At 43.4% G+C, this 58,641-nt stretch overlaps 1 protein-coding gene across 1 annotated transcript; it reads left to right on the plus strand.

Moving 5' to 3' along the window:
* Positions 1-22,106: 22,106 nt before the first annotated feature.
* On the plus strand, positions 22,107-29,748 carry LOC124672452 (AUGMIN subunit 3-like). The gene is made up of 18 exons (XM_047208675.1): positions 22,107-22,285; positions 22,743-22,779; positions 22,946-23,049; positions 23,631-23,826; positions 24,399-24,465; positions 24,787-24,890; positions 25,335-25,374; positions 26,169-26,223; positions 26,992-27,123; positions 27,488-27,557; positions 28,057-28,114; positions 28,203-28,258; positions 28,343-28,498; positions 28,588-28,699; positions 28,775-28,916; positions 29,150-29,225; positions 29,315-29,410; positions 29,525-29,748. The coding sequence occupies exons 1-18, from the start codon at positions 22,107-22,109 to the stop codon at positions 29,651-29,653; spliced, it is 1,809 nt and encodes a 602-aa protein (XP_047064631.1). The 3' UTR covers positions 29,654-29,748.
* Positions 29,749-58,641: the final 28,893 nt, after the last annotated feature.

The following is a 58,641-nucleotide window of genomic DNA, read 5'->3' on the forward strand; positions in this document are numbered from 1 at the left end:
GTGGCAACAATTAGTATTCTCATATGAGATTGAGGATATATGTCCAAAACTGAAACTTCCACCATGATTCATGGCTTTAGTTAGCGGCCCAATGTTCTTCTCTAACAATATGTATGCTCCAACCATTAAGGTGGTAGATCTCTCTTACTTCGGACAAGACGGACATGCATAGCAACTCACATGATATTCAACAAAGAATAGTTGATGGCGTCCCCGTAAACATGGTTATCGCACAACAAGCAACTTAATAAGAGATAAAGTGCATAAGTACATATTCAATACCACAATAGTTTTTAGGCTATTTTGTCCCATGAGCTATATATTGTAAAGGCGAATGATGGAAATTTTAAAGGTAGCACTCAAGCAATTTACTTTGGAATGGCGGAGAAATACCATGTAGTAGGTAGGTATGGTGGACACAAATGGCATAGTGGTTGGCTCAAGGATTTTGGATGCATGAGAAGTATTCCCTCTCGATACAAGGTTTAGGCTAGCAAGGTTTATTTGAAACAAACACAAGGATGAACAGTGCAGCAAAACTCACATAAAAGACATATTGTAAACATTATAAGACTCTACACCGTCTTCCTTGTTGTTCAAAACTCAATACTAGAAATTATCTAGACTTTAGAGAGACCAAATATGCAAACCAAATTTAGCAAACTCTATGTATTTATTCATTAATGGGTGCAAAGTATATGATGCAAGAGCTTAAACATGAGCACAACAATTGCCAAGTATCACATTATCCAAGACATTTTAGAATTACTACATGTAGCATTTCCCGATTCCAACCATATAACAATTTAACGAAGAAGATTCAACCTTCGCCATGAATACTATGAGTAAATCCTAAGGACATATTTGTCCATATGCAACAGCGGAGCGTGTCTCTATCCCACACAATGAATGCTAGGATCCATTTTATTCAAACAAAACAAAAAACAAAAACAAACCGACGCTCCAAGCAAAGTACATAAGATGTGACGGAATAAAAATATAGTTTCAGGGGAGGAACCTGATAATGTTGTCGATGAAGAAGGGGATGCCTTGGGCATCCCCAAGCTTAGACGCTTGAGTCTTATTAAAATATGCAGGGGTGAACCACCGGGGCATCCCCAAGCTTAGAGCTTTCACTCTCCTTGATCATATTGCATCATTCTCCTCTCTTGATCCTTGAAAACTTCCTCCACACCAAACTCGAAACAACTCATTAGAGGGTTAGTGCACAATAAAAATTAACATGTTCAGAGGTGACACAATCATTCTTAACACTTCTGGACATTGCATAAAGCTACTGGACATTAATGGATCAAAGAAATTCATCCAACATAGCAAAAGAGGCAATGCGAAATAAAAAGCAGAATCTATCAAAACAGAACAGTCCGTAAAGATGGATTTTATTGAGGCACCAGACTTGCTCAAATGAAAATGCCCAAATTGAATGAAAGTTGCGTACATATCTGAGGATCACGCACGTAAATTGGCTTAATTTTCTGAGCTACCTACAGGGAGGCAGGTCGGAATTCGTGACAGCAAAGAAATCTGTTACTGCGCAGCAATCCAAATCTAGTATTCACTTTACTATCAAAGACTTTACTTGGCACAACGAAACACAAAACTAAGATAAGGAGAGGTTGCTACAGTAGTAAACAACTTCCAAGACTCAAATATAAAACAAAAATACTGTAGTAAAAACATGGGTTGCCTCCCATAAGCGCTTTTCTTTAACGCCTTTCAGCCTAGGCGCAGAAAGTGTATATCAAGTAACATCAAGAGACGAAGCATCAACATCATAATTTGTTCTAATAATAGAATCAAAAGGTAACTTCATTCTTTTTCTAGGGAAGTGTTCCATACCTTTCTTGAGAGGAAATTGATATTTAATATTACCTTCCTTCATATCAATAGTAGCACCAACGGTTCGAAGAAAAGGTCTTCCCAATATAATGGGGCAAGATGCATTGCATTCAATATCCAAGACAACAAAATCAACGGGGACAAGGTTATTGTTAACCATAATATGAACATTATCAACTCTCCCCAAAGGTTTCTTTTTAGCATTATCAGCGAGATTAACATCCAAATAATAATTTTTCAATGGTGGCAAGTCAAGCATATTATAGATTTTCTTAGGCATAACAGAAATACTTGCACCAAGATCACATAAAGCATTACAATCAAAATCATTGACTCTCATTTTAATGATGGGCTCCCAACCATCTTCTAGCTTTCTAGGAATAGAAGTTTCAAGTTTTAGTTTCTCTTCTCTAGCTTTTATGAGAGCATTTGTAATATGTTTTGTGAAAGCCAAGTTTACAACGCTAGCATTGGGACTCTTAGCAAGATTTTGTAAGAACGTTATAACTTCAGAGATGTGGCAATCATCAAAATCTAAATCATTATGAGCTACAGCAATGGGATCATTGTCCCCAAGGTTGGAAAAAATTTCAGCAGTTTTATCACAGGCAGTTTCAGCAGTTTTAGCAGTTTCAGGTAATTTTGCGCGCTTTGCACTAGGAGTAGAAACATTGCCAACACCAATTATTTTACCATTGATAGTAGGAGGTGCAGCAACATGTGAGGAATCAACATTACTTGTGGTGGTAATAGTCCAAACTTTAGCTACATTATTCTCTTTAGCTAGTTTTTCATTTTCTTCTCTATCCCACCTAGCACGCAATTCAGCCATTGATCTTATATTCTCATTAATTCTAACTTGTATGGCATTTGCTGTAGTAACAATTTTATTTTCAATATCCCTATTAGGCATAACTTTCGATTTCAAAAGATCAACATCAGAGGCAAGACTATCAACCTTAGAAGCGAGAATATCAATTTTATTGAGCTTTTCCTCAACAGATTTGTTAAAGGAAGTTTGTGTACTAATAAATTCTTTAAGCATACCTTCAAGTCCAGGGGGTGTGTTCCTATTATTATTGTAAGAATTCCCATAAGAATTAGCATAACCGTTACCATTATTATAAGGATATGGCCTATAGTTATTACTAGAATTGTTCCGATAAGCATTGTTGTTGAAATTATTATTTTTAATGAAGTTTACATCAACATGTTCTTCTAGGGCAACCAATGAAGCTAACGGAACATTATTAGGATCAACATTAGTCCTATCATTCACAAGCATAGACATAATAGCATCAATCTTATCATTCAAGGAAGAGGATTCTTCAACAGAATTTACCTTCTTACCTTGTGGAGCTCTTTCCGTGTGCCATTCAGAGTAATTTATCATCATATCATCAAGAAGCTTTGTAGCAGCCCCCAAAGTGATGGACATAAAGGTACCTCCAGCAGCTGAATCCAATAGGTTCCGTGAAGAAAAATTCAATCCTGCATAAAAGGTTTGGATGATCATCCAAGTAGTCAGTCCATGGGTTGGGCAATTTTTAACCAAAGATTTCATTCTTTCCCAAGCTTGAGCAACATGTTCATTATCTAATTGTTTAAAATTCATTATGCTACTTCTCAAAGATATAATTTTAGCAGGGGGATAATATCTACCAATAAAAGCATCCTTGCATTTAGTCCAGGAATCAATACTATTCTTAGGCAGAGATAGCAACTAATCTTTAGCTCTTCCTCTTAATGAGAAAGGAAACAATTTTAATTTAATAATATCACCATCTACATCTTTATACTTTTGCATTTCACACAATTCAACAAAATTATTGAGATGGGCAGCGAGCATCATCGGAACTAACACCAGAAAATTGCTCTCGCATAACAAGATTCAAGTAGAGCAGGTTTAATTTCAAAGAGTTCTGCTGTAGTAGCGAGTGGAGCAATAGGTGTGCATAAGAAATCATTATTATTTGTGGTTGTGAAGTCACACAACTTAGTATTTTCAGGAGTGGCCATTTTAGCAGTAGTAAATAAAGCAAACTAGATAAAGTAAATGCAAGTAACTAATTTTTTTGTGTTTTCGATATAGAGTGCAAGACAGTAAATAAAGTAAAGCTAGCAACTAATTTTTTTGTATTTTGATATAATGAAGCAAACAAAGTAGTAAATAAAATAAAGCAAGACAAAAACAAAGTAAAGAGATTGGGAAGTGGAGACTCCCCTTGCAGCGTGTCTTGATCTCCCCGGCAACGGCGCCAGAAAACAGTCTTGATGCGTGCGGTTGACACACGTCCGTTGGGAACCCCAAGAGGAAGGTGTGATGCGAGACGGTAGCAAGTTTTCCCTCAGAAAGAAACCAAGGTTTATCGAACCAGGAGGAGCCAAGAAGCACGTTGAAGGTTGATGGTGGCGGAATGTAATGCGGCGCAACACCAGGGATTCCGGCGCCAACGGGAACCTGCACAACACAACCAAAGTACTTTGCCCCAACGAAACAGTGAGGTTGTCAATCTCACCGGCTTGCTGTAACAAAGGATTAACCGTATTGTGTGGAAGATGATTGTTTGCAGAAAACAGTAAAACAAGTATTGCAGTAGATTGTATGCGATGTAAAGAATAGGACCGGGGTCCACAGTTCACTAGAGGTGTCTCTCCCATAAGATAAAAGCATGTTGGATGAACAAATTACAGCCGGGCAATTGACAAATAGAGAGGGCATAACAATGCACATACATGACATGATAAATATAGTGAGATTTAATTGGGCATTACGACAAAGTACATAGACCGCTATCCAAGCATGCATCTATGCCTAAAAAGTCCACCTTCGAGGTTATCATCCGAACCCATTCCAGTATTAAGTTGCAAAACAACGGACAATTGCATTAAGTATGGTGCGTAATGTAATCAATAACTACATCCTTAGACATAGCATCAATGTTTTATCCCTAGTGGCAACGAGCACATCCACAACCTTAGAACTTTCCGTCATTGTCCCGCATTTAATGGAGGCATGAACCCACTATCGAGCATAAATACTCCCTCTTGGAGTTAAGAGCAAAAACTTGGCCAGAGCCTCTACTAATAACGGAGAGCATGCAAGATCATAAACAACACATAGGTAATAACTTGATAATTAACATAACATAGTATTCTCTATCCATCGGATCCCGACAAACACAACATATAGTATTACGGATAGATGATCTTGATCATGTTAGGCAGCTCACAAGATCCAACAATGAAGCACAATGAGGAGAAGACAACCATCTAGCTACTGCTATGGACCCATAGTCCAGGGGTGAACTACTCACTCATCACTCCGGAGGCGACCATGGCGGTGAAGAGTCCTCCGGGAGATGAATCCCCTCTCCGGCAGGGTGCCGGAGGTGATCTCCGGAATCCCCCGAGATGGGATTGGCGGCGGCGGCGTCTCGGTAAGGTTTTCCGTATCGTGGCTCTCGGCATCGGGGGTTTCGCGACGAAGGCTATTTGTAGGCGGAAGGGCAGGTAAAGAGGCGGCACGAGGGGCCCGGACGACAGGCCGGCGCGGCCGGGGCCCGGGCCGCGCCGCCCTGGTGTCCGGCCACCTCGTGGCCCCACTTCGACTCTCCTTCGGTCTTCCGGAAGCTTCGTGGCAAAATAGGACCCCGGGCGTTGATTTCGTCCAATTCCGAGAATATTTCTTTACTAGGATTTCTGAAACCAAAAACAGCAGAAAACAAGAACTGGCTCTTCGGCATCTTGTTAATAGGTTAGTGCCGGAAAATGCATAAATACGACATATAATGTGTATAAAACATGTAGATATCATCAATAATGTAGCATGGAACATAAGAAATTATCGATACGTCGGAGACGTATCAACAGGCGGCATAGAGGTACCCCTTTGTGACACTTGGTTAAAACATGTGTATTGCGATGACAATCCCGGTAATCCAAGCTAATTAGGACAAGGTGCGGGCACTATTAGTATACTATGCATGAGGCTTGCAACTTGTAAGATATAATTTACATAACACATATGCTTTATTACTACCGTTGACAAAATTGTTTCTTGTTTTCAAAACCAAAGCTCTAGCACAAATATAGCAATCAATGCTTCCCTCTGCGAAGGGCCTTTCTTTTACTTTTATGTTGAGTCAGTTCACCTATTTCTCTCCACCTCAAGAAGCAAACACTTGTGTGAACTGTGCATTGATTCCTACATACTTGCATATTGCACTTGTTATATTACTTTACATTGACAATATCCATGAGATATACATGTTATAAGTTGAAAGCAACCGCTGAAACTTCAAATCTTCCTTTGTGTTGCTTCAATACCTTTACTTTGATTTATTGCTTTATGAGTTAACTCTTATGCAAGACTTATTGATGCTTGTCTTGAAAGTACTATTCATGAAAAGTCTTTGCTTTATGATTCATTTGTTTACTCATGTCATTACCATTGTTTTGATCGCTGCATACATTACATATGCTTACAATAGTATGATCAAGGTTATGATGGCATGTCACTCCGTAAATTATCTTTGTTATCGTTTACCTGCTCGGGACGAGCGAAACTAAGCTTGGGGATGCTGATACGTCTCCGACGTATCGATAATTTCTTATGTTCCATGCCACATTATTGATGATATCTACATGTTTTATACATACTTTATGTCATATTTATGCGTTTTCCGGAACTAACCTATTGACGAGATGCCGAAGGGCTAGTTGCTGTTTTCTGCTGTTTTTGGTTTCAGAAATCCTAGTAAGGAAATATTCTCGGAATCGGACGAAATCAACGCCCAGCATCTTAGGATTGGACGAAGCTTCCAGAACACCCGAGAGTCGCCGGAGAGGGGCCACAGGGCCACCAGATGACACCCTGGCGCGGCCAAGGGGGGGCCGCGCCCCCCCTGTTGTGTCATCACCTCGTTGACCTTCCGACTCCGCCTCTTCGCCTATATAAAGGTCCCTGACCTAAAACCTCGATACGGAAAAGCCACGGTACGAGAAACCTTCCAGAGCCGCCGCCATCGCGAAGCCAAGATCTGGGGGACAGGAGTCTCCGTTCCGGCACGCCGCCGGGACGGGGAAGTGCCCCGGAAGGCTCCTCCATCGACACCACCGCCATCTCCATCAACGCTGCTGTCTCCCATGAGGAGGGAGTAGTTCTCCATCGAGGCTAAGGGCTGTACCGGTAGCTATGTGGTTCATCTCTCTCCTATGTACTTCAATACAATAATATCATGATCTACCTTACATGATTGAGATTCATATGATGATGCTTGTAATCTAGATGTCATTATGCTAGTCAAGTGGGTTTTACTTATGTGATCTCCGGAGACTCCTTGTCCCACGTGTGTAAAGGTGACAGTGTGTGCACCGTGTGGGTCTCTTAGGCTATATTTCACTGAATACTTATTCACTGTTATGAATGGCATAGTGAAGTGCTTATTTATATCCCTTTATGATTGCAATGTGTTTTGTATCACAATTTATCTGTGTGCTACTCTAGTGATGTTATTAAAGTAGTCTATTCCTCCTGCACGGTGTAATGGTGACAGTGTGTGCATCGTGTAGTACTTGGCGTAGGCTATGATTGCGATCTCTTGTAGAATATGAAGTTAACTATTGCTATGATAGTATTGATGTGATCTATTCCTCCTTTCGTAGTGTGAAGGTGACAGTGTGCATGCTATGTTAGTACTTGGTTTGGTTATGTTGATCTGTTATGCACTCTAAGGTTATTTAAATATGAACATTGAATATTGTGGAGCTTGTTAACTCCGGCATTGAGGGTTCGTGTAATCCTACACAATTAGTGGTGTTCATCATCCAACAAGAGGGTGTAGAGTCTAGCATCTATCTATTTATTCTGTTATGTGATCAATGTTGAGAGTGTCCACTAGTGAAAGTATGATCCCTAGGCCTTGTTCCTAAATATCGCTATCGCTGTTTGTTTACTCGTTTTACCGCATCTATACTTCCTGCAATATTACCACCATCAACCACACACCAGTCCCGGACAGCAAAGCACTTTTCCGGTGCCGTTGCTACTACTTACATTTATTCATACCACCTGTATTTCACTATCTCTTCGCCGAACTAGTGCACCTATTAGGTGTGTTGGGGACACAAGAGACTTCTTGCTTTGTGGTTGCGGTGGTTGCTTGAGAGGGATATCTTTGACCTCTTCCTCCCTGAGTTCGATAAACCTTGGGTGATCCACTTAAGGGAAACTTGCTGCTGTTCTACAAACCTCTGCTCTTGGAGGCCCAACACTGTCTATAAGAATAGAAGCACCCGTAGACATCAGCATGCAGTAAACAGAAACCCCCAGGGACCAAGGAGTGAGATTCACCTTCCACCTCCACCCGCAATCACGGACGAAAATTGGCACCAGTTGCAGTTAGCGGCAGCTCCACAACCAGGTCCTTATATCGACACCAGTGGTGCGGTCTCGATGATTCAGAAAGGCAGGCCATCCAACAGAGCTCAGAAAGTAATCTCGCGACAAGTTTTTATGGCAGAGAAGATGCCTCCACCAACAATCGAGTACCTGAACTGGTCAGGGCAAGACTGCTTTGATCTTACCAGCGGTGATCGCAGGATTCAACGTTTCACGAGTGTTCATTGATGGCGGGAGCAGCTTAAACCTCATGTACGCAGATACATTGAGAAATATGAACATATCCCTAGTAAACTTATTACCAACTGATACGCGTTTCCATGGTATCACACCGGAGAAGCCGAGCTACCCATTGGGAAAGATCAATCTCGACGTTCAGTTTGGAACCCAAGAAAATTACAGAAGAGAGAGGTTGGAGTTTGAAGTCGTGGATTTCCCGTCGCAGTATCATGCTTTGTTGGGACGACCCGCCTATGCTAGGTTTATGGCAGTACCACATTACACATACTTGTTGTGGAGACTCCCTGGAACCAAGGGCCCAATCACAGTAAAAGGCTAACAACTGATTTTCATCGACTGTCAGAAACTTTCGGTATGCAAGCAGAGTATATGGCGTCAAGGCTAACAACTGATTACGACGTGTTGCCAGACGTAGGGAGGCCGCTCAAGGAGCCCACCTTTGATTCTACTAAAGATTCCAAGGAAGTGCAAATTCACCTGACAGATCCCAAGAAAACGACATCTGTTGCAACAAACATGGACCTCGCATAGGAAAGCGCGCTCGTCGAGTTCCTTCGTGAGCGCTGGGAAATCTTTGCATGGTGTCCAGCTGACATGCCAGGAGTACCCAGGGAACTTGCCGAGCACCACCTCAACTTGGATCCAATGGCGAGGCCAATCAAACAACCTTTGCGGCGTTTTTCGGAACCAAACCGCAAAGCTATGCTGTCAGAAATCAATCGACTCAGAGAAGCTGGCTTTATCAAAGAGTTACATACAGAGGCCACGTGGGTAGCTAACCCAGTGTTGGCCCCGAAGAAAAACACAGAGGTCCTTCGTATGTGCGTCGACTTCACATGTCTCAATAAACATTGTCCAAAGGATCACTTTCCCCTCCCAAGGATCGATCAAATTATCGACTCCACGGCAGGTTGTGAACGTATTTCCTTCCTGGACGCATACTCTGGTTACAACCAGATCCGATTAAAAGAGGAACATGAGGTCAAAACAACTTTTATAACATCTTATGGCGTGTTCTGCTATAGAACAATGCCATTCGGGTTAAAAAACGCGGGAGCAACATATCATCGGATGATGCAGAAGTGTCTTGCCACACAGATTGGCAAGAACGTCCAAGTATATATCGACGATGTCGTCATAACAACAAGGAAGGAGTCAACCTTGATCGAGAATCTGAAGGAAACTTTCGACAACCTCGATAAGTTCTGCCTCAAGCTGAACCCGACGAAGTGCTCCTTTGGCGTTCCTGCAGGGGAACTTCTCGGCTTTCTTGTGTCAGCAAGAGGAATCGAGGCCAACCCGGAGAAAATTCAAGCCATCGTGACGATGTGGAATCCAACAAAGTTAAAGTACAACAGCTGACTGGGCGAGTCGCAGCTTTAAGCAGATTCGTCGCCAGGCTGGGAGAAAAGGCGTTGCCGTTCTACGCCTTGATCAAACAAGGAGAAAAGTTCGAGCTGAACGAAGAAGCAGACAGAGCTTTTGAGAACCTCAAGCGCACAATCTCGACACCACCAATCTTGGTGGCACCTAAGGAAAAGGAACCTCTCCTGTTATACATCGCAGCCACGCCTCAAGTGGTTAGCACACTACTTGTGGTCGAAAGAGAAGAAGAAGGAAAACTCCATGGAGTACAGCGGCCGGTATACTTCATCAGTGAAGTTTTATCGCCTTCAAAACAGCGGTACCCGCAGTACCAGAAGTTAGCATATGGAGTGTTCACAACCGCAAGAAAACTGCGACACTATTTTTCGGCGCATCCGATAATAGTGGTCAATGAGGCGCCTTTATCCAATATATTAAACAACCCAGAAGCTACGGGTCGTGTCTCCCTTTGGGGAATAGAGCTTTCCCCTCGGGACATCACATATGATAAAAGAAAAGCAATAAAGTCACAGATCTTACCAAACTTCGTCGCGGAGTGGATGGAGCTGCAAAATACAGGACCCCCCCCCCAGATTTGTCGAGAACCTGGACCATGAACTTCGACGGGTCCAAGAGGCTAGAAGGAGCTGGAGCAGGCGGGATACTAGTGTAGCGGAAATACGTGCTACGGATGACGTTTCCAAACGCATCTAATATTGAGGCGGAGTACGAAGCACTCATACATGGGATGAAGATGGCGAAAGCCTGCGGAGCAACCCGATTAAAAATCTTTGGTGATTCACAGTTGGTGGCTCAACAGGTGATGAATCAATGTGACATAGTCAATGACAGTATGATAGCATACAAGGAAGTATATAATTAACTCGAGAAGCTTTTCAACGGGTGCGAGGTAAATCATATCAGCAGGCTCAGCAATGATGAAGCCGATGTTCTGGCAAACATCGGGTCGCAATGTCTAGCAATACCACCCGGCGTATTCTGGCAAACATCGGGTCGCAATGTCTAGCAATACCACCCGGCGTATTCTGGAAAGATCAACCAAGGCGAAGAAACAGCAGAATAAGAAGGTTGAGAAAGCCTCGGGGGCTCCAGCAGCACCAGAGGCAAATACATCGGAAGACGAGGAGGAACCGCACGTGATAATGATGGTACAAATTCCTTGGATGCAGGTTTACGTAGCGTATATCCTAAGAAAAGAACTACCAGAAGACCCATTCGAAACAAGGCGAGTTATCAGACGAGACAAAGCCTTTACTGTGGTCAAAGGAGAGCTCTACAAGCGAAGTATTTCAGGAATACTACAGAAATGTGCCACACCTGAAGAAGGAAGGCTTATTCTGAAGGATGTACACGAGGGGGTGTGCGAACATCACGCAAGTAGTCGAGCTATAACAACCAAGGTTTTCAGAGCAGGATTTTACTGGTTGACAGCAGTAGAAGATGCAAAGGACGTAGTACGCACTTGCGATGCGTGTCAACGATTTGCGGCAAAACCTCATTCTCCGGCAGCAGAACTGATACCAATAAACTTGTCATGGCCTTTCGCTCAATGGGGCCTTCATATGGTGGGAAAACTACATAAAGCGTGGCCAGGAGGTTACGAGTATATGCTGGTGGCTGTCGACAAATTTACCAAGTGGATCGAGGCAAAACCAATAAATTCGCCAGACGCATCATCGGTGGTCAGTTTCGTCAAAGGTATTGTCTTTCGATTCGGTGTTCCCAATAGCATTGTCACGGACAACGGCAGCAATTTCACTTCCAAAGAGTTCAAAGCATACTGCGCAGAGGTAGGCATCAAACTACACTTTGCGTCGGTAGCGCATCCGCAAACAAATGGTCAAGTCGAGAAAGCAAACGGTATCATATGCAATGGTATCAAGAAACGATTGATAACACCTCTGGAGAAAGCTCGACACACCTGGCCAGAAGAGTTGCCAAGTTTCTTATGGAGCATACGAACAACACCCAATACAGCAACACAAGAAACCCCGTTTTTTCTGGTCCATGGAGCCGAGGCAGTGCTCCCGATAGAAATAGAACACAATTCCCCGAGAGTGGCGGAGTATGATGAAGAAACCTAGAGAAAGGCGCTAGAAGACGATGTCGATGCACTTGATGAAGCTAGAGACAAGGTGCTGTCGAGAGTCACCAAGTACCAGCAAGACTTGAAAAATTACCACAGTCGACGTTTGCGACCAAGGTCTTTTCAAGTGGGAGATTTAGTTCTTCGGCTTTCCCAGGACAGCCATGAAAAGTTTGAGTCGCCATGGGTCGGACCATACATCGTCACAGAAGTAATCGCGGGAGGAGCATACAGGATAAAGGACAAGAAGACAGGAGTCCCAGCGAAGAATCCATGGAACGTGGCGCAGCTTCAGCGTTTCTACGCATAGAAATCAACATAGAAACATACATGTAAACATACATTGTACTGAAAAGCCCGCGAGTTTTCAGACGCACTCTTTTCCTTTCAGGGCACCGAGTGGGGCTGGAAGGTTATTAATGAGGCGGGCTCGCGGTGTTACAATATAGTAAAGATATTGGTGATATACATCTTTTTCTTCGACAGGCTCGGGGGCTTGCAACCCGCAAAATCAATATATATACATAAATCTTCGCAATATACAGTCTACAAGATATTTGCCTTGGTTCAAAACACCTCGCAAACCAATAAAGATAAAAACACTGGCTACCGAAAAAGCTCGGGGGCTAGAGGAAAGAAAAAAACATATAAGTTGTTTTACAATATACATAGTGCTTACAATACACAGGTTTCCTTTGTCAAGAAAAATTTCGACACAACAAGCAGACTTTCAGTCACGTCCTATCGGGTCGTCTATGTTCACTTTTTCATCATCAACATTGGCACCCATGTGCTCAGCATAATTACCCTTCACGAAGAATTCAGCATAGAGTCGAAGTAAATCATCCATCATTTCCTCGGCTACATGGGTTACAACATCGTTGATTTTGTCGATATTCTTCCTCCATCTCTTCAGTTTGGCATGGCAAATTTCAACGATTTTGGTCATATTTAACTTCGGGTAGCAGATCTGCAACATGATCATAGCAAACCTAGCTCCAGCAGTCAATTGGGCCTTCACAAACTCATGGATTCGAGGAGCATCCCTGAATTTATTCATCAAGTCAGGAAGGGTCTTCGGCTGGGAGTTTCGAGCAAACATAGTGTTGTAAACCAGGGCCAGCGTCCTTGTGCAGAAATCAAGAAAATCACGGACTTGACCTGCGCGGTCTTGAAATCTGACGATTCGTCGGGTACGATCAGGCGTAGCCCAAAAGTTAGAGCCATGGTCCAGAGCAAGTTTGATAATTACATTTGACCTGGCATCAACTCGTTGGTCTTCGGCATTAGCATCCAGAAAAGAACCTACTCAACGGAAGTATCATAGTGAGAGATGGAAAACAAGTAAATAAAGTAGAGAAGTTCAAACTTATGAAGCATACCCGCCATATCCAGGCTAGCGTCAGTCATCAACTCAAGCATATAATCTTCTCGCGAAGTAGCTTGCGCAGCTTCAGTGACCGCAACCTCTTTTAAAGCTAAGGCTTCCTGGGCCTGTTGAAGAGAAATTTTCTCCCACTCGGACGATTTTCGAGATTGTTCCATTACCAGAAGCGCTTGTTTCTTCATCGATTGGAGTTGTTGTCGAAGTTCGTTCAAATCTTGTACTGGATCAGCATTCGAAGAATCTTCAACGAAATCATCAGCGGAAGTTTTCCTCGAGTAGGAGGAAGCGGGCAAAGCATCCGAGGAACGAGGTATCGCGGTATAGTTGTCAAAAACCAACTGGAGAGAAAAATTTCGACATCAATCACTTCGCAAAATAGCATTCCATTAATCATTCGGATATTTACACGTTCATTACAAGAAATGGTTCCTATTGAACCAATGGCAGGCTGCCGCAAGACAGTACTAAGGCGACAACATCAAAAGAAGAGGAAAAAGAAAAAAGAAAGACATAATGGTCTACTTGACCTCCGGCTTGGCAGAACTGGAAGGAGTAGCTGGCTTGTATCCGAGGAAGGAGAGGATCTTCTTCGAACGGCTTGGCAGCCTTGATCAAATTTTGCCACCTCTCCTTGCCGATCTTCTTCGTCTCGCCAGCCTTTGCCCAGTCGATGCTTTGTTGGCTCTCGGCAACCAAAGCTATGGTGCCTTCGACGCTAATCTTCAGGTTTTCCTGCCGGAAAGCTAGCCCAAGATCTTCTTCGGGAGTATAGCACTTAGCAAGCTCAGAGAAGGGCTCCGACGCGTTTTTCTTCGGGAAGAAGTAGGGAAAAAGGCGCGTGAATGCAGTTCACGCATCAGCAATACTACGACGCGCTAGGTCCCCATGAATGTCCAGGAGAGAAAGGGCGTCGAGAAGATGATCCCCTTCAGGCCTTTCAAGTTCAAAGTCTTGAACCATCTTTCCTGCTGAAACGAATTTTGGGTGATCAACAAATATAGGGAGAGCTTATCTTGGAAGAGATCTGAAGAAAGGGATTAATTAACTTACTGACAAAGCGCCAATTCTGCGACTCCAGGCGGCCAATGACATCTTCCTCGCGAGCAGTTTGTTGAGATATATTCTCGCTTAAAGCAGTTTCCGCTTGATGGAGTCCGAATATCTCCAACGGAGGCAGCATCTTGTTCGGCCTTCTCGCGAGCTCTCTCACTCTGTTCAAGCTTGCTGGCGAGGTCATCAGCTCGCTTATTAGCTTTGGCGAGAGCCTCTGGCAGAAGGGAGCATGGTAGAAATGTTAAGATATACAGCAAGATAGATCGTGCGTGGAAACTAAATACAATAGAAAGGTGTACCTTTCAAACCTTCGACAGTATCTCGGTACCCAATAAATTGAGTACCAAGGCTGATGAACTGCTTCATAAGAGGCTGTCGGAGAACAAAAAAAGAGAAGCTCAAAAAAAGCGGGGAAAAACTCGACACAAGACAAAATAGCTGCAAGGATACTTACGTCATCCAAAGGAGGAGTGGTCGAGCTCCCAGCCAAGAGGCTCGTTTCTTTGCCGAGTTCAACCCTCGCTCTCTTCGGAGAGGGGGCTCGGGGGCTAGCGGCAGGAGTCGACGCTTCCAGAACTTGTTGAGGAGGCGAAGTTTCCTCCGTTGCGCGACGAGTTTCCGAAAGAACCAAAGTTTGTGACGTGCTCGTAGGAGCTGTAACATTGGGAGCAGGTTCTTCTTCTTCTTCGTCACTGTCCACAAAAGATAGTATGCGAAAAGGCACAAGTAGTATGCAAAAAAGAAAAATAAGGCAGGGCAGCTTACGAGCTAACGAGGGCTTCCTCGTAAGGATTGAAGGCTTCCTCCTCCTCGGGAGCAGTTTCTTCGGCAGGAGATCCACCGAGTTTGGAGGTGTCGGAGTCCTCGTCATCACCCCCTTTTCTCTTATTCCTTGGGGAAGCAGCGGAAGGGAGAGAGTGCACCGACTCGGAAGCATCGGATTCAGTCTCTCTTTCAGAGGAAGCCGCGGATTTTTGGGATCCTACGACTTCACTCTCAGGGCGAGAAGTACCCTGCGCGTCGTCAGTAACGACGGGGCGTTCATCATCCTCCCAACCTTCAGGAAGGGGAGGCAGGGAAGACAAAACTTGGCGTTCCTGAAGAAGAAAATCATCAACAGAAAAGTTCAGCAAAATAGTAGTCGAAGCAATAAAAACTCGGGAGGACAATTTATGCAAAATAGTAGTCGAAAGAATAAAATTGCGAGAGGACAAGTCATTTACCTTGGGAAGGGGATTGGTGCTATTGAACGGCTCTACTCGGCAAGAAGATGGAACTGAGTCTTTCTTGCTTAGAGATGAAACACGTCGGACGAGCTTCTCCAAGTCCTTCGCAGAAAGATCTTCGGATATGCGGTCGACGTCTTTATCGCCAGCATACAGCCACAAAGTATTTTTGCAAGCCTGCAGAGGCTGCACCCTAATCCTAAGGAAATGCGCAGTAATTTGAATACCTGATAACTCTTTGCCTCGGGGATTCTGCAGCTCGTGGATACGCTTCATCAGTGCATTTGTCGCCGTTTTTTCTTCTTCGGTGGTTTCCGCATCGCAGGATCGGCGTCGAAGAATTTTTGCACTGCCTTCAAACGGCGCGATGTTGTATTCCATCGAGTCGGAGCATTCCTCGCAGACATATAACCATCTCCTGCGCCACCCTTGGACGGAGTCGGGGAATTTGACGTCGAAATAATCGACATCAGGACGGACACAGATAACAACACCACCTATATTGTAGGCGATGTTGTGGGAGCTATTGCGACGAATGCAGAAAATGTGTTTCCACAGGGCCCTATTCGGTTGGGTCCCGAGAAAGCACTCGCAAAGGGTGATAAAGATAGAAATATGGAGGATAGAGTTGGGAGTCAGCTGGTGCAGCTGCAGCCCATACACGAAAAGCAGTCCATGAAGAAATTCATGGATAGGGGCGGAGAGACCGCGGATGAGATGGTCAACGAAGGTTACCCGATATTGGATGGGAGGCGTCGGAAAGCTTTCTTCACTGGGGAAGATCAGCGCCCCTCCTTCTTCGTCAAGCCAAGCTTCTTCATCAAGTTCGCGTCTTGATTTGAGATCTTGGATCTCTCCCACTCGGAAACGCCCAGATCTTGCGTCGCCATGCTTGCTTCGGGGGTGTTGTGCCTTGTGAGTCTCGCCCACGGTGGCATCAACAGTGGCGCTGGAGGGAATGAGGATGTGGATGAGCGCAAGAGCTTTTTGGTTGCAGTGGAGGTTTTTGACAGAGAGGGGATATGAGCGCGGCGCAGCGAAGGGGATAGCAGGAGGAAGAAGAAGATTATTTATAGCAATCCAAGCGAAACGTCGCGCCGTTGGATGATGAGAGAATGGATTTGATGAATTACACGTGTGTCTAGGGGTAAGAAAGTATTTTTACTTGGAGGTAACTAAACAGGCGCCACAGTGCTCGTGCCAGAAAAAACGGAGGACGTGTGTCCCCCACTTGCGTAACGTGTCAAAAACCGTAGACTTTCGGCCCCACAGGTCAGTGATAGGACATGACTCGCGTTTTCCCGATACAGCGATCGTGGCCATCGTCAGCGCTGATGTCACTTTGAAGAAAAACTTCGACTGCGGTGTTTTGAAGATTGGCGGCAGAGGAGCATCATAAGTAACTTCGAGAGCCTTTGATCAAATACAAGTTTTTTCTCAAATGCTCGGTGGCTACTTTTATAAGGAGTTTGATAAAGAGATGATTCAAAAAAGACAAAATAATTGAGCCTACAGCCAAGTATAAATACTCGAGTGTAGCCTCGGGGGCTACTCCCATCGGTAGCGCTGGTCGCGCACCCGATAAAGATGACATTACTGAAAAAGATTAACAATATAGCAACAGAGCTATTAAAGAGGTGAGCCTACAACCAAGTACAAGCACTTGGCTGTAGCCTCGGGGACTACTCCCATCGGGAACGCAGGTCGCGTACCCGATGAAATTGATAAATTTAATGAGGAGCATATTTCGAGTTACCATATAACTCTTCATATACTCCCATCGGGAGGACAAGATAAACAATACAAGTCATCCGTTGACTCAGATAAATGTGCTATTCCAACAGCCGAAAAAGGCACTCGATAATATATTTTCAGAGCGCCTTAGTCGCGATTTAATCTCTGAATGCCGCAGAACTTTGCGATGGTAAGACCCCGGGATCCGTCCTATGCGGCGTGGCACCGCCTCAGAATGTGTGTTGCTATTTTTTTCCGTGTCAACAGATGCGAAGGAAAATCCTAACGGACGCGTTAGGTACCCGATAAAACATAACTGGAATTCGGCATCTGGTAAGACCTTAAGCGACACATGTCGAATTACGCCAGTATCCCGAGATCATGTCCAGGGACGTGATCTTGAAGTAGGTTTTTGCGGGATTGCCACAAGAGCAGTTAACTGGTACTTGATCCGTCAGATGAACCAACCCCAAATACCGTTATCCCTGTACAATATACGATTATTTTATAAAAGTTATTTAATGACTCGAAGAAATCATATGATAATTGTAAAGATGGAGATTTTCCCTGATTCTTCGATTCAAGCAAAATCTCGGGGGCTACTGACATAGGCATCCCCAATAGACCTGCCGAAGATGGTACCCGGAGTTTACTGAAGGCCCACGACCCGAAGTTTATGAAGCCCGGAAGCCCAATTAAGATATAGTTTGGAAATATAGAGTTGTATTAGGAATACTCGACTTGTAACTATTACGGGACGAACTCAGAGAGTCTCCCGGACTTTGTAAACTTGTACATCACGAAACCCTCGGCTCCGCCTCCTATATAAGGGGGAGTCGAGGGACAAAGAGAGGACCGATTTCATTGTCAACATAACCCTAGTTTTCTAGCAGTCGAGTACTTTTCCGGCTGAACCCTCGAGATCTACTTGCCCTCTACTTCCAACTAAACCCTAGTCTACAATCTGTAGGCATTGACAAGTCGATACCTTGTCAATGGGTCTTCGGCTATAATAATAAACCAGGATATATATGCGACATACCCCTTAGGCATGCCTATGTCACTCACACACTAATTGTGTCACGCCGTGCAATCGTTTCCGCAAAAAAAATGCATTACGGGTACGAATATATGCATATCGTGTTAATTTGAAATATTAAAATAACCATTGCTATGCTTAAAACTATGGACATTTACGATATACCAAATCAAAGTTTAGAAATTACTACGGATATGAGGAATTAAATCTTATATCGCGAGGAAATGTTGTGGTTGCAACATTCTAGAGTGGATTGGCTCAAAGAAGGTGTCTGGAATACCACATCCATCAAAAGGATGTGTGCGCACAAGGCGTAATAAAATATCAAAACTAACAGATAGTGATGTAGTGTTTCGAACGGTACCTACCGAGATGCAAATGATATCCATGTGATATTTTAAATCTTTGTACACGAGAGATCCTTCCTTAAATTGTTATCTAAGGACTTCTGTTATTTCAGAGCAAGTAACTGAGGAGATAAATGAAGCACGATGTAAAGATTATTTTAGATGAGGAGATTTCTAGGCCCTTATCCGAAATTTCCCTATTAAAGCTCCAGGACCAGATGGATTTCTTGCATGTTTCTTTCAAGAGAAGCATCATGCTCAGTGAAGTCAGTGATATCTTGATCGTCTTTATTCCAAAAGTGGAGGACCCTATTGTACTCAAAGATTTGTGTTCTATTGGGTTGTGCAATGTCCTCTATGAAGTGGTATCAAATTTCCTTGTTAATAGGCTTAGACCTCTGCTTGGTTAATTCATATAAAAAACCAAAGTGCTTTTGTACCTAGAAGGATGATCACAAACAATACATTTTTGACGTTTGAATGCTTGCACTACAGAGCATGGTACTAGTTCTAAGTTCCAACTCAACTTTTTGTGCCTACAAACTTGATCTATCCAAAGCTTATGATAGAGTCGATTGGTCCTTTCTTGACTCTACAATGCATAAAATTGGGGTTTCTCATCAGTGTTATGGAATGTGTTACTAATGTGAGATGTTCAGTCAAATTTAATGGAACTTTATTGGAAGCATTTACTCCTACTCGGGATTAAAGACAGTGAGATCCTCTCTCTCTCTCTCTCTCTCTCTCCCTCCGTTTTTGTTCCTTCTTGTCACGGATGGTTTGTCGGTCCCGTTGAAGCATGAAATGGATCAAAATAATATTACTGAAATCAAGGTATGCCGGAGGGCCTCGTCCCATTTGCTATTTGTGGACGATACATTGTTATTTTTCAGAGCTAGTGGAGCCCAAGCACTCAGAGTCAAACATGCTCTTGATATCTATGCTACTGGTACTGGTACAGAGTTTATTATTCCATCTAAATGCTCTATTATATTCAGTAAAGATTGACCGGTGATTGATCAAGAGGCAGTACGTTCTACCCTATAGGCGTTGCAACCTGATTTTGACGACCGTTATTTGAGCTTCCTAACACCCGATGAATGCATGCATAAGGGAGGTTTTGAGACCTACCATCTAGGTTGTGTAAGTACTTGCTGCTTTGGGGTGACGGTCTACTTTTGTAGAGTACTAAAATGGTTCTGATCAAGGCAACAACTCAAGCTATCCCTGCCTACGTGATGGTTGTCTTTAAACTCCATTCTCGGTCTCTGATGAGCTTACAAACCTAACATATGATTATTGGTTGGGGTGGAAAGAGAAAAAAAGGAAAACACATAGGGTAAATTGGAAAAGGATGATTCTTTCCAAGACGTAGGGCAGCATGGGGTTCCGTGAGATGAGACTGTTTAATCAAGCCATGTTGGCTCATAAAGATTGGCGTCTAATCACGTTCCCAAATAGTTTCTGCTCTCGAGTGCTGAAGGTCTGGTATTATCATAATGGTGACATTATTGACATAGTATTTACCTGTAATCCCTCTCTAACATGGAATGCAATTTCTTATGCCCTAGAAGTGCTGAAGTAGGGCTTAATTCAGAGAGCAGGTAATGGCCGTAATATCGGAATTTGACAAGATAGTTGGCTCCCAAGGGGAAGCTACTGCAAAGTACTAACTTCACTGAGGAATTCGAGACTACGTCTCATATTAGAACTCCAGAAAGAAAACTGGAAAGAGGCACTGGTACGCGAGTCCTTCCACCTGGTGGACTCGGAGGTCATCTTAAAAATTAAACCCTCGAGGAGGGTTTTGGAAGATACGGTTGCATAGCAGCTGTAATTCTCAGGCATTTTGTTTGTCTGATCTGCTTACAAGCGGGCCATAAATGAGCTCCCCGAACAACATGCATTATGTGCCTCGAGTTCTCGACCTACTGGAGATGATCCTTGCTAGTGATGCATATGGAAAGTTAACGTTCCTGCAAAAGTATGAACCTTTGCCTGGAAGGTTGCATCTCAAGCACTAGGTACTGAAAGTAATATCTGAGGAGAGGTATGAGGGTTACATGCTTCTACAATATTTGTGGTATGGAGAAGGAGGACACCCCTCACGCTCTGTACCGATGTCCTCATGAAGTTAGCATGTGGTGTACCATGACACATATTTGGGACCTCCCTTCGAATCTAGAGATGATTTGCAGCTCTCCATTTGGTTCAGATCATTGTTGTCCGCAATTCCCCCTCACACGATTGATGCCACCCTTCTTGTATGATGGCATGTATGGCACAACCGGAATGAAGTTACCCATGAGAAACCTTTGCCACATGTGGAATCATCAAAGAGGTTTCTGTGTTGTTACTCAAAAATCCTGAAGAATTCTAGTGATACTACGAATTTGATAGTTAAAGGTAAGGATCTTATTGTTGAGTCATTGTTGGAGGTCGAATCTAAGTAACTGCCAAAACCACCTGACAAGGTTTGGTCGAAGCCTCCTCTTGGATGGATCAAATTGTCACTCGACGGTTCTTTTAAATGGAAGATGGGACCGCTGGATGCGACATGGTTGTTCGAGATGTGGAAGGAGACATTATTTTCTCGGCGTGTCGTTCCTTACTATGTTGTGCTGAAGTGGTCGAAGCGGAGCTACTTTCTCGTCGCGAAGGTCCAGAGTTGGCTCTAGCTCACAACCGTATACCGATCATCACTGAATCGGAATGCTACAGAGCTCAGCGGCCTAGGAGAGGAAGGAAGATCAACATATTTATGTTTCAGATATTAAACTATTAGCTAGTAATGGCATTTCCTGCAAGTTTGTAAAAGTGAAACGTTTAGAAGTTAGGGTTAATCATTGTCTCGCCAATCTGACAGAAACAAAGCATCTTACTTTTGTTTGGCTCGGATCAGGCCCTGGTGTTGTCATTCGGGAGCTTGAACATGAGCTGGTTGTAACCCATATTTTTTTTAATGAAGGTCCTTTTACCCACAAAAAATACAGAGATTACTATAAAATATTTTTATAGTGTATTGATTTAATATTGCACATGTTGATAATTTAAAATATATTTGGTTAAATTTAGTAAGATTTTAACTTTGACTAAATTCATACTGTACAATTTTATTCATTAGAACGAACCTCGACCTACAGTCCTACACGGTCCTCACTCGAAGAAAAATAAAATAATATGAACCTGCATTTCCATCTGTTTTTTTCAGGAAAAAAGAAAGAAGCATATATCTCGTCTGCGCCGGTGGCCCCACCAGTTCCTCGCCCCGTCCGGTGGCCCCACCATCCCTCCCATTTCCTGATTTTCCGCACGCATCGATCAACGCCGACGACGCCGCCGGCGATGAGCGCGAAGCAGCTCTGCGACGCCCTGGCCGTCGCGGGGTTCGACGGCGGGGAACCGCTCGACCCGGAGAGCCTCGACTGGGCGTTCCTCCAGGGAGACGACTCCCGCCGCGTGCTCGCGTGGATCGCCGCCCGCCTCCGCCCCGCCAACGTCCTCTCCGCCTCCGACCTCGAACTGTACATACCCTATCTCTCCCGCGAACCCTCTCGAAATTTCTCTGATCGTAGCTAGGCTGCCAGACTGCCAGGGCTGCCAAGTTAGGCTAGCCCGGGGGTTGATTCGAACGCGATGCCCCCATGGGTCTGAACTGTCGGACGTGCAATGCAAGCCGCTGTTCGGGCTTCCGAGGTGGGGTTTTGGTTAGGATTAGCCTGACAAGTGTGGGGTTTGGATTCAAAATAATAGTCCTCGGCTCCTCTTGCAAGTTGCAGAGTTGCCTGTGAAACTTTCGTAAGTGGAGGGTTTGGGTGAGAAAAGCACACAACTGCACTTGTCTGCACATGCTTTGGAGTGTGGTGCATCATACTACCATTACACTGTACAAATTTTATATTACGAGATGTTTTGGCTACAAGTGCTGATTCTCTTGCTTCTGAGGCTTAAACTGGTGTTCTTGTTTCATAAACTTTGCAGGTATGAGCAGCTTGAACTAGAAGGGAAGCTTCTGGTGGTATACAGATTTTTACCTCCATTTGTTCAGTAGACTTAGTTGGATTATCAATTTGGTGGAGTAGCATGTTTTCTTTTGGCAAAATCGTCTATACAGTGCTAGTCTTTTGTTGCAATATAGCTGCCTCCGGCTAGAGATGTGTTCCTAATACGAGTACCCTTTTTAGGGGGAGGACCTGGATTCCGCTTTCGACAGTATTTCAGTCTTCTCAGAAATTGGAGAGAACCAGGAATACACATTCCTGTCAGAAGAAAGTTTGGGAGACATCCGGTATGCCATGTCACTCTCCTGTTATACAAGAACTCAATCAACTGTTATTTTGTGCACCTGTTCTCGTGAGCTGCATTTCCCTTTACTTTTCCATCACCCACTTGCAAAAACGGCAGGTATAGTTGTATACCTTCCCTTCTTATGTGGAGGAGTCTTATTCTGTTTTTCTCCCATCATATTTTGTCTTATTATGTTATTTGTAGGTATATGTACTACATTTGCATGGTTTATGTAATGGAGACACTTCCTAAATCTCTCAGATGCTAACTTCGGTAACACAGACTCTTGTGTTGAGTAGGATTTACAGATCAGAGGGTCTAACGAGTAAAATAAATTCCCTTTCCCAGACCCCCACAATATGTGGGAGCTTTGGGCACTGGTTATGCCCTTTTTAGGGTCTAGCGAGTAAAGTTGCAGTCCCATACAATAAAGGAAAAAAGAGAGGAGAGAATTAGTCCCACAGTGTTTGCTCCATTTTACCATTAAGCCATATCTTCCCTTTCAAAAAAAAATTAAGCCCTATCTTGCTAATGGTATGTTTTCATCTCTTCACTGATCAGAGATTTTCTTATATTTTCTAGTGACTCAAAACATGCACTTAGAGCTGAAGTTTCTGATTTGGAAAAGAAGCTCGCTTCATTGGAATGGCAGCTTGATTTGCTGACATCGCAAGCTACCACCATCACCCAGCGACACAAATCCCGTGAATCTGCTAAAACTAACGCAACTGGACAACTTACAAGATTAGATGACAAACTTGCTAAGAGAAGTTTAGAGGTAAATTATTCCTTTATTTTGCCAACCTGAAACCCAGTATACCATACTGTCCTTTTACCATTCGCAGCTGTGTATTGATAGATACCTATAGTCTGGATTTCACATAGACCATTGTAGTTATACCTGAATTTAGCCCACAAAAAGAACTCGAGCAACCAGGCACTAGCACCTGGTGTCATCGTTTGTATAAAACGACTGAGAATTCAGTTTCTGATACTCATTGTCTAGTCTATAATCACCAGAACCATAGAATTAAATTGTAGCTAGCTATCACTTGTGGTTATTTAAGGGTCGGAGAGTGCGGTTGTGTTAAGTGAAAACTAAAAAGAGCTATGTTAATAAATGCAGGCAGCAAACAGAGTTTACTGGTCTTCAAGTTTACACAAATTTGTACATAATGTAGACATTCTTTTATATCATCCTCCTATTTTATGGCATTTGTTTACTACGTGTGAAATAGAGACTTTTTATTTTATCTGTCATGCTCTTTCTTGTAGGATTTCGTTGCAGTACTTTAATAGAAGAATGTGCTCTGTGACATTTCATTTTCAAAAATTTCCCCCTTTCTTCAGATGAATGCTGTGCTCGGAAAACTTGTTGCTACCATCCAGGAGTTGTCCTACTATCATTCAGAAGCAGGTACTACTGTTGCCTTTCACATGTAAAGTTGCACATCTTATTACTCCCTCCATCTGGAAATGAGCGACTCGGATTTGTCTAGATTCGCTTGTATCTAGATGTTTTTTTAGATGTAGATACATGTGAATGTACACAAATCCGATTCACTTATTTCTGGACGAGGAAGTACTACACATTACATAGATTGACATGTGCTGATAACCTGACATCCATTTTGATTTTCATGTATGGAAATGCCACTATATTTAACCCTAGCACACATAGTGTGAATTTTAGTTTACTGTCAATCTTCTGAATTGTAGTTCATTTTATTCATTACAGATATTGGAATCTACCTGTCATACTGTGATTTCCAGTCTTATGTAATCAGTAACTTGGGTTGTACCAAAGAACTGAACAAATGGTTCGCTAAGAAGTTTGAGAAGGTGTGCTTTTATCATGATCTCACTATTCCTATATTAACTGCATTATGTTTAACAAAACATACAAATATTAGCTAAAAAATTATGATAGATTGCTAGCCATACAAAATGAATAATGAGTCTAGTATTGGATGTAAAAAAAAGCTAAATACTTCAGTTGAGTTACATGAGTTCATCCAAAAGCTCGAACATATTGGGGAAAGATGGGAAATGCACTTAACTTCAACACTCTCCCTCTCATTTGGCTGCCACAGGCCTAAAAGTGAATTGCCACAGTAACTTTTTATTTTAAATTGCGCTAGCCAGGTATTGAACTCGAGATCTCTTGACTCTAATACTATATTTAGTTTTATGCACCAATAGTTCACCTAAAAGCTCGATCTTATGGGAGTGTGAACATACGACCATCCTTTTGCCATAACTATGCCTTGATCAAGTTTTCTCCAGGGACCTCTCCATCTTGTTGCCAAAGAAGACGTGTCAAGGGGTGAGGATTCTTTTACTTGATCATTATCACATTACAGTTTTCTTGTCTGTACTGTCTCCATACATTTTATGCGCTCTTCTTTTCCGGCGCCAACAGAAGCAGATAAAGGTTTTGATATTTTTCTTTTGAATTATGTATTCTTATCCCTTAATATTCGTCCTGAATACTTGTGTTCCCTATATGTTATGTTATGTTCTGTATATACCACTATTTAAATTGAATAAAATCATTGGAAAGGCTATAAATCCTTTTTTATGTGCCAGCATAATGTATTATGGAAGAAGGATACATTTTCATAATTTACTTTTTTGATATTAAAAGTTGAAAGTTCTAGTTTATGCGCCCAGCCAACATATGACTGAACTAGTAAAAACTGACCATGTCTATTTGATACCTCAAGTTTTCTGGTAAAAATGGCATGCTTAGGTAACCCTACTTGTTTTGAGTCTTCCCATAGTAAGTGTACTTTTAGATCTGACTAAGCTTAATTGGCTTAAATTGAGTTTAATTTCTGAACGGAGCTATGTACCATCCGTCTCCCAGTATTCAGCTTGTTCAAAATCAAGAAGGCAAGAGTAGCACCCTCTTTGCAGCGAAGGTTTTGATATCTTCTCCATTTACTGGTCCATGATTGGCTTGGCTGTTGTGTACTCTATTATTGATATCTTAAATAATATGTAAACTTGGATTTCACCATGAAGTCATACTCAGTAATTTCCTGCAGTTTTACTCTATCTAGGTTAGCTACTTATGCCATAGTGAATTATGATAACTAATTTTCTTTTTTTGTGCAGGAGATTCTGAAAAGCATCATCATTTAGTAAATGAACTGAACCGAATTAATTCAATGTAAGTTTCTGTTTATCTGCCAATTACACTGATTTATTATTTCTGGCGTACTACTGCAAAATACCGCATCTTAGGTTGGAGTTGTCTTAATTTTGTACCATCAGAAAACCTAATCTACGGTCCATGTCACCTGTTCTGTCTCCACCTACATCAGTACTGTGTGTATGTGCATTTGTGTGTGTGTTTAATCATAAATGAAAAGAGGAGTGATAAATGAGTCTGAAGGAGAGAAATATCATTACTTTTATACTGTTTTTCGAAGAACATAACCATTAAATTTTTAAATGGAAGGAGTATTAATTTCAGTTTTGGAACTCATTTTCTTGAAATCAGCAGCACATAAGTTTGTTCTTCCCCAGATGGATATCGACCTCTTAAATGGTTCCTTGACTTCATTTCTGAGATTAGTTTGCCTACTGATGGAACTCCGAGCTGCATCCCAACCTTTTCTTTCTGCATTAGTGCATGTGGATTATTCATCCCTGTTGGTACAAAATTACCCCTATTGCTTCCAGAGTCTCTTATGAATTTGTGTTCGCTAATTTTTTTTAAATATGTATCAGGAAAATTAGACATGTAGTATGATAGATAGATTTACTCTATGTTACTTCAGTTAGACACGTGACATGAACTCCGATATATGGCTCTTCTTTTATGTTCATTGGTTATTAACTTATTATCTTTTCACAGCCTACCTTGTAGTTACCATCAAACTATCAAAGTGAATAATCAGTCTACTTGCTTACCATGCTTCTCTTTTATTAACAGATTTGCTAAAAGTAAGAGGCAGTACATAGAAGCACTAGTAGAATTTGCTAAGGAGGAGGCTAAACTCTCAAAGCTGAGATCTCAGTTGGCATCCCAACAGTCATATATTCATGAAGACATCCATTCTCTAAGGTATATCTGACATGAGTGTACTGGAGTTAAGACTAGTTCCTTTTGAAAGAGCTCCGATATTGAAGTGGCACGATATCATTATTTCAGAATAGAACTGTTGAGAACATTGAATAATCCTTGTTGACATCTCTAAAACGGAAACTGCTTAGTTCCTGGTTTAGTCATTTTACCTGCGCTGAGATTCGACACAAGTAGAGATTGAACAAAATATTGTAGAAAACACTTCATTTTTATTGTAGAAACATTTTTTTTTTCCTATTGTATGGTATCACAATGAAGCTTTTGTGCATGTGATGTTTACATTTGTATGATTCCATAACTTATATGTCTGTTATTTTTTGAAATTTTCTTATTTGGTTTCCAGGAGGAGAAACTCTGAACTTACCGATGAGCTTAAGGATCTCTCCCTTCAAGTTCAGGGATGCCTATCCGAGGTAAATTCAAACACAAAAATTTCGTTCTTTAATCTTGATATTATCATGAACTGCCTAAATATTTCCCTGCACGGATGCTTCAGAGTTGTTTAAGTTACACTGCTTAATACCTTGAGTTAATGTTCTATTTTGATCAAGAATTTTGTGCATCTATCAATAGATGTCACTGGCATCCCCACATAATAGAAATATAAAAGATGGTGGGAATGTTTTACCTGGACATGTCACAAGCTCATGGATGTTTCACTGGAGTAAATAGATGAATGAACAATGAAGCTAAAGTTCCTAGGAAGTGTAACTACAGACCTTGTACCTGTTAGCTGATCTGTCTATTGAGGAACTTGTGTCCTTCATTCATAGTTCACGATTTATTCCCATGCCTGCAGTAAAAAAATATTTGCCACCCATTTAGCTATCTTACACTTTATCCAACCATATTCCATTTTATGTGCCAGGCAGTGTAAAAATTAATGGCCTATTTTGATTTTCCCTTTTATAGACTGTTGCAATCGTGTGTGCTGACCTGGCTCGACTTGAGGGTGCAAATATTTTGCAAGGTGTGCTCTCCTTATGACCCAATAAGAATTTCAAAGCTCTTTGCAGTACTGAGATTGGTACTTCATGTTCCTAACTATGACCTTCTAGGGGATCATAACTTGAAGGTTCACCGTCAAGAATGCTATATAGGCCAGCAGAAAAGGGTAGCTTGCTAGTACTTGGTTGTTTTTCGGTAGAAACCAGCCTCCTACCGATCTAAGTGATGATGTAGACATTTCTTCTTGCAGTTCATCAATCATTTGGTTCATCAGCTTGCTGCGCATCGGTTTCTGAAGATAGCTTGCCATCTTGAAAGACGGACAAAAATTTCGGGCGCTTATTCATTGCTCAAAGCTATAGAAATGGAATTGCAGAGCTACTTATCAGCTGTCAATGGCCGCCTGGTATGTCTTGCTGGTTTTCTCTGTTACGTAGACGATGTTGTTTAGCTTGTTAGCATTCACTTCATTTGTATATACCACACAATACGTAGGACCGATATCATTTACTTGGTCAACCTGCATCTGACATGATTGAAGAAGGGTCTGTTGATGACCGGGATACTTTTCTCCATGCCGTGAGGGATATTCTTAGCAGTCAGTCAGGTAAGCCAGGTGTTTTCACAAATCTTTATGTTATCTACCAATGCTGGAATAATTTGCTCTTTCCATTTTCTGTAGGTGCTCAGACAGTGACACCAACATATGTTTCAGCATATGCTTTGGTTGAGCAGATATCAGAACTGGCGGACGAGCTGCATTGTTATCAGCACGAGCTTGAAAATGTTCTTCCACGTGAACGAAGAAGATTCATCGATGAACAGTGAGTTGTCCTCTCAATTGTGCTAAAAAACTTTCCTTCATAAATGTTACCTTTCTTCGTCCATTGGGTGGTTGAATCTCCCTTGCTGCACATTAGCAAGAGGGAAGATACACGAAAACTGAATGCTACATTGGGTAACTCTAACTCCTAGTGATAGGAGTTATATGTTAGACGTTTAAAAAAAATGTTAGACGTTTGGTCCAATCACTCCATGTTTTTTCATCATTTTGTAGATGCAGGATGATTCAAATACTTGAGCAGATCCTATCTGTACCTGTGACACATATGCTACCAAAATTTACACCATGGGTACATTCTCTTCTGATGTTTGAACCTTTTGCTCTGTGTCTTGTGCTATGTTCTGATGCTATTACTTGACCATGTTTTACTCAACTCAGCCACTGGCGCAAGCGCTTGAAGAATTAGAAATGATCAGCTACGAAGTCTCTGCTTCTGTTAATGAAGTAACGATGGCTCGAGAGGAAAAGGCCAAGGTACTGTACATCTGTTACTACCACCCGTTGCTAATAATAAACAGTATCAGCGGTTTAGGTGTAATTCTGTATGTGGATTGAGTCATCGCTCTCATATTTACAAATGGTCTGCAGATGTTACAACAGCCTTCACGCAATGTGCAGCAGGAAAGACGAGTATTCACCGATTTCTTCTGCCACCCAGGACGGCTGGAGAATCAAGTCAGAGAGCTCAGTTCTCGTATTAGAGCAATCCCCGAATAATCTTGGGTAGGGTGGTCAATATGGCCAGTGCAAAGTCTTGCTTGGATCCTCAAACTTAGTTGCCATGTCTTTTCTTGCTCGGCTCTCTCTTTTTTCTTCCAGGGGAAGCAGAATTGTACATCCTCGGAATTGCAACAACTGAAGATTGTTGAGCTTAATTTTTTTTTTGTTTCTATTACATCAACACAAAGTATACCTAGTGTAGTGCTTTCAGGAAAAACAGTCAACAGAGGGAACCAATTGTATATAATCATCAGTTTTCAGTGCCTAGTTCTTTGAATCTTCGTGAAGACTGATTATGCTATAGAAGAATTCATTTTAGCTATTTTAATGTCGATCATAGATCTGGGTGGTCCGTGCCATAGATTTTCTTCTAATAGTTGGAAAGGTCTGAAAGGCACATGCCGAACCAAAGTGCCGCTTGCTTCGTTGGCATTGCACGAGAAGGTGTTTGACGGTGGACAATTTGGCCATCCGAGGATAGCGGCACGACCCTATATGCAAACTCAGCAGGGTTAACCTGGAGATGGTCCAGCACTTGAGGCTTCATTGCTGATTCTCCATGGCTTTTGTTAGAAGATTGCCCAGAGGACCTATGTGTGGTGACCCGGCATACCACTGCATGGTGTAGTATGCAAGTCTGATATAACACCAATGAAACACCGTTCCACTAGTATTATATCGCTCAGAGTGGTACAACAGAAACATATGCGGGTCCAAGGCATGTCTATAGAATTACAACATTGGCTTCGTTACATAAGATCATCACAGCCTCCTACTTTACAATACGGTAATACTGCAAATAAACTCCAGAAGAACGACTCGTAGCCTAGTCTTATTACGGACTCTAATTATAGAGTATTTGACTAGCTATGGAGGCTATGAATAGATTCTAGCTAAATAGGAGCTAGGTTTAGGAAACTAGTTCCCTTTTATGGCTAAACTAGGTTTTCTCCTTATTGGATGTGGTATCTGACTCCTCTGACAGGGTCTTGTCTCGTGAAGTAGATGTTGACTCCTCGGTCTTCGAGTTGCACTGTAGATCCTCCTTCGATGCCTCCATATCTAAGCAGGGGATTTAAGAGTGGGATGAGTACGAGCGTACTCAACAAGTTCATTATAGCTAGGAAAGAGGTGTTTAATGCACTAGCTACGGCATTAGACCAGAAAGTCTAATACCAATGCAAGTTTTCATAACCATTTCTTCAAAAGGTTGCTTTTATTCAGAAGAACTATGTCCGTCAGCCTTCACCGGTTTACTAGAACTTCATGGAGTTCCTTTCCGGCAGCGTTCGCAGTTCCATATCCCGGAACAGGGAGTGACGGGTCACGATTCATTACACTCTGCAGAGGTGTGTTGCTTTACCCATAAGAGATCTTAACCTTGGTGCCAACCGGGTGATCTTCCCGTCCACACTTCCTTTGGTGTGAGGCCCGGTATAAGGTCATAGCCAATCATATTCCTCCGCTACCTCGCACACCCACCCTTTGTTGCATACCCCGACCCTGGGTCCTCGCCGGTCCTCTTATACCAATTAAGGATGGACCCCGACCACGACGACAGTCCTGGGACTCGTTAACCAAACTCCTTCGCCGGTAGGCCGCAACCCATCATAGACCACTTACCGTGGGGAATTAGAATGGGATCCCCACCCCACCGCTTGCCCAACCTCGGGTCAAGTGTCTACGGTAAGCGCATCCGTTGATGTACGAGAGGTGGAAATACAATTGACTATTCCGTCCCACTCCAGATCTTATGGTTAACACGAGTTTTACGGCACAAGAATCACTGGACGACATTTGTTGTTTAATCCTAGATGGATATAAACCCTTGCAATGGAACCTCCACCATATCAACACAATCCATGGTTCCATTGTTCCACTAGTACTATATCGCTCAGAGTGGTACAACAGAAACATATGCAGGTCCAAGGCATGTCTATAGAATTACAACACTGACTCTTTACGAAAGATCCACACAGCCTCCTACTTTACAATGAGGTAAAACTGCAAATAAAATCCAGAAAAACGACTCGTGGTCTAATCCTAGCACGAACTCTATTTGTAGAGTATTTAACTAGCTATAGAGGCTATGAATAGATTCTAGCTAAATAGGAGCTAGGTTTAGGAAGGTAGTTCCCTTCTGTGGCTAATCTAGGTTTTATCCTTGTTGGATGTGGTGTTTTTCTCTTCTGACAGGTTCATGTCCCTTGAAGTAGTTGTTGACTCCTCGGTCTTCGAGTTGCACTGTAGATCCTCCTTCGATGCCTCCATATCTAAGCAGGGGATTTAAGAGTGGGATGAGTACGAGCGTACTCAACAAGTTCATTATAGGAAAGAGGTGTTTAATGCACTAGCTACGATATTAGACCGGAAAGTCTAATACCAATGCAGGTTTTCATAACCATTTCTTCAAAAGGTTGCTTTTATTCAGAAGAGCTATGTCCGTCAGCCGTCACCGGTTTACTAGAACTTCATGGAGTTCCTTTCCAGCAGCGTTCGCAGTTCCATATCCCGGAACAGGGAGTGACAGGTCACGATTCATTACACTCTGCAGAGGTGTGTTGCTTTACCCATAAGAGATCTTAACCTTGGTGCCAACCGAGCACGTTACCCGTCCACACTTCCGTTGGTGTGAGGCCCGGTATAAGGTCTTAGCCAATCATACTCCTCCGCTACCTCGCACACCCACCCTTTGTTGCAAATCCGACCTTGGGTCCTCGCCGGGCTATATCACTTGGATATCTTCCGACCTCGACAACTACCGAGTCGCAACCATGGTCCTACGCCGGCCATTGCAACCCATCATAGACCGCATTACCGTGGGGAATTAGCATGGGATCCCCACCCTCAAGTTTCTCTCGCAAGACACAACTGCTACGGTAAGTGCATCCGTTGATGTACGATTGGTGGAAGCACAATTGACTACTCCGTCCCACTCCAGATCTTATGGTTAACACGAGTTTTACGGCACAAGAATCACTGGACGACATTTGTTGTTAATCCTAGATGGATATAAACCCATTGCAATGGAACCTCCACCATATCAACACATACCATGGTTCCATTGCCCACCACATAGTCATATTCATAGTTATGAAAATAGTACTTTTGCTTTTCATGCAAGAGTGATAAGTATAGTACTTTGCAAGTAATTTGATAAAAAATACTCAATTGACATGAGCAAGTGATGAACTTGCCTTTCATGACTGCAAGATTATCCAGACAAGGTCTTCGATACGCAATAACTCCAAATTCTGAAATAGCATCATCGTCCGGTAAGGACGATGTTTAAAAGATTGGCAAGGATGCAATAATGCATAAGTATGAGGTGCAATCACTCCGATGATTTACGATTAGTGAGTTGAAATGATTTGTTTAGAGTGTGTTGCACTTTTAGAGTGATTCACAAGGAAGGTTCTTATTAAGGTTGATTACTTGGTATCACAAACAAGTAATGCAATACATCATAACGATAATATTAATAGCACACAACAATAAGATTTGATATATCTTAACATGTAATGAACAGCTTGTTGCTTTTGGTACCATATGGCATGGTTAATAATTAATTATCATATACTTCAAAAGAATAACTTTTGAAGAACATGTTCTGTAATAAAGAACAAGTATGATAATTAGGGTTGCGGGATTCTATGGTTTACTATGGTTTCAAGTAGTTTTTGGAGTAAGTATTAGATGGTTCTCATATATGTTGGATTCATCAATATCTAGAGATTATCTCGGTTTTAGTTAGGCATAAGCATCTTGAGTAATTAATTATACATGGTTACTATTATGGTTGGCATATCATATTGGTGATAGCTAGCTAGGGTTTATAGGTCCCATTAGGCAGGGTTGATGGCTACTCCCTATTTCTTCAAAAGAATAACTTTTGAAGAACATACTTCTTAAGTAATAAGAAGTATATCAATTAGGGTTGAGGTGATCTAGGTTTTACTATGGGATCCACTTAAATAGGGCATAGTTGGCTCCTGGATATTATGGTTCATGAATATCTAATACTAATAGGTTTTAGTGTAGTATGGTTAGGTAATGCACAATATTTGGCATAGTTGTTATTGGAGTTCATCACAATGGTGTGATGCTAAATAGGTATGATTAAGGATGATTGTCTTGGGAATAGGAACTAGGGTTTAGACTTAGGTGTTCCTATTTGATCATCTTGGTTTTATGGTTATGTATACATAGGATGCTAAATTATTAGTGATAGGGTTCCTATATTCTATGTGAATATGAACAGGCATTGAGTTGCTCAATATTAACCTATGAATGAAAAGAAAATGTTATGATCTCATACTATAACCTAGGGTATAGGTTAGTGGAAAATTAGGGTTCATATGAATTAATGGAGTTAAGGTTCCTAATGGCATTAGGGTTTTAGGAATCCACATAAAATTATGAACTACTATTTTATGTATAATGGAACTAGGGTTTCCTAATCTACCATATAGTTCTTAAGGTAATAACTTCATTATAAAGTTGAAGTTATTAATAACTTTGAAATAAAAATAATATTGAATTTGGCATTTTATTATTTTTAAAGAATTAATAATTAAGACAATTATTAATTAGGATTTAAATCCTTCTAGTAAGGATTTAATAAGTTAATAATAAAGTAAAATTAGTTTTAATGTGTTCCTTATTTTCTTACTGGTGTTTTATTTATTTTAGAAACTTTTAACTAATTATTGAATTGGATTTGAATTTAGGATAAAAGAAAAGACTTAATTATTAAGTTTAAAACAATTAAATTTTTATTAAAAATAAAAATTTCATATTATATTTTTATTGGATAGAATTTACTTTTAGAAGAATTTTGATATCTTATTTTCATTTTTATGAGTTAAGATGAATTTTCTAAATTCATTCAAACTTTCAGCAATTATGGAATTTAAACAAAGATAGAAAATGACTAAAACTACCCGGCTAGTTTACCCACGTAGTCACTGACTAGTGGGGCTAGACCACGTCACCTGCCACGTAGTGCTTACGTGGCAAGACTCACGGTGGCCGGCGAGACAGTGGCGATGGTCGCCGGCGATACGGCGCTTGCGCTGGCAAATTACTTACACCACGAGACTCAGTGCGCCGAGGTGAACGTACGCGGTACCGGCGCCGCTCCGAAATGGTCGCCGGAGCGTGGTCGTCTCGTGAGGTGCTGCGGCGGCGGACACGGTTGAACTGGCGCGATGATATTACGGAATGCAATAGAGCTAGGCGGGCATGCTAGGGAGATCAGTAGCTCACCAGGAGCACGATACGCGTGACGGCGTGGCTGGTGGTGGTCTGGTTCGCCGGATTTCATGGCTCCGGCCGTCGGAGAGTTGAGGTCGACAACGGCACTACGGATCACCATGGCTCGATTCCTTTTGCAGGCAGAGCAAGTCGAGCATGGCGGAGACGATGGTGGTTACGGCGAGGCTCGGGAAGGGCTACATCGACGGCGATGGTTGGAGTCTGTGCGTGCTAGGGTTTCGATTTAGGGCGGAAATAGAGCAAAAGAGGGCAAATGGAGGACTCATGCGCGTTTTATACGGACTCCGACGTGCGCTGGCGGTCAACAACGTCGGCGGCGACCGTGGGACGTGGCCACACCGTCGCGGTGTCTCGCTCCCGTGCGACGAGCTGGGCAGAGACGAAGACGACGACGCCTCTCCGTTCTTATCCGAGGCGAAGAGGTACGTGGGCGTGTTTGGGCCGTGTTGGGCTGGTGCTGAGGGGTTGCTGGTGGGCTGCCACAGCCAGGTGAGGTCCAGGTAAGGTTTTTCTCCCCTTTTCTTTTTCTGTGTTCATTTTCTATTTTCAATTCTATTTTATAATTCAAATTTGAATGCTTTTCTATTTTGCAGGTATTTGATAATTTGAATTTCATTAGGGCTAAATAAAGGATCATTGTATTCCTGAGTTATTCTTGAAGAAAATTTAATATATGGGAGATTTGTTGCAATTTTTCATTAAGCATGATTTGGTGCACTAATTTTAATTTCCTTTTTCTTGTGACTCAAATCTGTTTGGAATTAATAGAGTTGATAATTTTAACTCATAGTATTCCGGAGGTTGTTATGAAGATTTGGTTTCTATTTGAGGAGTGGATGACTTGCATATGATTTTAAGTGAGCACCAATGTATTAGGGTTTTATAATTTCTATTATAACCCCCTTTTAAGGTTAATACTATCATTATTTTTGAAAGTATCTTGGTAGGTATTGTTTCCATCATGGTTGATCTTGGTTACAAAGATGAGTGGTTGATCACCACACATGGGTTTAACCATGGGGTTTAGCACTAAGTGTTTCTTATGTTCCATAATTATGCATAAGTTTTAATTAGTGAGAAATTCTAGGGTTCTAATTGTATTCATCTAATGGAAATTGGTTTGAATCTCTATTATGGTCTAAGTTTATAATTGTGATCACCCAAGTGATAAAAAAACAAGAATTGAGGTATGGTTTAGGGTTTTACTTGTGATCATTAAGTAATTCACAAGTTAGTTGGAAATATGGGTATAGGTTCTATATGTGGTTTAACACTATATTACTTTGGCTAGGGTTGTTCTTCCTCACCACTCATAGGATGATTCAATCCAAGATCATCTAGATTGACATAGGGGCTGCACTATACAAAGGTTTGTTATTATTCAGTTGTTTCTCTAATTAACATATTGAAGATGGTTTTATGGTTGCTAGTAGTTCCCCTATGATTTTATGTGTTGGAACATATCTGCTTAACCAACTAAGGTTTAATTGGTAATTATATATCTCCAAAGCATAGTTATGATTAGACATGATGTAACATCCCAAAAATTTCAAAACAAAGAAAATGAATTTCCCTTTTTTCCAAATTTTGGAACCAACAAAAACTTATATTAAATTAAGTTTGATACATAGTGATCATGCTTATATGTTGTGATATCGCCATGATTGTTTGTTGAAGTATTTTGAAATGATCTTAAACCCTAAACCCTATCCTTTTCACCATCCAAGATAAAACAAAATAAAAGGAAATTAAAATAAAGAAGAAAAGGGCCTAAGTGCCTATGGCTATTTTGGTAAAACTTTTACCTAGACTTTTCTACCTTGATTAGATGTTTTGAAAACATCAACAAACCTAACCTAGTACTTACCAACTAAATCAAGTGAGAAACAAAAATAAAATAAACATATGCATAGGCATATGTGGCACATAGCCATATTACCAACTCTTGACCTATGCACCTCTACTTTGCCCAAATGGTTTGAAACCAACACTAACCCCATCTAACCCTAAATGGACCCTAGACCATGCCCAAGTAAAGCAAGGGGAACAAAATAGAAGATTAAGAAAAATTGGAATATCACCTCTTATGTATTTATGGCCATTTTTGCAAATCTTTGGACTAGGCCTTTTGGAATGGTTTCAATGGTTTGGAAATGTTCCTAAACTAATAAGAATCACTTTTGATTCAAGAAAAACCAAATCAAATAGAGAGAAATAAAATAAATGAGAAAAATGCAAATCTCACTCACATACACAAATGGCCATTTTTGCAAATCATCAACCAAGGCCACCATTGCTTGTACCAATGTTTGTGAAACACCAATATATCAAATACAAAAACTTTTGCATCAAAGAAACACAAATCAAAGCAAAGGAAATATCAAAATTCCGTCACATATGATAATTGTCACATTGCACTTTTATATCATCATGCCCACTTTGAGCCCCTGGTTTGGCAGATTCTTAAACTAAAACCCCTCACTTCTTTCCACCTCATCCAAGACCATATCAAGATGAACATTTCTTGTGTTGACCACCATGGTTGACTCTGCCTAGTTTGACCAATATAAATGAGACAAGTTGCAATCTTGAAACAAAGTATAGATCATCCACTTTTTGAAACTTTGCAAACCAGCACCAATTTGCACACCACCACCACCACTCTACTCCATATATTATTCAAATCAACTCCACCAAAAAGAATTGAAAAATTTGAATATTTTCTTCATGCAGCCATTTCATCGAGCACTTGCAGGCACAATTCTGGTTTACACACACACTCTTTTATCCAGAGTTTTTTTGACTAAACCACTTTCAATCTTTGTTGATCATTGCTCCTCTACCTCTCCTGCATCAATGCCAGTACATGCTCTTGATGATTAAAGTGTGGAGAGTGCCATTTCATGACCATGTTGTGCACCATGCCGACCTCATGCCACTCAACCTCTCTGGTCCTCTTCTCTCCCTTTAACCTTGTCCTGGAGAATCACCTGACCTTGCTGATCATCACCCTGCACGGCCTGAGCTCGCGCGAGGCTGGCATTGGCCAGGCCACAGCGTGCCCAGCACGCCCAGTGCACGCCAGTATGCGTGATCACCACGCCCTGGGCGCGCCAGAGCATGGGCTCGTCTCGTCGCCTCCGTGCTCCCCTACACCTCTACCTCTGCATCGAGCTTCTCCACTACAACCTCTAGCCCGTAGACATCCTCAAACGCCTGCGCGTGCACCGTCGCCGTCGTCCTCGTCAACGTTTTGCCGCCTGACATAGGCATCCCTAATGGGCCTGCCGAAGATAGTACCCGGGGTTTATTGAAGGCCCACTACTCGAAGAATAAGGAGATTCGGAAGACCAAGATGTTATTAAGGAAAGTTAGAGTTGTAATAGAAAGTCTTATTTGTAATCTTACGAGATGAGTTTGAAACCTTCCCGGACTTTGTAACTTGTACAGCACGAATCCCTCGGCTCCGCCTCCTATATAAGGGGGAGTCGAGGGACGCGAGATCATCGAATCATTGTCTACAAACCCTAGTTTTCATAATCGTCGAGTACTTTTCGGCTGAAACCTTCGAGATCTACTTGCCCTCTACTTCCAACTAAACCCTAGCCTACAATCCATAGGCATTGACAAGTTAATACCTTGTCAATTGGCGCCGTCTCGTGGGAATTAGAGGCGACAAGGAGCTGATCTCGATGGCACGTTCAAGATCGTCGACTTCATCAGTAGCAAGCAACATCATGGACAGAGGTAAACGGATCGAAACTGGTCTTGTTGATTTTGTTCCTCACCCGCCCTCCCGTTTGGATGCATATGCGTATCTGGAGGAGCCAATGAAGATGACGTTTGGAAAATTCGATTTCCGCGTCGAGAAAGAAGGAGTGTACCGTCTCGAAGTTCCGATCTCGTCGGGATTTTCGTCGGGTGGTTCTGATCTCTCAAACTCAGTATCATCCGTCGAGTCCAGCGATAGGGAGATTTCGTCGCCACGCTTCATCGACAGCAGGGCAAGTGAAAAACTCGCCAGAATCTTCAGCGAGATGTCCTTCGAATCATCGGCGGACTCTTATATAAGCGATGATTCAAGCGACACTAATAGCTTCGACTTCATCGACAAATCCGCCTCTATTGGGAAGGTCTTCACCAAACTTTATGGTGGTGTCACCGAACCAAGCAAAGTGAAAACTCCAAAATATCATCAAGTTTTTGCCATTGGAGATGCAAGTCGCGATCAAGAGGAAACATCGGAGGCTTTCGACGATTTGGGCAATCCCTATGTCGATCCCTCAGATCTAAGGAGAGGTATGGGCACTAAATATGTCGGGCCCACACCACGCGTCGAGTTCAACTTCCACAAACAACTCGGGATAGAGCTGCGAAGCTTTAGATGGCTCGGAACCAATGACGACAACTCGCTACAATCCAAGAACCGCAAGCTTATCAATATAGACTCGCCCGAGCTGGAAGAGAACTAGAAAAACGGACGTAAGCTCTAAACGAGAAGAAAGGAGGCAGCTTCGCGTCAAGCGAACGAAGGGCAGAGTTAAGTCGACAATCCGGAACCTCGGGAGATAGCCATAGAGAAGCTCGGAACGAGCAAGGTCAAGATTGCAACACATACCTGAAGGAGAAAGAGAGTACCTGGTTCAAAATCTCGACATGTCTTTTATGTCGATAGACACGAGAGGGAATATTATCCCCAAGACACCAGAAGCTGGGTATATGGCGACACAAGCCTTTATCCTTGCATCTAGGCCACCTCCAGGAGATCCAAGGGAGGCTTTGTACAACATGGCAGTGGCAGGAGCTGAAGCCATGGGAACAACGTTTGTATCAACACCGCCAGAAGGAGCTGCAAGGCAAAATAGTCCACGACCTACGGCAGCAGCAGAAGCAAATGTCGAAGGAACAAGTGGAGCAAGAGATACGGCAGCACAAGCAAGGGTAGACAGAGCACGGCAAGCCAGTACCGTGGCAGAAGATGCATGCGCCCGACCGATCCCGTCACGCTTTTGCCGCGCCAGAGAGACGTTGAGCATCGCCATGATGTCGTCTACACCACGCCGTCCTTACCTTGCCCCTTCGAGCACCAGAACGGCCGCGCCAGTAGCAACCCGAGCTTCCGCCGCAGCACCCCTTCCTCCGCTATAAATAGAGCTCCCCCGCTCCTTCATTCTTCACACCATCCAGTTCCCCTCCCTTCCTTGCCTCTCCTCAACCAGTTAATTAGCCACATTAGCACCGGAGCACCGCCAATTCGTCGCCGGAGCTCGCCAGTACACGGAGATCCTCGCCGTCGATTGGAGCGTCCCCAAGCGAAGCCGCCGGTACCAGGAGCATCGCCGTCCACGCCAACGTCGCCGCGCACCTCGCCGTCGATCGTCGGAGCCCCGGTATGCTCTCCCACCCCCTAGGCTCGCCGCCAGCACGTTGGATCTCGTCGGAGAAGGCGATGACCCACGGCCGTTAGATCTCTTTCTGATCCTACGTCTCACAGTCGCCCATACCGATTTGCGTTAAGTTAGCCTATGACAGGTGGAGCCCACCATGTCAGGCGGCCTGCTCGCGCAGGACGCGAAGTGGGCTGGCCCGTTTGATTTTCCTCTCTGCGGCCCATTTTCCTTTCCCGCCAAAGCCCAGACATTCAAATTCGAATTTCAGATTTGTTTGAATTGCTTAGAGATGCTTTACTAAAACTTAAGTAGTTTCAAATCGGCTGAACCAAATTTTGTGAACTTTATATTTTTGGAAAGCTTGGAAAAAGATCTAAACCACCACACTGGTCTCACCCTCAGATTCATTGTAGAATTAAAATAGTAAAAATAACAAGGCAGGGCCTTTTCAAACTTCAAACTTTATTTAAAATTCAACCATAAGTGATTTTGAGTCGATTCCAACTCTCATAAATCATATTTGATGTACTCTAATAGTTTATGCAAAAAGATAGCCTAGTTGTTTGCATAATCATGGACTAGAGAAAATAATGGCTATGTGGCCATTTCTAGTCCATTTAAATCATCTATATTAAATTGTTTAAATGGTATGAGAGTTACTCTCTCATTTAAATCATTATCTTGAGTAGTCCAATATGAGGTAATGACCTTAGTATGTAGCACCTCATATTAGACCACCTCATGATATTAAGTTGTTCCATAGTAGTATCTAAAATTGCATGAGATGGAGTATCTCATTTAAATCATTTTCCCAAATGACCATTATGAAGTATTGACCTTGGTCAACATGTATTCATACTTTGTTATTTGAGGAGATGAAGTCTTAACAAGATATAATGAGAGGAAATTATTTTTCTCTTAAATAAGAAAACCAAGTCAACCACCATGTGAATAAGAATGTGATGTTAGAATAACTTGTGTGAACCCTTGGCGTGGTTTAGTTTAGCACTCAAGTTTTGTTTGGTGATTGTATACCTCGTATTCGTTTATAGACGCTAGTACCGGAGACTATCAAGAGGAGGACGTATTCTATCAAGAAGAAGAGGAAGAGAACTTTGATCACTACACCACTCAAGGCAAGCTAATATTCTTGCAAACCACCCTAATGCAAAGCTCTACAAGAGCAAGGCACCATCACTTTTTACTTTATGTCTAATAAACCTATCCTATGTTTTTACCTTGCAATTATTTTGCTTTGTATTTCAAAGTTTACTTTTGATTTATGATTCACTTGGTCTAGAGTAGAACAAGAGCATCAAATTTAGCCTAGAGCAATCAAAGCTAGATAGCACCCCTCATGACTAGTTGCTAGTGCTAACTAAATAAAATTGACTACTCTAGATGGGAACTTTTGAAATGACATGACTTTAAAATATTTTGAAGGTGAATGTGACATAAATGACTTGGTGAATTTTGAGGAAAACTGATGATTGGGTTCGGATGCGATACCCTTCCAATTATACAAGTACCCCCACAATACCTGATTATGGGTAGGGCTTAACTAGAAGTTTGTGTATCTTAGTATGGGTTCCCTCTAAACAAGCATCATAGGGGTTATGCCGAGGCTGCCTCCGTTAAAAGTGAAATGATGTGAATATGAGGTGAATGTCAGACCCAAGCCCTGTGCAGTTCCCAGGTTGACGGTTTGTCTTCACCGGGAGGCCAAGCTCATGAGGAGAGGTGCCTATACTAGGGTATATAAGTGAAAGGTTATGGTTGATGATCCGCGTACTGAGTTACGATGATTCGGGGTTATCTCCGACGGATGTAATCAAAAGTTGTGGCACAAGAGTACAACCTCTGTAGAGTGTTAAACCTATTCGAATAGTCGTGTCCATGGTTACGGACGATTGGAAAGGCCATACTGTTCCGTTGTCAGAACTTTTCTTAAAAAGGAAGGATGAATTGAAAGTTGACTTGACTTGAATCACAACTGAGTTGTGGGAATGGCACTAATGTTCCCACTTGAGTTAGTTAGCAAAAATGAGGAGTCTTTACTAAATGTTTATGAACTAAACTTGGCTTTATGCAAATAAACCTAGAGCTTAGCATCCCTTACTAAAATTGCTAAGCACTTACATTACTATTAGTTTGCGAGTACTTTAAAGTACTCATGGCTGTGTCACTGGCTATTCAAATGGCCAGACTATGAAGAAGAGCCCCAGTACCAGGATGAGGGACAGCAGGACATCTACGACAACTAGGACTACTCCTGACGTCAACAGTTGCCTGTGGAACTGATGGACCGCAACCGCTACTTCGTTTCCGCTATGTGTTTTGTAATAGGATCTCTAGATCCTCTATGTTGTATTAAGACTGGATCATGTGATCCATTGTTGTAAGACGATTATGGTATGTAATGAATGATGTGTTGTGATATCAATCTATTATGTCTCGCAAAAACAATATTCATGGGATTGCGATGTACGGCATAATAGGCATCTGGACTTAAAAATCCGGGTGTTGACAAGTTGGTATCAGAGCCATTGTTTGACCTTAGGAGACCCTAGTTAGAATGGACGTCTGGAAAACTTAGTTTCAAAACAAATGAATTGAATATTTGTGAAAACTTATTCTCACTCTTATCCTTGAGATATTTTCAAAATGAGAAACCCATGCTCTATTTTTCCTTACACTTCTACATAAAAGTTTGCACACTTGATCACTTCACTAACTTCCTCATCCTAAATGGTTCACAAATGGAGTACCACTGTGAGTTCTATCAGCTTGGCCACGGAGGAAACCTAATGTTCGAGAAGGATTTCAAGCAACTAGTTGAATATCTAGGACGCCCGTATCCCGAGTTCTTTGGAGTGCCACTCCATAATCAGTCGGGAAGACAACCTCAATGGGAAGTTACTGCAGATCCGAGAGGAAAGCTAGGAGCCCCAATGTGGGAAACCATCTGGTTTTCTGTAAGGGGAAACACTTGGAAGGATGGACTAGCCACATCCATGCAAGAAGCAATTGCCCGTCTGTGCGGATGTTATCACCAGAATTTGACCGGATCAGAGGTGGGCCGTGATCAAGATGGGCTTGAAGATTACATACAGAAGAAATACGTGAATTGGCCTTATACGCAACGTTTGGGCTAGTTTGCCCTTGTATCTGTAACATATTAGATTACGAGTCGGTTAGGAGTTAGAGTTTTACCCGTGCACGGTTAGGTGCACGCTTGAATTAGAAAGTCCCCTGGACTATAAATATGTATCTAGGGTTTATGGAATAAACAACAACCAACGTTCAACACAAACAAATCTCGGCGCATCGCCAACTCCTTCGTCTCGAGGGTTTCTCCGGTAAGCACCATGCTGCCTAGATCGCATCTTGCGATCTAGACAGCACAAGCCTACCTACGTTGTTCATGCGTTGCTCGTGCTTGAAGCCTTTTTGATGGCGAGCAACGTAGTTATCTTAGATGTGTTAGGGTTAGCATTGTTCTTCGTATCATATGCTCGTCGTAGTGCAACCCTTATACATCTAGCCGCCCTTACACCTATCTTAGGTGTAGGGGCGGCACCCCGCTTGATCATAGTTTAGTAGATCCGATCCGTTACGGTTGCTCCTTGTTCTTCAAGGATTAGTTTAACATCCACAATAGTTAGGCCTTACAAAGGGTTGGAGGATCCAGCGGCGTGTAGGGTGGAGTTTGCTAGCCCTAGACGGGATGTTCGGGGATCAACCTCGTGTTGGTTTTTAGGCCCTGTCTAGGATCGGCTTACGATCACCGTACGCGAGCGCGAGGCCCAATCGTGAGTAGGATGATCCGATTATGCGGTGAAAACCCTAAATCGTCGTAGATCGCATTAGCTTTATCTTGATCAAGCGGGACCACCATATATTCGGACACCTTGTACGAATCATGGGTGGATCGGCTCTTTGAGCCGATTCACAGGATAACCTGAGAGCCGATCGAGGCTCGTATTTAACGTTTACGTGTATGCCCTGCAGGAAACTAAGCGAGGCATCATCCAACACCTTCCTGACCAGGTATAGGTCAGGTGGCACACCCTTGCGACAACATCGGACGTGTGACCAGGAGGCTTTGCGGGCCATCGCTCTGAGGGACTGGGGCCAGCCGCAGCCCTAGTTGTTCCCGGCTCTACTGTGTTGCCAGTCGCTGCCCGCCGGTGGGTTTCGACCGCAACACATTCCGGCACGCCCGGTGGGACCATCTTCGACATCCACCGCATCGCCATCTACATCCGAGATGGCGGAAAGCACTCCGGTCAAGTACGAGGATCCGGCCGACGAGCTCAAGAAGAAGCATGACGAGATCAAGGCGGTCCTCGAAGCCGAACTCATCGGCTCTTTCCACGGAACCCGCTCCCATGGCGTCGGGTGGAAGGGGTTCTCACCCGAAGGCGCACTCGATGGAGTGGACCTGTCCGCCCCGTCGAAGAACGCACCAGGTCGCTGCGTCAGGAGATCAACTACATGGTGGCTCATTCACTGCACCGCCACTCTGAGAGCCTGGTGAACACTTTGGAGCGTGTCGCTCTGCGCGTGATCCAGGAAATCATGAGCCACCAGCATTCTCCGACGGGACCAGCTCTGGGGACCTACAAAGGGGAGATGCCACTCCACTCCCGTCCGCCGTTGCCATGCGCATTGGCAGCACCAAGAGTGCCGATTTCACCGGCATCCACCGTTAACATAGTGGAGCGCACTTACCTTGGAGAGTGCCAGCCAAGATCCTCACTCGACATCAACATGATAGGACTCGGACACCACCCTGGTAAGGACGGAGACGAGGACAGCTGCTCTCACAGCGAAGACAAGGAAGAAGCCGTTCCACGCGACTGGCCCCGACACTATGTATGGGCAAACGCGGTAATGCCGATCCGTGAGATTGGCCCCAAAGATCGGTGGAGAAACATCGCCAGACCTTCGTGGACCTACGAACATAGAGGCCGATTCTAGGAATCGGCCAAAATCATCCTCACCATGCTTTCGGTCTGGGCTCAACGTCGATCTAATGGGCAATGGGATGCGTCGGCTGATGCATTGGAAGAAATCCACATTGTTCCTAACAAAGCCGACGTTCACATCGTAGTATCTTGGCTAACAATAGAGCCGATATCGCGAGTTACTGCGAGAATCGGCTCGGGGGGCACCTAATCATATGAGCATGCGCGACACCATTGAGCATGTGCGGAGGAATATTGGTGGCCGATAGGGAAATTGGCCAGTAAAAAAATCAAATCGAGTTGGCGATGCAACCAGAGCCAATGCACAGACAAAGCCGATGCACGGCAGTCGACTTTGACAAGGACAGCGAAGCAAGTTTACATGCATCAGTTTACACAAGGAGGCCCTACTGAAGAAAGGCATTAAGGGCGTGAAGAGCATCGGCACGGATTCGATCCACCTCGGCGATCTCGGCCTCGTCGTCCTCGTCTCTCCCCATCACCAGCTGGCTGCTCAGGGCACGAATTTCAGCCAGGTCGGTCTTCAGATCAGCTGTGAGACCTTTTGCTTCCTCTTGGGAGCGAGCAATGAGGGATTCCTCATCTTGGATAAGTTGTTTGGTCTCCCTGGCCCTCTTTTCAAGGTCCTCCAGTTCCTTGCGCAAGGTCTCAAGTTTGACACTATGAGTAGAAGTGGCGGTCTTGGCGTCTAAAGCGGCTTTCTTCTCGTTGAGCCGTTGACATTTGTATGCAATATCGGCTCTCAACGGGAGTTGGGCGCGGCGAAGAGTAATCCTTTGACGAGCCGACTGCACCCTTGACCTGAAAACTGACAGAGACACTGCCGGCCAAAGCTTAACTTGCAGCGTCACTGGGAGACGGGGCTGGATGTCCTCGAGGATGCCCTTGATTGCCTCGGGGTTCTCGACCAGGGTATCGACCGAGGAGGAGAGCAAAACTTTGAGACGCTGGAGCGGGCCATCGACCGCGCTAGGGTCTGGCTCTTCACCTGCTTTGGAAACAGCTGGCTCGATGGAGTCGGGGTCGAACGTCAGCAAGCTTGAAGGATCACACCCCTGACAGACGAGCAAAGAGCAGCATGAGCATACGACAAAGGAAAAGAGTAGGCCCGAGAGAGAGTCGAGCTTACCTCTCCCAAGAAAGGAAGGGAAGCCGATGTTGTGACAATCGGCTTTGCGGTAGTCTGGGCCAGGTTAGCCACTTGGTCAGTCACGCTTGGCGAGTTGGATAGGCCAAGGGCAGCAGATGGCATCGGCACCTCTTCAACGTCCCCGCTAGAAGTCCCATCAGTCTGCAAGGGAAATGGTGAGGCAATCCAATTAGTGACAAGACGATGTGGAACACGAGCTGTTGAGGGTATTACATTTGAAACTTCCTGGCTCGGCGAGGAGACTTGTGGGCCTGTGCGAGCCCTTTTGACGCATCGACGCTTCATGCGTGACCTCGTTTGGATCGGAACCTGAAGGACAGCAGGCTCGGAAGTCGACCTTTTCCGAGAAGCCAACATTGGTGAATCCGTCCGGCTCGTGTGGTGGATCTTTCACGTATCGCTCGGGGAGGAGTCCCTTGGACTGGACTGTGCTCCCTCACTGGAGTTCTCTTCAGTGGAAGCCTGAAAGAAGAGGTACAACCCTGTTACAAAGGTTGGGAAGGCAAATGTGTTCGATCAAGACATGGATCAACTTACGTGCAAGCTTTCCTGGGCAGGAGCTTTGCGCTTCAGGGTCTTCCTGACAGCCACCTTCCTCACTGCCGTCCTCGCCTGAGTCGAGGCTCGGGGGGCAACTGGCCCCGAAGTTGCTTTACTTTTGGTAGCCGATTTCGGTGAAATTGGCTGGCTCTGCATTATGACTTTCTTCAGAGATGGCGAGCTCTGGCAGAAGAGAACCACTAGGGCCGGAGGAAGGAATACGAAGGGGGAGCCATCGGCTTGCGTGAGAGCTGGGCCGTCTTGTTGCTGCCAGGAGATGGAGTCAGGTCACAGACAATCACCATAAGCAGTTACAAGAAGTATTTGAGTGATGGTACCTGGTCTGCGGGGATGTCGTACTCGGCATCAAGTTGTCTCAACAGCGGTCCTAAAGCCCTTCTGAAGACATGGGTTTTCCACATGGACCACCAAGTCTCGAAACCGTCGGTAGTGAAGGAGAAACGGAGGTCGTGGGGAATTGGGATGGCCAAAGCATCAAAGAAGGTGTAACACCTTTGGCCAGTAAGGATGTCAGGCAGTTCAGCTCTGCTTGCTATCAGGTGGTGTAAGAAGAAGTGTGGAGGCACCTGCCCGAGACCGAGCTGTCGGGCTACCACTACCGGTTGATAACACTCATAACCAGGCTTGATGATCCGGTTCGAGGTACTGATACGTCTCCGACGTATCGATAATTTCTTATGTTCTATGCCATATTATTGATGATACCTACATGTTTTATGCACACTTTATGTCATATTCGTGCATTTTCTGGAACTAACCTATTAACAAGATGCCGAAGTGCCGATTCTTGTTTTCTGCTGTTTTTGGTTTCGTAAATCCTAGTAACGAAATATTCTCGGAATCGGACGAAATCAAGACCCAGGTTCCTATTTTCACCGGAAGCATCCAGAACACCCGGGAAGGACCAGGGGGGGCACTGGGCCCCCAGACCATAGGCCGGCGCGGCCCAGGCCCTGGCCGCGCCGCCATATGGTGTGGCCACCCCTTTGACCCTCCTGCGCCGCCTCTTCGCCTATATAAAGCCTCCGTCGCGAAACCCCTGACACGAAAAACCACGATACGGAAAACCTTCCAGAGCCGCCGCCATCGCGAAGCCAAGATCCGGGGACAGGAGTCTCCGTTCCGGCACCCTGCCGGAGCGGGGAAGTGCCCCCGGAAGGCTTCTCCATCGACACCGCTGCCATCTCCACCGCCATCTTCATCACCGCCGTTGCTCCCATGAGGAGGGAGTAGTTCTCCATCGAGGCTCTGGGGCTGTACCGGTAGCTATGTGGTTCATCTCTCTCCTATGTACTTCAATACAATAATCTCATGAGCTGCTTTACATGATTGAGATTCATATGATGATGCTTGTAATCTAGATGTCATTATGCTAGTCAAGTGAGTTTTACTTATGTGATCTCCGGAGACTCCTTGTCCCACGTGTGTAAAGGTGACAAGTGTGTGCACCGTGTGGGTCTCTTAGGCTATATTTCACAGAATACTTATTCACTGTTGAATGGCATAGTGAGGTGCTTATTTATATCTCTTTATGATTGCAATGTGTTTGTATCATAATTTATCTATGTGCTACTCTAGCAATGTTATTAAAGTAGTTTTATTCCTCCTGCACGTGTGCAAAGGTGACAGAGTGTGTGCACCGTGTTAGTACTTGGTTTATGCTATGATCATGATCTCTTGTAGATTGCGAAGTTAACTATTGCTATGATAATATTGATGTGATCTATTCCTCCTACATATGCATGAAGGTGACAAGTGTGCATGCTATGTTAGTACTTGGTTTAGTCTTTTGATCTATCTTACACTAAAGGTTACTAAAATATGAGCATTATTGTGGAGCTTGTTAACTCCGGCATTGAGGGTTCGTGTAATCCTACGCAATGTGTTCATCATCCAACAAGAGTGTAGAGTATGCATTTATCTATTCTCTTATGTGATCAATGTTGAGAGTGTCCACTAGTGAAAGTCTAATCCCTAGGCCTTGTTCCTAAATATCGCTATCGCTGCTTGTTTACTCGTTTTATCGCGTTACTACTCGCTGCGTTACTACTGCTTGTTTACTCGTCTCCGGGCAAAGCACTTTTCCGGTGCCGTTGCTACTACTTATTCATACCACCTCGTATTTCACTATCTCTTCGCCGAACTAGTGCACCTATTAGGTGTGTTGGGGACACAAGAGAGTTCTTGCTTTGTGGTTGCAGGGTTGCATGAGAGGGATATCTTTGACCTCTTCCTCCCCGAGATCGATAAACCTTGGGTGATCCACTTAAGGGAAACTTGCTGCTGTTCTACAAACCTCTGCTCTTGGAGGCCCAACACTGTCTACAAGAATAGAAGCTCCCGTAGACATCAAGCACTTTTCTGGCGCCGTTGCCGGGGAGGAAAGGTAAAAAGGCACTCATACTCCGGTTCCGTGTAACGAGTACTTTTCTGGCGCCATTGTGTTTGTGCTCGAAGCTATTTCCTTTAGATCCTGCAATTGCATCTTTTTGTTTCTTGTTTACACTAGTTTGGCATAATGGACAACAATGAGCTTCTTATTCTATTTCCTGATTTAAAACATGGATTGTTTGATGCGAAAATTAAAAAACCTATGGAATCTTATTTGCATGCTCGGTAGTAATATTAGTATGAACGCTTTGAACACCATTGTTGATAATGATATAGAAAGTTCTAAGCTTGGGGAAGCTGGTTTTCATGATCTTTTTAGTCCCCCAAGCATTGAGGAGAAAATTTTCTTTGATGATACTTTGCCTCCTATTTATGATTATAATGATAGTGGTCTTTTGGTGCCACCTACTATGGAGAGTAAATTTTGTTGTGATTATACTATGCCTCCTACACTTGATGAGAATAATAATGATAGCTACTTTGTTGAATTTGCTCCTACTACAATTAATAAGAATAACTATGCTTATGTGGAGAGTAATAATTTTATGCATGAGACTCATGATAAGAATGCTTTATGTGATAGTTATATTGTTGAGTTTGCTCATGATGCTACTGAAAATTATTATGAGAGAGGAAAATATGGTTGTAGAAATTTTCATGTTACTAAAACACCTCTCTATGTGCTGAAATTTTTGAAGCTACACTTGTTTTATCTTCCTATGCTTGTTACTTTGTTCTTCATGAACTTGTTTATTTACAAGATTCCTATGCATAGGAAGCATGTTAGACTTAAATTTGTTTTGAATTTGCCTCTTGATGCTCTCTTTTGCTTCAACTACTATTTCTTGCGAGTGCATCATTAAAACTGCTGAGCCCATCTTAATGGCTATAAAGAAAGAACTTCTTGGGAGATAACCCATGTGTTATTTTGCTACAGTACTTTGTTTTATATTTGAGTCTTGGAAGTTGTTTACTACTGTAGCAACCTCTCCTTATCTTAGTTTTGTGTTTTGTTGTGCCAAGTAAAGTCTTTGATAGTAAAGTAAGTACTAGATTTGGATTACTGCACAGTTCCAGATTTTTTTGCTGTCACGAATCTGGGTCTACCTCCCTGTAGGTTGCTCAGAAAATTAAGCCAATTTACGAGCATGATCCTCAGATATGTACGCAACTTTCATTCAATTTGAGCATTTTCGTTTGAGCAAGTCTGGTGGCCTAATAAAATCCATCTTTACGGACCTGTTCTGTTTTGACAGATTCTGCCTTTTATTTCGCATTGCCTCTTTCGCTATGTTGGATGAATTTCTTTGATCCATTAATGTCCAGTAGCTTTATGCAATGTCCAGAAGTGTTAAGAATGATTGTGTCACCTCTGAACATGTTATTTTTTATTGTGCACTAACCCTCTAATGAGTTGTTTCGAGTTTGGTGTGGAGAAAGTTTTCAAGGGTCAAGAGAGGAGGATGATATACTATGATCAAGAAGAGTGAAAGCTCTAAGCTTGGGGATGCCCCGGTGGTTCACCCCTGCATATTCTAAGAAGACTCAAGCGTCTAAGCTTGGGGATGCCCAAGGCATCCCCTTCTTCATCGACAACATTATCGGTTCCTCCCCGAAACTATATTTTTATTGGGCCACATCTTATGTACTTTACTTGGAGCGTCTGTGTGCTTTTATTTTCGTTTTGTTATTTTCATTCTCTGAATAAATTCATGCTTGTGTGGGAGAGAGACACGCTCCGCTGGTTCATATGAGCACATGTGTTCTTCGCTTTATCTTTTAGTGTTCATGGCGAAGTTTCTTCTTCGTTAAATTGTTGTATGGTTGGAATTGGAAAATGATACATGTAGTAACTCTAAAATGTCTTGGATAATTTGATACTTGGCAATTGTTGTGCTCATGATTAAGCTCTTGCATCATATGCTTTGCACCCATTAATGAAGAAATACTTAGAGCTTGCTAATTTGGTTTGCATATTTGGTTTCTCTAGAGTCTAGATAATATCTAGTATTGAGTTTTGAACAACAAGGAAGACGGTATGGAGTCTTATAATGTTTACCATATGTCTTTTATGTGAGTTTTGTCTGTACTGTTCATCCTTGTGTTTGTTTCAAATAACCTTGCTAGCCTAAACCTTGTATCGAGAGGGAATACTTCTCATGCATCCCAAATACTTGAGCCAACCACTATGCCATTTGTGTCCACCATACCTACCTACTACATGGTATTTATCCGCCATTCCAAAGTAAATTGCTTGAGTGCTACCTTTAAAATTCCACCATTCACCTTTGCAATATATAGCTCATGGGACAAATAGCTTAAAAACTATTGTGGTATTGAATATGTACTTATGCACTTTATCTCTTATTAAGTTGCTTGTTGTGCGATAACCATGTTTCGGGGACGCCATCAACTATTCTTTGTTGGATATCATGTGAGTTGCTATGCATGTCCGTCTTGTCTGAAGTAAGAGAGATCTACCACCTTCATGGTTGGAGCATGCATATTGTTAGAGAAGAACATTGGGCCGCTAACTAAAGCCATGATTCATGGTGGAAGTTTCAGTTTTGGACATGCATCCTCAATCTCATATGAGAATAATAATTGTTGCCACATGCTTATGCATTAAAGAGGAGTCCATTATCTCGTTGTCCATGTTGTCCCGGTATGGATGTCTAAGTTGAGAATAATCAAAAGCGAGAAATCCAAAATGCGAGCTTTCTCCTTAGACCTTTGTACAGAGCGGCATGGAGGTACCCCATTGTGACGCTTGGTTAAAACATGTGCATTGCAAAGATCCGGTAATCCAAGCTAATTAGGACAAGGTGCGGGCACTATTAGTATACTATGCATGAGACTTGCAACTTGTAAGATATAACTTTCATAACTCATATGCTTTATTACTACCGTTGACAAAATTGTTTCATGTTTTCAAAATAAAAGCTCTAGCACAAATATAGCAATCAATGCTTTCCTCTTTGAAGGACCATTCTTTTTTACTTTTATGTTGAGTCAGTTCACCTATCTCTCTCCACCTCAAGAAGCAAACACTTGTGTGAACTGTGCATTGATTCCTACATACTTGCATATTGTACTTGTTATATTACTCTATGTTGACAATTATCCATGAGATATACATGTTACAAGTTGAAAGCAACCGCTGAAACTTAATCTTCCTTTGTGTTGCTTCAATACCTTTACTTTGATTTATTGCTTTATGAGTTCACTCTTATGCAAGACTTATTGATGCTTGTCTTGAAGTACTATTCATGAAAAGTCTTTGCTTTATGATTCACTTGTTTACTCATGTCATTACATTGTTTTGATCGCTGCATCCACTACATATGTTTACAAATAGTATGATCAAGGTTATGATGGCATGTCACTTCAGAAATTATCTTTGTTATCGTTTTACCCTGCTCGGGACGAGCAGAACTAAGCTTGGGGATGCTTGATACGTCTCCGACGTATCGATAATTTCTTATGTTCTATTCCATATTATTGATGATACCTACATGTTTTATGCACACTTTATGTCATATTCGTGCATTTTCTGGAACTAACCTATTAACAAGATGCCAAAGTGCCGATTGCTTGTTTTCTGCTGTTTTTGGTTTCGTAAATCCTAGTAACGAAATATTCTCGGAATTGGACGAAATCAAGACCCGAGGTTCCTATTTTCACCGGAAGCATCCGAACACCCGGGAAGGACCGGAGGGGGCACTCGGGCCCCCGGACCATAGGCCGGCGCGGCCCAGGCCCTGGCCACGCCGCCATATGGTGTGGCCACCCCTTCGACCCTCCTGCGCCGCCTCTTCGCCTATATAAAGCCTCCGTCGCGAAACCCCTGACACGAAAAACCACGATACGGAAAACCTTCCAGAGCCGCCGCCATCGCGAAGCCAAGATCCGGGGGACAGGAGTCTCGTTCCGGCACCCCGCCGGAGCGGGGAAGTGCCCCGGAAGGCTTCTCCATCGACACCGCTGCCATCTCCACCGCCATCTTCATCACCGCTGCTGCTCCCATGAGGAGGGAGTAGTTCTCCATCAAGGCTCGGGGCTGTACCGGTAGCTATGTGGTTCATCTCTCTCCTATGTACTTCAATACAATAATCTCATGAGCTGCTTTACATGATTGAGATTCATATGATGATGCTTGTAATCTAGATGTCATTATGCTAGTCAAGTGAGTTTTACTTATGTGATCTCCGGAGACTCCTTGTCCCACGTGTGTAAAGGTGACGGTGTGTGCACCGTGTGGGTCTCTTAGGCTATATTTCACAGAATACTTATTCACCGTTGAATGGCATAGTGAGGTGCTTATTTATATCTCTTTATGATTGCAATGTGTTTGTATCACAATTTATCTATGTGCTACTCTAGCAATGTTATTAAAGTAGTTTTATTCCTCCCGCACGTGTGCAAAGGTGACGATGTGTGCACCGTGTTAGTACTTGGTTTATGCTATGATCATGATCTCTTGTAGATTGCGAAGTTAACTATTGCTATGATAATATTGATGTGATCTATTCCTCCTACATATGCATGAAGGTGACGAGTGTGCATGCTATGTTAGTACTTGGTTTAGTCTTTTGATCTATCTTACACTAAAGGTTACTAAAATATGAGCATTATTGTGGAGCTTGTTAACTCCGGCATTGAGGGTTCGTGTAATCCTACGCAATGTGTTCATCATCCAACAAGAGTGTAGAGTATGCATTTATCTATTCTCGTTATGTGATCAATGTTGAGAGTGTCCACTAGTGAAAGTCTAATCCCTAGGCCTTGTTCCTAAATATCGCTATCGCTGCTTGTTTACTGTTTCTATTGCGTTACTACTCGCTGCGTTACTACTCGCTTGTTTACTCGTCCCGGGCAAAGCACTTTTCCGGTGCCGTTGCTACTACTTATTCATACCACCTGTATTTCACTATCTCTTCGCCGAACTAGTGCACCTATTAGGTGTGTTGGGGACACAAGAGACTTCTTGCTTTGTGGTTGCGGGGTTGCATGAGAGGGATATCTTTGACCTCTTCCTCCCCGAGATCGATAAACCTTGGGTGATCCACTTAAGGGAAACTTGCTGCTGTTCTACAAACCTCTCGCTCTTGGAGGCCCAACACTGTCTACAAGAATAGAAGCTCCCGTAGACATCGTGTACTCATGCCAACGAGGAGGAAGCAAGGACGAATCATGATGGAATACGGATGCTTGGGTGCTATCGTCATCGGCAAAGTTATCCAATCGAAAGGAGACTGGATTTTCAAAATTCTCCGGTTCGAGTATAAGGAAAGAACAGGGGGTTGTCTAAACCTTGGAAGAAGATCTTGAACCACCCTGCTGCTTCCTTAGGGATCAGCCTGCTGCCTGGGAGACCATACAAAGCTTGGCCATAGCTGGTACATCGGATATCCTTTCCGTTAGCATCTGGAAAGGTGCAGGAGGTCAACTGTGGGAAGTCTGGGATCTGGTTCTGAAAGTATAGCTGCGCCCATAACTGAATAAACCACCAGGGACCGCCAGTTTTAACTGTCTTTTGAGAGAACAGTTTGACGGACATCAGTTGAAGAGATCGATAGACCTCTCCAAGAAACAGCTTGCCTAGGCCAAGATGAGTGCCTTTGGCCAGTTCATAGGCTAGGGAAAGGTAATTCTTGGTAGGGGCAAGTGATGGGCCACAGAATATGAAGTGTTCCAACCAAAAGTTCAGGAAGGTCTGTGTGTTCTCTCTCGTCACGGGGCCTTTGGTCTTCATATAACGATTGAGGTAGGCACCCCAACTCGGTACACTCTTTTTAGAAGAAAGGGTGAAAGGGACTTTCGGCAGTTTGAATGCAGAAGGGCTTGGGGATGCAATGTCTAGGCCTGTGATCATGGTCACATCCAGCAGGGTTGGTGTCATAGGGCCATGGCCAAACATGAAGCAGTTCAGTGCGTCAGACCAGAAATAGCCGATGGTTTTCAGAATATTTTCATTCTTCTCAAGAGGAGACAATGATAATGACAGGGCATCGGCTATCCCTATGGCTTCCCAGGTGGCATAATGGGCTTTGGATACTCTGTTGTACCATGTCACCCAACCCTCAGGGGGATTAGGCCAGGCTCGCAGGCAGTCGGCCCAGGAGGTCAGATCTAAGTTCTGATTCACGAAGGGGATCCTGTTAGCTTCGCATGAAATCAAGAGGGCGGGACTCTCGGAAGAACGAGGACCGAGGCACATAGAATTTGCGAGAGAAGGATGTGGCAGCAGGATGTCTGAGACCTAAAATTGATAGTGGAATAGAACATTAATTCAGGTGTTTGCTGTTTACTCCTGACATTGATGCATGTGGCAAGGGGGCTGTTGAGGATTACCTTCAGACCGGGAGACCATGGCGTTGGCGTTGGATGATTCCGCCATTGGATGCGCTGAGGAATCGGGACGGCGCGGCTGAGATCTGAGATCCGTAGAGCTGCTGGGCGGCGATTTGGGGATCTGAATTTCTCAGACGAAGGGCGCAGGTTACCGTTTGGAGAGGCAGTTAGGTTGGCCTTGCTCCCGTTTTATCGTAGAGGCTGATGTGATACCATCGGCTCTTTTGGGGAGTGCCTGACTCTGGCTATCGGCAGGGTTAAGTGAAGACATTCCTTCATTTTTATATTGGTGATAAAGTCAAGGAGGCAAGACGCCATGACATGACCCGATGAGGGATAAGCATAATGATTTTGGAAATGATATTTCCAAAACCAGGGGGGCATGTGTTATCACCAGAATTTGACCGGATCAGAGGTGGGCCGTGATCAAGATGGGCTTGAAGATTACATACAGAAGAAATACGTGAATCGGCCTTATACGCAACGTTTGGGCTAGTTTGCCCTTGTATCTGTAACATATTAGATTACGAGTCGGTTAGGAGTTAGAGTTTTACCCGTGCACGGTTAGGTGCACGCTTGAATTAGAAAGTCCCCTGGACTATAAATATGTATCTAGGGTTTATGGAATAAACAACAACCAACGTTCAACACAAACAAATCTCGGCGCATCGCCAACTCCTTCGTCTCGAGGGTTTCTCCGGTAAGCACCATGCTGCCTAGATCGCATCTTGCGATCTAGGCAGCGACAAGTCTACCTACGTTGTTCATGCGTTGCTCGTGTCGAAGCCTTTTTGATGGCGAGCAACGTAGTTATCTTAGATGTGTTAGGGTTAGCATTGTTCTTCGTATCATATGCTGTCGTAGTGCAACCCTTATACATCTAGCCGCCCCTACACCTATCTTAGGTGTAGGGCGGCACCCGCTTGATCATAGTTTAGTAGATCCGATCCGTTACGTTGCTCCTTGTTCTTCAAGGATTAGTTTAACATCCGCAATAGTTAGGCCTTACAAAGGGTTGGAGGATCCAGCGGCGTGTAGGGTGGAGTTTGCTAGCCCTAGACAGGATGTTCCGGGATCAACCTCGTGTTGGTTTTTAGGCCCTGTCTAGGATCGGCTTACGATCACCGTACGCGAGCGCGAGGCCCAATCGTGAGTAGGATGATCCGATTATGCGGTGAAAACCCTAAATCGTCGTAGATCGCATTAGCTTTATCTTGATCAGCAGGACCACCATATATTCGGACACCTTGTACGAATCATGGGTGGATCGACTCTTTGAGCCGATTCACGGGATAACCTCGAGAGCCGATCGAGGCTCGTATTTAACGTTTACGTGTATGCCCCGCAGGAAACTAAGCGAGGCATCATCCAACACCTTCTCCGACCAGGTATAGGTCAGGTGGCACGCCCTTGCGACAGCATCGGACGTGTGACCAGGAGGCTTTGCGGGCCGTCGCTCTGAGGGACTGGGGCCAGCCGCAGCCCTAGTTGTTCCCGGCTCTACTGTGTTGCCAGTCGCTGCCAGCCGGTGGGTTTCTGACCGCAACAGCGGACAGAATGTGAACAAGGTCAAGAACACTCGCTTCATTTACTACCCAAGACATGACCCCATGGGAAGGCCAATAACCATGCCACCGCACCCGGAGATGAACCACTATGTGGCATACCTGGATTTCATGATGTACAAGACCCGTAAGGAGTTGGACAACGCTCGCACCTTTCGCCAAGCACATTACCCATGAAGAGGAAGAACCCACCATGAAGAGTAGTATCACTACATCACTTGAGTAGGTGTGAGTTTGTATCAGGATCCCCTTGTATCGTAGAACAAATGAATGGTTCTTCAAACCAACATTGTGTTAGCTTTGTAATATGTGATGCTTGGTATGAATGAAAACGTGTTGTTGGTTTTTACCCCCGCAATACTACTCAAGTTTTCAAGTTATGAACTTTTTAAACTTTAACTAAACAAACCATAGAAATTTCCCTCTTATCTTATCATCTACCTCAATGTTCAGATGGCCCCACCAACCCGCAGTACCAACCAGGACGCAATGATGCAGATGCTGCAGATGATGATGGCAGACCGCGAAGCCGAGAGAGCTGAACGACAAGCCAATATTGCCGCACTGCAGCAGATAGCTCAGAACAATCAAGACCATGGAAACCATGACCACCCTGGGTTAAAGCTGAAGAATTTTCAGAACACCAACCCTCCAATGTTCAGCAAGACCGAAGAGCCACTTGACGCAGATGATTGGCTCCAAACCATGGAGAACAACCTGGAAGTTGCGGGAGTTGAAGCCGTAGAGAAAGTGCTATTTGCCACCCACTACCTGTCAGGACCTGCAAGAGCCTGGTGGACAAGTGCCCGTGCAATGAATGCGGGACAAATGATGACTTGGGAAGACTTCAAACTCAAGTTCAGCAAATACCATGTGCCTCAAGGACTGATCAAGAAGATGAGGGACGAGTTCCGCGAACTCAAGCAAGGAAGGATGTCCGTGGTACCGCGACAGATTCCTCACTCTGTCAAGGTACGCCCCGGATGAGACCGACACCAACGAGAAGAGAAAGGAAAGATTTCTGAACGGACTGCATGATGAAATGCAGACTGTGTTAGTGAACATTCCGTTCGCTGACTTGGAAGCCTGATACGTCCAAAACGTATCTACTTTCCCGAACACTTTTGCTATTGTTTTGCCTCTAATTTGTGTATTTTGGATGCAACTAACACGGACTAACGCTGTTTTCAGCAGAACCGTTACGGTGTCTCGTTTTTGTGCAGAAATCCAACTTTCGGGAAAAACCTCGGGATTTTGACGAAAGGGCCTATTTTCCCGGAATAATGACGGAGCCGAAGGGCAATTG

This window comes from Lolium rigidum, chromosome 7 (genome assembly GCF_022539505.1).
Source record: "Lolium rigidum isolate FL_2022 chromosome 7, APGP_CSIRO_Lrig_0.1, whole genome shotgun sequence".
Classification (NCBI taxonomy): Eukaryota; Viridiplantae; Streptophyta; class Magnoliopsida; order Poales; family Poaceae; genus Lolium; species Lolium rigidum.

What these genes read in the sequence shown, in the direction of transcription:
- LOC124672452 (XM_047208675.1), top strand. Translation starts at nt 22,107, where the DNA reads ATGAGCGCGAAGCAGCTCTGCGACGCCCTGGCCGTCGCGGGGTTCGAC. An exon ending in TCGCTAAGAAGTTTGAGAAG is followed by an intron (nt 24,891 to 25,334) that starts GTGTGCTTTTAT and finishes AGTTTTCTCCAG; the next exon opens with GGACCTCTCCATCTTGTTGC. An exon ending in CAGCTGTCAATGGCCGCCTG is followed by an intron (nt 28,499 to 28,587) that starts GTATGTCTTGCT and finishes CACAATACGTAG; the next exon opens with GACCGATATCATTTACTTGG.